This window comes from Pollicipes pollicipes, unplaced genomic scaffold, assembly GCF_011947565.3.
Source record: "Pollicipes pollicipes isolate AB1234 unplaced genomic scaffold, Ppol_2.1 Scaffold_3087;HRSCAF=3621_pilon_pilon_pilon, whole genome shotgun sequence".
Taxonomy (NCBI): Eukaryota; Metazoa; Arthropoda; class Thecostraca; order Pollicipedomorpha; family Pollicipedidae; genus Pollicipes; species Pollicipes pollicipes.
This window is the reverse complement of record NW_023596225.1, coordinates 16,421,272-16,491,510: the sequence shown is the minus strand read 5'-3', so window position 1 is coordinate 16,491,510 and position 70,239 is coordinate 16,421,272. Positions and strand designations below refer to the sequence as shown.

Here is a 70,239-nt window from a genome sequence, read left to right as displayed (position 1 = left end):
GCCCTTCCGACCCACGCTGCCTCCCACGTTGTGGCCTTCCTCGACACCCGTCCGGCATAGCAAATGCAAATGGGATGCACGTTTCTTATACACTTCAAATGCGAATGAGAATACATCCCCTACTTCATCCAGAGGCGTGTTCCCAGCCCGTTGTAGAACCAAAAACCAAAAACAGAAAACAGAAAACGAACTAAAAGCTACAACATTGTTGAAGTTGACGGCCTATAAGGCTAAGGCACGGGTGAAAATGGTGACGGTAAAGCATGCGAAACCGATCATGCATCGTGATGTGAAGCATAGCATTTGTCTACGGATGCTCGTAAGCCTTAGCAGCAGTATCGGTATTGTGCAACCGTATGACATTTCCCATCAAACCAGTGGACCACGTGGCAATGACCGAAGCAACGCAAAAATTGGCAGATTTTCGGACATCAGACCTTGTTTGGAACACACAACGCTGGCGTGTGGTCAGTGGTCACCGAACTTACTCGTAAGACGTTTGTTGTAGTCCCTACCTTGCCCACATTTGATGTCTTCGTGACGTATTTAGGCCGGATCAAAGAGCTGACCCCCTCCCCCCCCCCTCCCATCCCACACCACCCCCAATCTTTCAGATGAACGGATTTTCAAAGGGTTTCCAAGGCGCGTGTTGATCGTCACGTTCTCCGCCGACGGGGTGTCGACGGCTATCGAGCGGTGTCAGCAGTGTTAAAGTCAATTTGACCTCATAGTGAGCGACGCGAGGGTTACCGTCTCTCGGGCCGGCGCGGCCGGGATGGGGCTCGCTCGGCTACCGAGGGGGGGGGGGACGGCCCGACACCGGCAGTCTCCCTATCGGCCGGGCTGGTGACTCGGCCGGCCGGGCAGCGGCCAGCTCCCGCTGGAGGCCAATGTCATGCTCGTTGACCTCTGATCGGCGGGGCTGCGGCGCTGGCGGCCGCCCGGAGGCGTTTGACGCTACGGCGAAGGGCGTGGTCGGAGGCGGGCCGGCACAACGGATCTGTTGGCTCGCTGCGCTCAACCGATTCTCGGGCGGCCAGTAATCGGCACACAACGCCGATGGGCGGCGTCCGTAATGGCGTCTGTCTGTCTGTGCCGAGCTTCAGCAGTGTTCGCTTTTTTGTTTTTTTGTTTTTGTTATGAGGGGCGATAGCGCAAAGTGAAATTCTTTGTAACTGTGCATAGCTGTCTGTCTTGTAATTGTCAGGAATATCCCAGCCTTTGGGGTTTAGGAAGCTGCGATGTTATTTCGCCGGAGTGATATTCGGCGCGTAGCTGGGTTTTAATTTTTGTAATTGTAATTATATTTTGTGGTTGATGTGTAACTGTTGCCTGCCTCACTGTCTCCCGCCGTATTCGATTATACGGCACTTTTCCCAAAGGACGTTTGCGTGAGTCTGGACAGCATGCGCCCTCACTGACATTTCACGCCATACTTTGAGATAACCCACGTTTTCTGAGATCCAAACAGCACTATTTTTGTTTGAAAGATATCAGCGTCGAGACCTTTTATGATTCTCATTGGCCACGTAAAAACCTCATATACGAGGAATAACCACTGCAGACCACCCGTACAAAAATACACAATAAACGGCGACGATTTTCGTAACCCTGCCCGCAGCTCTCTTGAACTTACCAGGAACATCCCAGGCTTTTTGGTTCAGAAGGCAGCAAAGTGATATCAGCCAGAGTGATTTTCTCTGCGTTTTTTGGGCTGCAGTAGTTTACTAGTTTTTCCCAGCGCTCGTAGCATTGTCTTGCTGGGTGTCAACGCCAGCTTCGCTGCGGTGTCGATGGCCGCCCGTGCGGTCGTCAGTGTACAGATAACCTAATATCTACTCTTGTCGTCTTTTTGGTGCGGCTGCGAACGACGGATGCGATGTGAAACGTTGACGAAGCTGTCGTTTGCCCTCTCCCTGCAGACGTTAACGCCGAGGCGGTGGCGCGGGTGGCGCAGAACCTGTCTGGCAACGTGCTGCACAACCTGTCGCAGGCAGCCGCCCACACCCCCGGCTACTACCCCAACACGGTGAGTGGCACGGCGCCGGGCCAGACACCGGTCCGCTCACGTAGTGAAGGGCTGAATTTGGGCTCCACTACAACGGCGTGTTGCGAGTTGTGATTGGTACTGTGCTGAATTTTGAGGGATGAAGTGGTCCTTCTCAACAGCGAACGGCTGCTGACGGAGTATGGTCCCGTTGAAACGAGTGCGCAGAAACGTCGCAGTTGCGCTGTGCCATAGTCCGTGCAATGATTCCGGCTGTAAGTCATTATTCCGTGTGATTCAAGTTTCTACAGACAACCTCGTTCCGTGAATTTGGAATGTAAACAGTGCTTACCAAATCGACAGCCATCTCAATGGCATCTGGCAGCGACCTGATCATGCTTCGCTGTCGCGGTGTGCCTGGTGACGCCGCAGTGGTCGAGGGGGCGGGTGTGAGCTGCAGTTCCGGCATGCCTTGTGATGTCTGTGTACCCGTCCCGACCTTGTGTGCCATCAGCTGATCTGATCTGACCTGACCTGACCTGATCCGTGCCGTCCGTTCCAGCCGTACACGCCGTCCGGCCAGACGCCATTCATGACACCGTACGCCACGACGCCGCGGTACCAGGGCGGCGGCGGCGGCGGAAGCGGCGCCGCCGCCGCCGCCGCGCACCAGGTGGCCGCCTCGCCGCGCTACCCGCGGGCCGGCCGGCACCCGCAGCCGACGCCGTCCGTCAGCCGCGACTCGCACGACTGGGGCGCCGCCGCCGAGGCCTGGGCCAAGGCGCGCCACAGCCGCGGCGACGCGCGCACCACGCCGCGCGCCGACCCGGCCTCCACGCCGCGCGCCGACGGCCGCGGCACACCGCGCATGGACGCCAGGTCGACGCCGCGCATGGACGCCAGGTCGACGCCACGCGCAGACGGCAGGTCGACGCCACGTATGGACGCCAGGTCGACGCCACGCATGGACGCCAGGTCGACGCCGCGTATGGACGCCAGGTCGACGCCGCGCATGGACGCCAGGTCGACGCCGCGCATGGACGCTAGGTCGACGCCGCGCGCCGACGGTCGCTTCACGCCGCGCGCGGACGGCAGGTCGACCCCGCGCGGCGACGGCGCCTCCACGCCTCGCGACGGCATGCGCACACCCCGAGACGGCTTCCCACCGTGAGTACAGAACCGTACTGGGGATGACTAAGACAGCTGATGGTGGGGTCTGGGGGCTCGGAACGAGGAGCTGTCGGGCTCGAGTCTTGTTTTTGGCCCGACTGCTGAGGGCGCCAAGAATGCCATGATCTCGCCCGTAGTGTTGCGTCGTCCCAGGCCGGTTGACCTCACACTGAGCTGACCCAGTGTTTTAACAGTCTTGCGTGTGTATGTGCTTGCGTTTGTATGTTGGCGTCTAGGATCGTGGAACAATGTATGGCTGCTCTCCAGACATGTCCGTGAATTTGAGATATGCCGACCTACATTCTTGCCCACTCGTCTATTGGTTGCTTACGTCGAAACGCATGCGTGCTGTACGGATCCGACTTCGTGGAGCAAATTTAAGCCGTTCTCACCACTCAGACCGAGTTCGGAGGCGGCGCCGGCGCAGCCGGGCTCGGCGCACCGCGGGCCGCTCCACCCCAGCGCCGCGGCATGGTCAGTGACCCGACGCCGTCCGTTGCAGACCGGGTAACCCGGCGTCGCGCTCGAGGCGGACCCCGCGCGCCGGCGAGACGCCCCTGTACGACGAGTGAGCGGGCCGCGGCCGAGTTGGACACGCCACCGCTCTCCCGACTTTGTGATGCGTTGCACTGTTCCGTGACTCTGACTCCGCTCCGGAGCCCTGGCCAGACTCTGAGACTCTGTTCTGAAGCCCTGACCGGACTCTGAGACTCCGTTCTGAAGCCCTGGCCAGACTGAGACTCCGTTCTGGAGCCCTGGCCGGACCCTCCGCCTCCGCTCCGCGGTCCTGGCCGGCGCCGGCCGGGCGCGGCTGGCCGGCCGGTGCCTGGCGGGTCGTCAGCGGGTCGGCGCTGACCCGACCTCAGACGGCAGGGGCCACGGCCTCCGGCCCGGCGCCGCGCGGGCAGCCGGGGTCGCGACACTGTGTGGATGGGTGGACCGCACGCCGATGGTCTGAACGGTCTCAATATACCGGGCAGAGCGCGGCGGAGTGTGTCTTTCGGCGATGCTGGACGGAGAAGGGAGAGGTCGCGGCCGCTCGGCTGACCGGCGGTTTTCGCTGATCACCGAGGTATCTCGTATCATTGGAGGCGCGTGCGCTGCGCCCAGGAGTCCGATGTGGCGGTGATGCGATGTGTAGGTCAGAGCTAAGACCGGCACGGGCGTGGTCGAGAAGCGCCTCCGGCTCCTGGGCCCGTTGGTATGTAATATCCCTGGCACAGTCGGGCAGCGTGGTTGCAGACGTGGGTTATACCTGGACGGATCCGCGCCTGAAGCAAGTCATCCGGGATACGTCCAGCAAACAGGCATGCCCTGATGCCCTGTTAGGAGATACTCTTGCTCTTTTTGAAAACGATGCAGTGCGGCAAATGCCATTAGATCGTAAGTTGTTTTTTTTTTAATCACGGAGCACTGCGCCCTCTCAGACGCTGTCGGTTTTTGTCCCTGGTATGACAAGTTGTCTGGCGTCATACGAGCGAGGCGTAACAGAAGTGAAGTATCCCTGTGGAGGGGATATCTGATCGTAAGTGGGTGGAACGCGTCGACGTGATAAAAGCAAGAAAGGCATCGGGCTCTTGGTTTTGCGACATTGTGAGTTCTCGCACTAGAAATATTCGCCCTCGGACACACTAGGACGTACTGTCGAGATCACCAATCTATTGGGATATCCTACTTCCGTCAGTCTGGCTAGCGGAGGTGCAGTTACGTTTAGCTTTCGTTGGTTAGCGCTGAAATATTGGCTGGCTCTGGGTTTCCAAAGCCGGTAATTTCATCAACAAGATATCTCAGTTTGGAATAGCGGCGTTTTTGGTGACTGCCACACGCAATGAAGATGCGAATGCCGTGGATGGATATTGGCTATAGCACACGCAATGGAAATGCGACTATCGTGAATGGATATTGGTCATAGCGCACGCAATGAAGATGCGAATATCGTGGATAGATACTGGTCGTAGCAAAACGAACCACACGCATGCGGATCATGGCCGGATCCCATCCAGTTAAGGCCGCAACGCGGTGTGGCATGTGAGGCTGGTTTCGGAAAAAATGGGCGTTTAGCGGCTTCCGGACTGTTACTGGCGTGCCCATGAGCAGTGTTGATACGGGGACGGTGTTAAGACCCCTTGATGACCTGCAGATGGTGCACTGACCACAGCCTACGTCGTAAAGCTGGCATCACATCCGTCTCTGCGTTAACAGGGCAAATGGCACCATGGATACTGAAACGTCTTCGCCAAGGCTCCACACGGGACCGAAATCAGCGGAAAATTCAGATATTATATGAATACAGGGTCAGGATTACGCTGCAGCCCGGAATCAGCTGTAACACCTGTCATTTTCCACCTAAAACCTTGAAGCTTGACGCGCTGCCGAAGTCCGACACCTTTTTGACCTTTTTAAACGTCCTAAAACTGCCGGATCCATGATCGGCGCACGCGCACGATGGCACGTGAATCTGCACGCACTGACCTCCACACTTGCCAGTACGACTGTCCCTGTGCTCCGTAACAAGCCCCGTCTTCCCGCGGCGCCTGGTCAACGAGATCTGCGCCTGCTTCCGAGCCACGTCTCCAGATTTTTTTTGCGATTTGAAGACGATACGTTTCCCATGTTAGTGGAATGAGAGGATGTAACATGGTGGTGATATTTCTACGAAATGATGCGCAGTTGTACAAAAACGCCGCCTCACAAAACAGCTCGAATTTCCGTTTTGAAAATACCACGTACAGCTTTCTGAGAACTGACAAGCGTTGCCGGAAATTCCACGGCCGCGCGGATGTTTGCAAGGGTGCAGCCTTGCCAAGAGCTCTTCTGGACGGGTCAAGTCGGTCTGCTGAGACAACAATAATTCGGGCTAGTTGACGCTAAAGGGAGTATCCTGCCTTTTTGTACTTTTATTACTACATCAGACGCGTACGATTTGATCAGGTATACCACTTTTCTCCAAATGCTTCACAATAGCTCAGAATTTCGATTTGAAGTAGCCGGCCCTGCGGTAGAAATCTCATTTGAACCCCTGTTCACCGCTATGAAAGTAGCGCATTTAACCTGCCTTCCTATTTACTGTGTGTTTTGGCCTATGTTTGTTACACACTTCGGTCAACATGCTATGGTAATAAACGCCACGAAAGTTTGCATCAATGGACAAAAATATAAGCGAACATGAAGCTATTCTCCCGCGCATTTTAAGAAACGTTATACCATGGTTTATTTTTCTCCCCTCTGGCGTTTACCACAGTGCCTCTTTTCGAGACCCACTTTCGCTTTGGGAACAGGAGCATCACATGATCCACGCGACGCAGTTCAAACGTCCACCAATGCGCTTCTAGGCAACAGCCCTTTGCCCGCTGGGCCAAACACTAATGTTCTTTTATTCGCACGGGAGGGGGGGGGGGGGGCGTCCGACGGCGGCGGTCACGACTACAGGGAGGAAGCGTAGTGCTGTTGTAAACCGTTGGCAGCGCAATTTGGACTTGAAAATAATTAAAACTGATATCCTTATCATGTCTTGCCGTTGCTGTAATCACGCTCCTCAATGTTATCATATGATGTAACTAGCCCTGCGATTTCACCAGAGCATGCTCTTTTAAACATGCCCCAAGTTGGGACACTCCCTTCAAGACCAGCTCGTCAAGGGGGCCCGTCGTAACGATTTTTATATGTTGCTGTTGTTTGCTTTACACGAATTTATGGAGCCTACAAAATGACCATTGGCCAAATACTCCAAGTTCCGGACATTTTTTGGGCACGAGTTGAAATTAAGAACGAGCCGTGCGGAATTTGGTACATACAGTCGTCTTAACAGTTCGGCACCATACACATAACGTGTTCGACCCGAGCTCCGGCTTCGCTCTCATGTTCAGCGATGGCAATTCCAACCCAGCAAATAGGATGCGCACGCTTCTGCAACAACCAACAGCTGACGGTTTATCAAAATATATGTGTATGACACACCCAATCGCATTTAAGTACAGTGCATGACAAACCTTTTTATCACGAAGTTTGAGTTTGGGTTCACCATCCGCCATACATTGAAACGATACACCCCTAGGTGCTCAAAACGCAGTTGCCAAAGCAACCGTTTTTAAGCGGAGAGATTCGTTTTCACACTCCGTGCAATCACAGTCAAGTAACTCCACCCAGGTATGACACAAGGCGACTACAATCCATGCATGCTATGTATCACTGGTTCACGTGGCCCTTCGTCGTGCATGTACATTTGAGTAACTAAACCCAAGCACGACACGAGGCGAACACGATGTGTGCGTATTTGGGTATCCCTGGCCCGCGCGATAAGCGGTCGGTCGATGACGGTTCGCTGCTCCCGTCCTCTCCGTGTTGCGGCGCAGGACACCACGCGGGTCAGCTGGTGTCAGCCGAGGCCAGCCGCCAGCCGAGCCGAGTCAGGTCGGCACGGGCGACGCATCCTCCGGCTCCTCTGGGGGCACGCGACGGCGATTGCACTGGTTATGTGATGTCGTGTGGCGTACACGACCATCTGCTCCTGCGCCACTCCCCGTGCGAAACACACCGGGCGAGTCTAGACTAGTGTGATATTGTTACTTGTTGTAAGCCAACTGAAAGCGCATGTTCTCCACGGCATTTCCCACTGTGCTGACTTCTTTGTTTTTGACTGTTTTGTAAAGCATTTGCGAGGTCGATGAGTCGCCCTATAAGACTAAAGTCAAAACGCAAGGGTGCCCCTCGACATGGAGGGCTATCGATATTGGCTCGACAAGTCTTGCTTTTTGCAATGTGAGCAATAATACCGGATCGGATCGTCACCCAGTGAGTGCCGCATGTTCACTTGCATGAAATTGTCACGTTTGAGGAGCTGACGTGGCCAAGATTCTGTTTAGGTCCAGAACGGAAGTCCTGGTACAAATCGGTCCAAAGCGCGCCCAGCCTACACGAACTGTCGCGGTTTGTGGGAACGATACCAAGCCCTCATAACACGGCGTGACAAGTCAGGATGACAGTGAGGACAGTCAAGCCAATAAAGCCAATTAATAACCAATCCAGCTAAATTTTACTGGATGCTAATGCACACTTTGTACCTGGTAGGGTGTGGTAGGCGAAGGCCCGTTGCACCATTTTCCGTCGGTAAATAACTGAGAAGGCCAGCAGGGAGATGGCCCACTTCAAGGTCAAGAAGCACATCACTGCACGGACTGAGTTGCTCGTCTCAATCGGGTAGAAACCTGTCCAAATAGACCATGCACATTTATTTACAGACTGGCCTTGTTCAAACCTTGCAATGGGCCACTGCTACACCCCATGCAAAAAAGAGCTTACAAATATGGACCAGCATGATGCACCCACAAGGTATATTTGAAGGTTCAGCACATTTGTAGCACACATGGGGATGAGGACCTTCACATTGCTGATGACCCAGGCACTTGTTCTCACAGCAGGAGACTACATCCCAGGTGTGCACATAATTAGGATGTTCTGAAAACACCTTCAGATCAAAATAAGTGATGCTATCATGCAACTGACAAACAACTTTACTCACAACAGGTACCTTCTAAGCAAAAGGCCTAGCTACAGGTGCATATAGTGCAGAATATGAAAATGGTGAACATGAGAGTTGGTGGAAATGTAATAAAGTAAGGTCCAAGAAAATATGTTAGTTGATAAGTAAGAAAACAGCCTGGTCAGCTGAAATGTGAAAAGAATCATAGTCGATGGAACCATTAGCGAAAAGACTGAAAAAAACAAACAGCAGCTGAAATCTGACATGGTCCAATGATCCATTTGTATGTAAAGCAGTTCAAGTTTGACCCAAAAGGTGGCACTCCCTTTACAGGGACCCAAACTGATCCATACCTTCATGTTTGGAGATGACATTGCTGAGATACCACCCCATCAATGCCAGAATGCCAAGCAGAACAGTGATGGCAAATATGGCAACCCGCCTCATGATGACTGGGTTATACCAGGCTTCCATCAGATCAAAATGGTCCAGTATCTGAAGGTGAAGACACAGAGCAGCCAGCAGACCTGAGAACAGATCAAGATCACTCACTGAGTGTGGTTATTGCACTGAAAACTCCATAAACATACACAGCAGCTGGCAACCATAATATGTGATTGCATGCAAGCATTTGCAACTTAAGTAACATGCATGTCTGATGAAAAAACTAGTAACATGATATTTACAGCATAACATAATGCACATGATTGCATATAACATTGTACAACAAAATAAAACTGAACATATTCAAGTTTACTAGGATGTATACATGGCAATCTCAACAGATATCATGAATCATATATATTGTGAATGCATCTAATGTGGTCAGCTAAATGTTTGTTTGATCTATCAACATGGGAATCTAAAGCAGCATGCCTTGCACTACTAGTAAGTAGCAGTGGAGTACAATTCCTCCTCAGCATTTGTTTACACTAGCACATGGTTTAGCAGCTGATAAACACAATAAAGTGAGCCAACCTGCTAGGCAGAGCACAGATAACTAGTCAATAATACTTTGACCAGAGCCATGGCATAAACACTCTTAGCTTAGCTATACCCCCCCCCCCCCCCCACACACACAGATGTCATTATTCTTACCTGAAAAGCATGCCAAAGATCCTGCCTGATAATTGGCAAACGTGAACATGAACACAAAGAACCCTGCAAGGCCCACAAAGAGACCAAGCGCGCTGATGATCATGAAAAACCAACTTTTACATTTGGCCGCACTGTCCATGTTTGAGATTCTTCCGGTCCTGAGGCCTGCTTTCCAATGTTCACGAACGCAGTGAGTTGAAAGACAGAACGCCCCTGTCGACCACCCGCCACCTTCACGAAGGCCACCGGACTTCCGTGTTAACTTCGCCAGCCGCCCTCAATAGGCAAACGGGCCTTGAATCAGGGCCCTGGGCAAAAATGACGCAAACAAATCATTATGACAACAAACATTAGCACTAAAGTGCTGCTAGTATCTCACGAGAAGAAATTACGCCAGCCGTATGCGTTAGGCATCATCTAAGCCACTGGAAATACCAGTTTATTCCAAGAACTATTTAATAGCTTACATTATCTTCCTTCGGCTCATGGTGATCGGGAATCTAAAAGTCCACTTGGCCTGTCTATCCCGGTCTATTCGAACCTCGAGCAGCCGAAGACCCTCATTTTAAAAACGAGAAATTCGAGAGCTCTTGTTTAGGTATGTTATTGGTGTAGAACGTCATACATGCATAGGCGGATCCTGGGGGGGGGGGGGGGGCACGGAGGCCCTGGCCCCCCAAACTCTGAGAGTGCGTTTTGCCTCCCCCTCCCTAAAAAATCCCGGAACTTCATAAAAGTTTCGTCTACTTGCTGTCTGTTTTAACTTTGATGGTACGGTATCAAACATTTCTTGCCGTTTCGGCGACAAAATTCATGGAGAAAAGTTGGCGGCGATTTGAATATCAAAACAAAAAGCATTTGGACGCGGCTTAGTCATACTCGTTTTATGTTACGAGCTTTGTAAACATGCATACTGTATATGGAAGATTCAAAAGCATTTCGGTGCTTGAATGGTGTCCCTTCTAGGTACTCGCGAGAGACACCATGTACTGGACCTCGGATCCCACACCAGCCAGCTGGCGACGAACGGTTGCCCCCCCCCCAAAAAAAAAAACAACAACTCCAGGCTAGATCAGCCACTGCATATATGGCGACAAAAGGCTAGGCTCATTGTAAATCTAGCCTAGCCTGGCGTTTGTAATCGTGTGCTTTAAGCGTGAAATGCAAACACTTCAACAATCTGACCTGTTTTGAGCACCTTATACCTTCCAGTCCATAATGGTTATAAATGTAGTTACACATTACTTGGCCAGCAGGCAGTAATGAACTGCATGGGAATAAGAAACTGCTGCGTGCTCGTCACGACGTAGGGTATATGCAGTTTCGGGCAACTGACCTTAAGCTTATCGCATAGCCCCCAAGCAACCAGGGATTGAATCGTGATTACTTCTGGTTCCCATGACTCGCGAGGTCCTATTCGGACTCATATTCGTGTGCGCGGAAAACACAGTCACGCATTAACCAATGATCAATACACGAATACATCTTTGACAACGGCCTCGTGCTTGCAATGACGCAAATATGCACTCTTGACAACCTGACCTCAGGGTCACCGTATGGTCTCCAGAGTGCGAGAGGTTTAAGAAGCGGTCAAGTATTACTCCGTCAATAGAACATAAATCCAAATCTTCCAACAGCCAGATGCTTGGGTCACCTGTGTAACACCCCCCGGAATCTAGGGTCAAAATACGGTCATGGATTTGTGGCGAGCACTGGCATCATAAGCGACATAACCTGTAAATGCCATCAGAAAGCCGACAGGCAAATGAAGTGCTCCGTCATTATTGCATCGAAACCACATCCGAGCCAGATATGTGGCTGGATCCCAAGCGTGGACCCATGATCCCATAAGGTACCGTGTTAATGAGATCCTGAGACCTTTTGGAGGGCTCCAGGCAAATGTCTGATCTGAGCACATCTACGTGCTTGCCATAACGTCAGGTAGACGAACATTTGATATTCAATTCCCGACCCCTGGAGAATACTATAGTCCTGAGGCAATGAGGAGTAAGCAGCATGGTCCATCGTTACTGTATTGGTATTGCATTAAATCCGAGTATGACAATGGCTACATGCTCGCCATAGCAGGCACATGCACCTCTCACAGCCCGACCTTGCAGTGTGACTGCGTAGCCTCCAGGCGACTGGGGGTCCAGTACGCGGGTGCAATATCAACAGAGGGATGCGCAACCGAGTTTTCTCCGCTCATTGCCTAGAGGCTGTACGGCAAACTTCAGATGCCAGGCTGCTGAGAATCCATATATCTGACGGCATGACGCGCACTTAGATGGTTTGAGTTTGGTTTCGATGCTGCACTAACGAAGCAGCTCGCTACCGCGTTTTTACCTCCTACTGTCTAGAGGCTGAATGGTGACTTTTAGCGGCCGGGTCGCTTAAAGTGCATTTCATTGAGTTGCAAAGATAGTCCGTGGCTATCTTCGGATTTGGATTTAATGTATTAATGACTGAGTGATGCGTAACCGGGTTTTCCGCATGTACAAATATGAGCAAAAAAGGAACCCTTAGCTAACTGGAAATGACCTAGTGCTTTACCTCTAGCTGCCTGAAGGCTTCATGTAAAGGCCAGGTTATCAAAAGCGCGAATATCTGACGTCATGGCGAGCGCGTGGTCGTGATCAGATTTGAATTCTATGCATTAAGCGTAACGCCTCAAAAAGTGACGTGCTTTTAAGCTCAAGGTGCGAACTGAACGCGGATGCGTGGCTTGTCGTGATAAGAAGCCAACGGTATCTGCTTTTTAGATTTTGCGAGATTTAAAAAGCACCAAAGCATTAGTTACGACCACACCTGACCATTATGTTACGCTACCCTCCCCTTTGATGCACCGTGATACACTATATCACGGTCCATCAAAGACCCCTCTCCCTCCATGAATAACGTACAGTGGCCCAGGCAAAGCGGGCACAGGGGCACGTGGTGCCTAAGACACCCTTGACCCCCTCAGATCCCTTTAGGCACCTGGTCCCTTGGGTCCCCTGGCCCCGAACTTGAAAACGAACGAACAAGAACCCGACTTGAATGCCCGAAGTGCCCGAATGATTGGGCGAGGGTCATTTTAAGGGGCCGACAGTGCAGAACCCTCAAACGCCTGTCGGAGGACCCTTCACGTCGGCCGGAGTCCCGAGTCGATACGGGCCTTTATATCGGTCAGGCACCACCAGTACCGAACAGTCGGCTCCGTGTCGGTCAGAGTCCTGGGGTCCGCTTCCCAAGCAGGAACAAGGCCGGTGCCCGATATGTGCACTAATCGCGGTCCCTGAAGCAATGAGGGATCTGTGTTGATCGGGGCCGCAGTGTCTAACAGGGGTCTTATGTCTGCGAGGAGCCCGAGTCGGACAGTTAAGTATTTGCTGAAGAGAAAGACAGACGGGAACCTGAACGCCAGAGGGCCTCTCGCGTTGGTCGGGGTCATCCGACAATGACAGGAGATATGAGGACTTACGATTATAGTCCATCATGACACAATATCATTCAGGGACCCTAGTACCGAGCGGGGGCTCCCCATCCCATTTCAACCAAGGGTCGTTAAGCCTAACTCGAGTCTGTCAATTATTGGACACCTGAGGCGATAATGAGCCGTCTGGTCAATACGTTTGTCCAGGGACATCTATGCTTCTACAGATTCGTCTGGTAAAAAACTACATGCGATACCAGGGTATGAGTCTACGCATTCGCAATCCTAAGAGCAGGAAACTGACGGCCGGGGCTGGGTTTCCGCCGAACCGACCGGAGTTGGCCGCTGTAGCTGACCCAGGCGGTGGGCGTCGGGCGCGCGAGAACGATCGCTGTGAAGCAATGCTTCCGGAATCCTTTCAAAATAAATTCGCACAGTTTGAAGTTAAGACTGGGGCGTATATTTTACCTATTCAACCTTGAGATCGTTACCTGAAAACACCAAGAAACAACACGTCACAGCTGCAGCTGTACAGCAACACAAAAATAGAGATTCTACGTTAACTTTTCAGCAGCACCACCAGATTCTATCACGAGTTCGCGGTGCTGTAGATGCTAATTCATTCTCATCATCAATATAAATAAAGGACTCAGCAGGCTTCAAAAACGCAGCGGGAATTTTCCTTCGACGTCCTTATTGGTATGCTAAGGGGTCCAAAGAAATTTCACTCAGATGCGTCATTGTTTTTTGTTCGCCGTTAACCACCGCCTTATATAATTTGCCACAGTGCCGACGACGCGAGGTCCGGGGAGACTGCAACGCCGGCCGTCGAGCTTCTGTTTCTAAGGCTTGTGAGCTCGGATCTTCATAACTAACAAACCAAATTTTGCACTACTCAATAATGAACAAAGGTTGAACATCCCCTACGAATATGGGCTAGCCATGTGAGTAGATATAACATTTTGACCCCATTTAGACCTGCAATGCATGTTCACGAGTCTTCAATATCTCTGCAGGAAATATCTCTATAATGGTTGATTCAGTGCACGGTCTTTAAAATACAGACACAGGTATATCTTCCGGTGGCTTCTGGCTGCTGAAAAATTAAGGACGATAAGAAGAATAGTACAGGGAAAAACGAGTCCCATCGAAATTATGCGGCCGTATTTGGTGGTTCTTTAGCGGCCTTTTACTACCTTTATCTTTATATTTTTAGCGGCCTTTCACCCTTTATCGACCCCGTGACCCACCCGTTATCCTCTCCCAAACCAACCTGAACTGAGCCTCCAGCTGCGCCCTTGCGTAAGATTAACGTTGGCAAATACAACTTGTCCCTGCCACATCCGGAAACGCAGGCCGACAGCGTTCAAGGATGATCGCATTGTCTACCACGTAAGCCGAGCTTTTCCACATGTTGACGTCGCGTGAACCAACCGTCGACTGGTCCCCCTCCACGCTAACTTACTATCTTATACAGCCTTATCATCTTCCGCCATCATCCACCATTATGATAGCCTGCTATCTGCCCTGCTCACCTCCAACTCACGTCAAGGATCGCCTCCTGACCGAGCGAACACGCCGACTGCGCCAGGACCAACCAACTGGCGCCTGCTAACCATCACACCGGGAGGATGCCGGAGAAATCCCGGCCTGGGGTAAACAATCGGCCTCGGGCTGGACGGCGCCAGTCACTGCTAGATCAGTGCCCGTAGCGTCACCTCACAGGGCGTTACGACACCTTGCGACGCCATGGGCGCCTCTATACATAGAGCACTGTTGATCTTCTTGTTCTTATTCCCCATTTCGGCAAACGTCACCGTGGAATTCATCTCGGAGTTTGCCATCTCTTGCAGCTGGTTTCTGGATATTTTTAGCTTGCAATTTAGGACTGGTTGTAACACGACTGTCCCATTGAGTAATGATCTCGCCTGCCATGAACTTGAACTCGCCTGCCCTGTCATTGAATAGGTTATGAATTAGACTGGCCTTCACCACTTCTTCGTCGTCTGTCTTGTCAAAGTTTACGTAGAGTGACCGACTTCCTGCGCTGTGCACACGGAGTGACTCTCATCACCCTGGGCCGTCCACACGGAGTGGCACTCATTAGCCCAAGCCGTGCACACGGAGTGGCTCTCATCCCCCTGAGCCGTGCACACGGCAATGGCTTTCACCATCCTGAGCCGTGCACACGGAGTGGCTCTCATCAGCCCAAGCCGTGCACACGGAGTGGCACTCATCAGCCCAAGCCGTGCACACGGAGTGGCTCTCATCACCCCGAGCCGTGCACACGGCAGTGGCTCTCACCATCCTAAGCCGTGCACACGGAGTGGCTCTCATCAGCCCAAACCGTGCACATGGAGTGGCACTCATCAGCCCAAGCCGTGCACACGGAGTGGCTCTCATCAGCCCAAGCCGTGCACACGGAGTGGCGCTCATCACCCTGGGCCGTGCAGTGAGCATTTGAGGCTGCTTTTGTGTCGGGAAGTATTTTTGATGACTGACAAACAAAACACGGTGCTCAAAGGATCCCTTTCTTAATTAAAGGTACCGTGTGCGTCACTCCGTTATCGGTATCGATATCATGCAGCGCGATTTTGGTATCGTTGGTATCATTCCGTACCACGTGTATAACGTGGCCGTCCGTTCTGCGGCGGAGAGCCAGGCGAAGCTGATCCATCCTCTGATCAAGTTACAAGAAGTGCTTGCCCGGCCCATTTCCGATCAAGCCAGCTTGCGCGACTACAAACGGTGGGTTCGAACCTTGGATGCTTCTGCCACACCCTGGCAGAAGGCTCTCATCGGGGTGGCTCTCACCAGCCTTAGCCGTGCACACGGAGTGACATGTCAGTAGGAATCTGGGCCGGCGCTAGTGACCATCCCTGGGATTCTACAAGACCAAAGCTTCCGGTTCGCTGATCGCTCTCCGTACTCTGAGCATCACGTGACTCCTTATCTTTGACTACCATCGCGGGCTGCGCACGCCTGCACAGGTCGGCGTCAGACTTACTGGATGCTGCGCGGCAGGGTGGCAGTGAAGACATGCGCCTCCGCCTGCCGGCCCTGCAGACGGCGTCGGGTCGGGTTGCGACCCATGCCGTGGTAGACTCCTGGTAGGTCCAGTGTTCCTGCCTCGATTATGTCACTCCGCATAACAATGTTATATTTATGACGCCAGACCAAGCGCGAAACATGTTAGTCTTAACAGTAGACGATTGATTGAGTGAACGCAAGCGTTATGGGCATGTGAAGCCGCGTATTAACGTGGTTTGCCCATTGCTTCTCATTCACACCCCATCGGGCATCATCATCATCGGGCATCGGGCATCGGACGCATCACGATGCACGGGTACATTCATCGAGAAGCTACTGAAGTTCAAAACATGCGGCAGTCATAGCTGAGGTGTTCAGTTGGTTCCTTCTAGAAGCAACTTTATTCATAAACTATTCATAAGCTCATGGCTCATTTTCATCATACTTGGATGAAGTTCTTCCCGGTCCTGTCGACGCTCACACTACTAAGCTCAAGACAAAATGACGCCCGAATGAGGCGAAATCAGCTTAACGAGGCGCCCGTGCATTTGATGTTTTTGGCCAATTAGCGCGACTATCCCAACACGTCAATCGATAATATGACAACACGCCGAACGATGAAATGTCACTGACGCGATCAATGATCGATGATAAAACATTGCGTAGGTTGTCGGCCTCGAACCCACGACCCGACGCGCACGGTTGTTGACAGGCGCTATCACCGTCCAGTTATGCTATCACCGCCCAGATTCCCGGTCACAATTTGCCACCGCAGGCTCAGCATGTGCCATCTCGGATCATGATCACAGCCAGCACCCATTAAGACCAACCGTGGCCGCAATGACCCGTGTCGTGAAAACGACCGTCAGCCGTCCTCGTTATAGGCACTAAAGACCTTGAGCCCCGGGATTGCCGGGACTGATTTCGGAGCCTCCAAACAGACAATAACCAGCCTTCAGTATACCAGAGAGAGTAACTTAAACGACATTATCGAACAAACGTTGGGTACGTTGAAGCTCGCCATTTCAAGCCAATGGTGTCTGGTGACCAAATCACAGCATAAATTATCAACATTGGGCAATCTAACCAACGTTTCCCCGATCACGTCGTTCAACCGGTGCCTCTTGGCGCACTGCAGGTCGATTATCGTCAGCATGACAACCCCCAGCACATTCCGCCAGTCGTTCAGCCGCTCTGCATCTACAAGAGTCTGGTCTCAAGATGAACCTCACAGCGGTCAGAGCTCGTCGCGCGGCCGAATCGACGATCGCTCGTGCGCGTTCCATGGCTCGGCCAGCGGCAGGCTCCTCCAGAAGCGGACGCGCTCCTCGAAGGCGCGGGCCCCCAGCGACGGCGCCGCGTTCAGCCGCAGGTGGCGCTGGCTCTGCGCCGTGAAGATCGGCCAGGCGGGCGCGTCCAGCACGTCCGTGGCGGGGTAGCCGCGCCGCGCGAAGCTCGTCCACAGGCTGACCAGCAGCCGGACCATGGCGTGCTCTGGCGAGCCACGCTCCGGCAGCGGCTGCTGGTCGCCGTGGAACAGGTAGGCCAGGTCGTCACCGTGCGTCACGTTGGACGCGGACGGCGCCGGGACCTGTAGCAGGTCGGAAAAGCGCAGCTGGCCGGCCCCCACGTGGTCCAGCACGTACTTGTAGACGGGCACGTGCTGCGAAGCCAGGTCGGCTTCGGCCGATAGGGCTAGAATGAAAAAGCGGTCGCTGAGTAGATCTACGACAGCGGCGTCACCGCGGCTCCCAAAGAAGTCCCTGATCTTAGCGGCCACATCGAGCGGCTTTTCCATCTTGCCGGAAATGCCGCCGCCACCCATGAGCTCCTCTGACACCCACGCCTCTAGATCACCGGCCTGAGCCCGCCGGAACGCCTCCTCGCGAGCGCGCGCGATGGTGAGGAGAAACAAGCCTTCGTCCTGGTTGCAGCCCATCATCCAGGGCACGTGGCTGAACTGGCCGCGCTGGAGCAGCACGTTCGGCTCCGCCGGCAGGAAGGGCGACGCGGCGTCACCGTCCACGCGGGGGTGAAACCTTTTTGGCAGGTCGCTTGTCGATGAGGCTAGCGCGCCCAGCACGCGCATGATGTCGGCCGCCGGTGCGCGACGCACGCACTCCAGCACGGCCCGGCTCTCTTCAGACGGACAGCCGAGCTCAGCAGCGAGGTGTAGCGCCAGAAGGCGCTGCTGTCCGCCTAGTGCCCAGCAGCTCGAAGCGCTGCCCGACTGGCTGACGGCCCGGTGGAAGAGGCCGGCGGATAGCGGGCTGATCACCTGCAGCGAGACGCTGGCGCCGCCAGCCGACTCGCCGAATAACGTCACCAGCTGCGGGTCGCCGCCGAAGCGGGCGATGTTGCTGCGCACCCAATGCAGCGCCAGCACCTGGTCCAGCAGGCCGATGTTGCCCGGTGCCTCCGCGTCATCCGTGGTGAAGAAGCCGAACACGTTGAGTCGGTAGTTAAGAGTGACGACCACGACGTCCTCGTCCATCAGGAAGTCAGCGCCGAAGATATCGGCGTCGCCAGAGCCGCTGACGAAGCCTCCGCCGTGGATCCACACCATGACGGGCAGACGGGGCTCACCGTCACCGGCTGGCAGCCGGGGCGAGTACACGTTGACGAACAGGCAATCCTCCTGGCCCTCCATGGTGAAGTTACGCATCATGTTGTACTGCAGGCAGGTGGAGCCGTGCCGGGCGGCGTCGCGCACCCCCGACCAGCCGGGGTGGGCGCGCGGCGGTCGGAGGCGCAGGTCGCCCACCGGCGGCTGCGCATACGGGATACCTTTGAAGGCGGCGTACTGGCGTCCATCGAAAGAGTGAAGGGTGAATCCACGCAGCTCCCCGTCCTCGAACCGCACCACCGGCCGCTCGGCCAACGCCAGCGCCAGCCACGCGAGCACGAGCAGCGCACGCATGGCCCCAGCGGAGTCCATCCGACGACCGAGTCAAGGCCACACGGTGACCGACTAAGCGTCGGTGGCGCCGCCCAGTGGCGGTATGTCGCACTCAAGGCTATCGCCTATCACGGAGTTCTTTCATAAGCAAAGGACAGGTCGCCCGAGCGACATGAGGTCATAAGAACGAGGACGCAATGGTGTCGCAGGTGATGATCACAGGAAATCTCATTCACGTAAATAATCGCCCTTGGTGCGATCATTTTCCTGAGAGCGCCTCTGCGCGTATTTAGGCACTATGCCAGGGCGGCAGGTCGATGGGATGCCGCTAGAGACACAGTTTTTCCAAAATGTCAGCCCACGTCCCAGCCCGCTTTGACCGGTTAGGGACCCACAACGCGAGAGCCCGCTGTGTCGCCGGGCAGACGCAAAAATCCCGCACGGATGAGACTCGGCACAATCTGTGTATTGCTTTTTTCTTATTTTTAGACCTATGCATGGCAGATGCATGGGTGCACCATCAGTGTTGTCTAATGCACAGCATGATTTGCGTAATGGTGGGGGGGGGGGGGGGGGCACAGCGATAAAAACACTTGGACTAAGGAATTTATATAACGCCAAATGCACGGCCACGAGTTTCCAACAAATGGAACTGGTTTCGGACAGTGATACAAATGGTCGCAATGGAAGAAAATGTAACCTAAATTGAATCATTCACTAAGATGTCTCAACAATTTTGTCCTTGTGCCTCATCTCAGAAAACCGTCGACTATGTCTCGTAAAATTGCTTGCAGCAACTCATGGCTTTGCAATGACACATGACAGCTTTGAAACAACCGACATTTACTTGTTGCCATGCCATGTTTCCTTTCCGAACGACCATCCTCACGTCATTTGCAGCACTACGTGCAATGGCATGACAGCAACAGCAAGTTGTCCACTAATAACGTCTGTGCCATTCGGCAGATGTACTTCACTTTTAGCAATGCCACACCCAACCATGAAGTGTTGTTAAATGCTAAATGAATACTTGGACGTACAAAAAAATGCGTGGCTAAGCATATCTAAGACATCTTATCACATAGCCTACGCCGACTGCAGCTTTCGTAATGATATTGAATGCTTGATTGACGCTATATTTATAACTGGAATTGTTAATGCAAACATATGCACAGATACCGGCATAGACGCCCTCACATGCGCTTATTCTTCTAATGTTTATCTGCCTAAGTGAATTTTTTAATGAATTGTTTTACCTGAATCGACATTTTGATCACAGGTACAGTAGGGGGAGTGGGGAGAGTTGTTTCAGTCTTTACTCTGATCTCCATTCTGACATAACTAGTGGGGATAAGACTAAGACTCTTACATCTGCAGACTCCTATTACCTTCAGCTTCACATGTAGCGGTAAAGTTTTGGAAATCATGTCTTCGTTTTTGTGATTAATGGCTTTTGAGTGGCTTCCTTTCTAATGAAACAACTTGCTCCATCCTGGCATGAAATGTATTACATTGTGAGGGAAGTAAGAGTATGTTTTTACCACCAACTATGTCACATCGCAAGCAAGCTGACTGACTTGCGACAGATGGACTAAATTCAAAGCCAGAAGCCTGACTGCGTTCCATGCCTGGTAGGCTTATTAACAAGTGCAAATGAGACTACGAGTCATAAAACGTCAGCTGCCCCCCGACAAGGCCTCTGGCCGTGTGAGCCATCACATTAAGGTGTCAGATGTAGCCCACAGTGGACGTGATGCTGCGTTGGCGGCTCAGGAGCATCACTGCCGAACTGCCAAAACGCTCAACTGGGCGTGACACACGGGAGCTACTCGACCCACGACCGTGTTCGCGACGGTGCTGCAATGGAACACGCAGACGGAGCTTCATGTTTCGATTTATTCCATTTCCCTTGTATACTAGGCGCTACATGCAGCAGACCGATGCTTACTCCGCATGGGCGTCTACGAAACTTCGCAACGTCTTGTAAAACTTGTGTATCACGTGTCTTGTGTGTCTGGAAACTCGAATCCCCGGAAGATAGCCATGCGTATTTTTCAAACACCATAAGTGTTCCTTCGCAGCACCAAGGTCAGTCATGGCACTTACGGGGCCTTTGGATTGCCCTTCTATTCCAAAAGACATGTCCATAAACCTCACACTATTTCCAGGTGGGATGAATGTCTTTTAGTATATGTTAAGCGTCTCGGTAAATACTGGAATGCTTCTCCAAAATTGGGAGCACCATGCTATGCTTAGCGCGGCCAAACCCAATGGGGGTTTTCGGATATGAGCGGGCCTTCCCCGAAGTTTTGTTCGTCCGTCGAGCTTAATATTAACCTTGGAAATATCTCAAGATCCCAGTGACCCTTAAATTCTTAGGACCCCAGATTCCATCAATGGTTGGGACGAAATTGTATTTTGTTTTGAAATGTGTTGTAGATCTGGTGCTGGGACATCTTTTGGACGTCAGCTGCGGTCTTTGAGTCCTCGTGCGCTGCCACCTAAGAGTTTGTGGCACCCTTTCATTATTTGAGGTGTTACGGTCTTCTTGCCCTCAGATGTATCTTCGAAGTTAGAGAGCGCCCTTTGAGCCACCGGGACTGGCTCCATTTGTAAGCCCTTTGATTATTATCGGCGCCATTCTCGTTCCCAGACTAGGCAACCGGAGAGCCGAATGAGAAAGACTTGGCAGGCGGGGGGGGGGGGGGGGGGAGGGAGGGAGGGAGGTCCATGCCAGCGGTTTGGGATGTTCCTTTTTCATAAAATCCATTTAGACTTTGCGACACATTCCCTTTCAGTCTTCGGGAGTGCCTCCTTCCTCCCCGCCGGCCAAAGTTTAGAGTACTTGATAGTCTTCACGACCATTAAAACCCTTGCCTTGCACCGTGCCGTGCTGGGCGCACTTTTACGGGCGACGCCACCAGGGGTGGCAGCACCATGAGGACATATCGGACACGCCCCCCCCCCCCCCCTCAACTTTCATGATCTGAAGAACGGTCCCCCACAACCACTGAGAGACCCGTGACTATCAAACGCATACGTTCTGCATAGCGAGGCGAGCAAAAGCACAAAATCTCTCAAAGAATCCAAAGCATATTTGGCACGGTCATTATAACGCTGGAGAAATGGCGGGCCGAACACACTATCCCTATGTCCCCTCGATAGGAAGCTCCTCGCATTGTGTACGCCGGAGCCCGTGCTCGCCACGTCGGCTGCTGAGCGCCATTCCCACGCTTCTCGGCAATGTTTTCCGCAGGGGTGAAATATTGTATGCTTTTGTGGGGTTAGGCTACCCCAATGTCGAGGTGCAACCACCTAATGCTGAGGTAGTCCCCGTCATGTGGAATTTTGATAAAACCATCTATCAAGAATGATAGAAACCACAAAGGTTGCAAACGTAGAAGAATTAAGAACGGTGTATACTTTTACGCTTCACAAATATAAGAAACAAAACAGAAAATGAAAAACAGAAGAAGAGGATAAACTTTTCTTCCAAAAAAGTTGTTGTGCTTTTGTGGCGAAGTGAGGAACAAACACCCCATTTCAGATAAGTGTGAATCAAAGCCCCCGTTTGCTAGGCAACGCAGAGTGTTTCAGTCCTCATAGTCCTTGTTTCCAACACAAGTCATGTGTTGTCTCGAGCTGCGTCAGTCTGTTTTGGTTATGGAATCTCCCACAGGACAAACGCCCAAAATCTCTCGATATTGTTTTTCGCACGCACCGCTTACAAGCTAGAAGTAACACAAAATGCAATGAAAAAGCCTCCGTAGAAACGAATAATTTGAAAATATAAATGGATCACCTTTCCAAGTGTGCGCATTATGCGAATGGAGTTGCCAATTTTGATCTGGACCTGGCCATGTAACAGCACCAAATCACCGGTACAACTGAAGCGAAACTTAATCATTTCATTACTTGAGCCCATTTTTCAAAACTTGCATACTCCACTTGACTCAGCTACTTGAAGTCTTATGATAATGGCTTGGCGACACCATAATGGCGCAACGGTACAAAAAAAGTGCGCTAGCTGAAATTTTGGAATGGCCTGAATGCCTCTTCCCCACTCGTGACCTTTTGTAGCCGGATACTGGCATATCTGGGGTGCCATTCCGGCGATGGCCCCAAACGCCCCTCAGGAGCCGACGAAAACCCATGCCTTTCGACTACCCCACCAACTCACTGGATTTTGAAGTCACCAGTCATATGAAAAACGATTTTGGAATTGATGAAAATGCAACATTTTCTCGCAATCGCTCAGATAAAAAAGTTCACGCTGTGTCAATTGCGAATGTGTTCTGTACCCAGAGAAGCACGCATGGTATAAAGTTAGCGCAAAACATGACATCAATATGTATACGCTATAAGTGCAGTGTACAGTTGAAGTGGCTCACACTGTCCTCTCACTGACACGCCCGATGTCGTGAGACATTTTGCATTGATCAGGCCACGGTGTCAGGCGCAGCCCGCCACGGTGCGCAGGCGGAGGGCGGCCACGGCGCGAGGAGGCGCCGGTCGGCCGGCGGCGGTGTCCGCAGTCCGTCGGCGGCACGCGACCATGGAGCACATCGGGGGTCTGCTGTCGGTGGGAGCCAGCTGGTCCATGGCGCCCTTCAGCGAGCTGCCGCCGAATGAGAAGCTGCGGGTCACTGCCATCCATGACCCGCCGTTCTTATCCATCGACCCTCAGCCCGACGGTTCGTACAGGTACGACGGCTACTTGTACCGCTTATGGCAAATTGGTGGCGAGTGAACTGAATCTCACTTACAGCATCGTTCCGCTTTTAAAAGGTGGCTACGGCAACATGGATGAAAACGGAACGTGGCACGGAATGGTGGGAGAGTTGACTCACGGCCATGCAGACGTAGCCTTAACTTGGCTTAATCTGAGACAGGACCGCGCCGCCGTCGTAGACTACATTGATGCCGTTCCCGTGGAGCATGACCAGTACACATTCTACGTTCGTCAGGGGGTTATCCCTCAATTACGCCAAGCATGTTCAGCTCGCTACTGAAGCCGCTGCACAGCGACGTCTGGTGGATGCTGCTGGTCTCGCTGCTGGTGCTTGTCCGTTGTGCTTCGCGTGTCGCTGCGCTTCAATCACCCGGCGAGCCGAGAGCCGCGACACAGTGGAGGGACATGACCTGGGGCTCGTGCCTGCTGTCCACCTTTATGTCGGTGGTTGGTCAGGGCTGGGCCAGCACTCCAGACTCTCTGGCCGCCCGCACCGTCACCATCTCCAGCTGGGTGATGGGCATCATCATCTACGTCAACTACAACCGCCAATCTGATCTCCTATTTGACCGTCGTCACCGTCCTGGCAAACCCATCAGCAGCCTGCGAGCTTTCTCCGAACAGTCAGGCTGGAGCTTTGCCATAGAACCAGGCATTGGCAGGATGAACGATGGAAGGTGAGCCATGACCCGTACGAGCGGGAGCGTCTTCCGGCGCTCTGTGAGCCGGCAGGGCTTCATCGAGCTGAATCGGACCTCCCAAAGCATGCGCCGTACCATCGAGCCACGGGTGCTGACATACACAGACACCAGCCGGCTGTTTACGTGCTGGGCCTCGAATCCTGCGACCTTGTTCCAATGGAAAAGCAAGCCGCCCGGCAAGAGACCTTGCTTCTTGGCCTTGGCGAAGGGCAGAGACCAGTTGCGACAAGCCATCGACCTCATCATGAGTGAGATGCAACAAGCTGGCATCATAATGCGCCCTGAAGAATCACTGGCTACGATTCGGGCAAGACCGATGCCCCACTTCAGCAGGTTACAAGGAACTCTCTTTCGGTGATCTCCTGGCGTGTTTTGATCTTAGTTCCGTTGAAAATAGGCTACTAGCGCGGTTATTCTGCTGGCTGAACGTGCTTGGTTTCGGGTGCAGTCAGCCCGCTGAAGACGGCATTAGTTTTCAAACGCTCCGTGTGTGTCAGGAAGCTTTCTTTGGTGTGTCCGTGACTTACTGCTTGTTCCCAGTCGGGCAGCCCTTTTGTGCTAAGGAACGCACCCGTTAGGTGGATAAACCCACCTTGCGATGAAATTTTTTGTTGTTGTAATGTCTTGGAATGTTCCGTGTTAGGTCTCTTTTGCAGATTCATGAATCAAGCAATGTGTTATCTTCTGAAACCAGACACCGCTCTTGAAATAATGACGCCGCCCCTTGTTTTAGAAACAGTCGATGGCTGGATGCTTTGTAAAATATATATACAAGCACCTGAGATTTACAAAGCGCCACATTCTTTTACATGGCGGTCCAATCAGTGGTATCGAAGTTGCGCTAGTCTCAGACAATGACAGGATGAACACCGTCGTAAACAGCGTGTGGCAAGTCTGGTGTGACCGTTTTCAACAACATAACAGATATTTACTCAGTAACGTCGTTAAACTAGAACCTCTTGGGACATTGAACGTCAATTTATGTCGGCGGAAGAACTCTGAACTCACAAAGCTGAAAAACCGACAGTTCAAGGGCTTCTTTTTACTTGTGCCAAGTTCATTAATCTGCAGACAGCAAGTTTGTCTGCGTCTTTTTCTGACGGTATGTAATAATCTGTCTCTCTCCGTCGTATAGGGTAAGGACTTATAGGCCATGACGGACACCTACGTACAACTGCATCAAGGAAGTCAGTGATGTGCTTTGGAGAACTTATTGATCGTTCCTTGTAGAAAAAGGGGTGTGCTTTAATAGGCGCAGTATTAGGTTAAAGATCTACGCCAGCTGCCTTTTAAGTTTCATCTCCAGGGTTCATCATGCTGTATTTGCTCGAAGCATATTAATATACCCTGAGTATTACGTTTTGATAGCACTGAAAATCTTTATTATTGTCCATGAAATAAAGCCTTTAATCCTCCATGACGCTCCCTTAAATTATCACATTATCTGAGAAGCCGTCTCAAACATGAATGGCTTCGTCTCACACGACGTTGCCGCATCCGATTGAACAATGCCCTGGGCATTGTCTTCGCCGACAGCCATGGTCTAACTTAGATCTGCCATTGGTGGAGCGACCTTACAAAATACACCTATTTCTTTAAACCAAAAGGTGAGATATTCATTTTTGTTGCAACTTCACTCAGCTTGGTGCGACTATGCCGCGCCCGTTCCGAAGTTATCCTGGAAAAACTTTCGGGGGTCAAAATAATCAGCCCTCTCGAGCGCATGCTGAGGTGTTTGAAGGGTGCTGAGATCTTCACACTGATTCAAGCAACAGCTTTTTAAACAAAAACCATACACCACCTCCGTTATCACCCATAATAATGTGTTTTCTATATTTACCACATTAGCAGAGCAACTGGCCTGAAATAAACGCATTGTGCCGTCAGTTTAACGCCTGAATTATAAATTGTAACGCCCGCATAACATACGGCCGTCCATGAGACAAGCGAAAGGCTTTACTTCACGGGTTACTAAAATAGTTGCTCACCTTGTGAACTCTGGTATGCTGCCGGACCTAGTTCTGCTCTCATTGTCTACATACTTATGTAGATTATACCGTCATGTACAAGCTACGCGTTTTAGCGATGTGACAGAATGCTTTATCACTTAACGCGACCCCCGCGATCGTCAACGAGTATCCGGCAACAAGGCAGGCTATATAATGCATTAACACGCGCCCGGGTGCTGAAAGACCCTTACGGGGGTTTCAGTTGAACCTTTACCGTAGTGCGCCATTCGGAAGGGAGTGTTTCACGCTTGAAGACATTGAAGTAAGCATCAGGTATGATGAAACAGGCTCACTTATAACTCTGGTACGCCTTTAAGCAGAAAAATGCCCCTAACACCATAATTTCTCTGCCTAATAGATACACCCCTCAATACGTCATTGTTTGATTACGACGCCGTACTTTGAACAACATTGATTAAGAGCTAATTGACGGCCGTTGTATCTGGAAATTGCGCTCATGAGCGCCATGTATGAGCGTCTCGACCATTGCATATTTTCTAGGCCTTGCTCGCCACATGGCTTATAAAATGGCAGAATTTGAGCGACGTTATGATGATGTCACGAATGCCCAGGCAACCAGAAATACTCTACCCTCTTCATTTCTTCCACTCTCCCCATTTCCGCGGGCGTGCGGCTCAGAAACCAGAGGGATGCACGCCTTAAGAAGTGCAGGGCTGTGAATTGCACAGAATATTCTTTCAGACGCTAGTTCAGCTCAGAACCCCATACAAATGTGGATCACTGTCTCCAACATGACTTCAAGGCACATAGTTTGGGTGATGTAAAGCTCGACTTACACCAGTAGTTTCAAAATGCGCTCATGACCACCCATGACCATGAGCACATCTTAAAACGTTAAGAGTTTGTAATATAATATTCGACTAATGGTGTATAATCAGCTTTTATACCGATACATCAGTCGTGCTGTCATACAAATCAATGTCTAAAATAGGAACGGTTTGTGTCTGTCCACTTTTCCTGGACTGCCCTGTATGTAGACAGCCAGACGTTATGCTAATGCCGATAAACGTCGAAAAGATAGTCCGGATGCCCGGCTGCCACCCGACCTTGTAGTCACTTGCTGCATACAGACACAACCATGCGCCAATGCGATCTCCTAATCTTTTCTTAGTAGTCTTGCTGATTTCATGCGGGCTACAGCTTCAAGATGCCTTTTTGTGATAAGCGAGGTTTCATGGGAAGAAAAGCAACAAGAGCGCATTCCACGTGTATTGGTGGCGGCATGGCCGTCACATAGCCTGACTGTCATAACGCACAGCGCATAGCACAGGAGAGCACCGTGTTATAGGCGAATGACCATCAGCACGACCAACCCCAGCTGCACCCACATCGACTCCCGGCGCTCTCATTGCTTCGGCGGGTCTATGTTCTTGTGCTGCGGCACGACGCTGCCGTCGATGATGCGGTTTTCGAAGCTCCAGTCCTCGAAGCCGTCGCAGCGCAGCTGCTCGCCGCAGCTGTCCTCGTACAGTTTCTGCCCGGAGTAGCACGCCGCCTCGGGGCCGTATTTGTACATGGCCTCGTTGGAGATCTGCTGCACCAGCGCGTGCACCGGAATGGGCACCTGTGGGGCGGCGGCGGTGGCACTGAAGTGGCGGCAATTGGACGGCGGAGCACACAGGGCCAGATGCTCCAGTTGTCTCAACGGCGAACGGTTGGTTTTCTTGGGCTTGAATCGGAGCCGGTCATGTATATGGCCGCTTTACCAATTCGTGTTGACTTGAGGGCTGTGTCTAACAGTAGCCAATGGAGGTACAGGATAAAGTTTCCACTGATGAGGGTCCGGATTGAGCATCGTGCGCTATACAAAAAATGCTGTCCGCTGGCGGTCAACACGGGTTCGGAACGTGCAATAAAGCCATCTTCACCTGTACGTACACGAAAGCACAACTGACGCCCCACTCGTCCAGAATTGTTAACATCTTATTCCACCTACCTGAGATGAGAAAAGTGTGAGCTACTGGCTGAAAAAGCTGGTTACAGTCGCGAGAGCACAAAACTCTGGAATCCCTCAGCCATCTTTCGATTTCTAGGCCATAATTGGCCCACTATCCTGACTGGAGCTGAGGGGATCTGGGTACGTGCGTGGGGTTTGGCACAAGTGCTGCGGGCATCTCAGATTTGGAAGCGATGCGTGCATGCCCTCAATTACTACATACAAGCATGTGTGCACACATGCACACATCGCTCACAACGCGAAATACCCGCACAACCTGCGCCGAACCTGGCGCACCACCTTGGCCTGCGCCGAACCTGACGCACTCGCACCCGTCAGCCGTCCCGCGCACGCCTCCCGCTGTGACGTCACTCACGCGGTGCGTCTTGGCGATCTGGTAGCCGAGGTCGAGGTCCTTGCAGTGCAAGTCGATGGTGAAGGTCGGGTCGTAGTCGCCGCGCATCAGCGACGGCCCGGCCGTCTCCCAGGCGAAGCTGCTACCACACCCGGCGCGTATGGCGTGCCAGAACTGGTGCAGGTCCAGACCGGACCGCTTCGCTGCCGAGGCGTCACAAGCGGGCACGAATGTTACGTCACGCGGGTGGACAGCTGGTCAGGTTACGGAGAACCGCACAATCGCGACTATGCGTCGGGCATGTCGGCGCTAAAAACTTGGACACAGCCACTGTGACGTCAGCTCGGTCACCTGACGTCGTCGTGATGTCAGCGCGGTCGCATCTGGTGTGAGATTAGCGGGCTGTGACGGCGGCCGGAGCTTGGATATTACTGTCGTCTAGTACTCGGTCGTGCTGCTGCTGCCCATCGAGCCGGTGAAATGGCGCTCGCGGCAGCAGTATGACGTTGCAGCAGCAGGAAGGAAGTCGATATTTGACGTTGCACCAGCAGGAAGAAAGTCGATATTTGACATTGCGGCAGCAGGAAGAAAGTCGATATTTGACGTCGCAGCAGCAGGAAGGAAGTTGATATTTGACGTTGCAGCAGCAGGAAGGAAGTCGATATTTACATTGCAGCAGCGGGAAGGAGGTCAATATTTGACATTGCAGCAGCAGGAAGGAAGTCGATATTTGACATTGCAGCAGCAGGAAGGAAGTCGATATTTGACATCGCAGCAGCAGGAAGGAATTCGATATTTATGTGAGTCATGCAGGGGGCTATACGTTTTTAGTGCATTGTCCAGCGTTGGGCCGCGTTTGAGGAGATCGGGCTCACCAAAAATAGTCTTCGATTAAAATGTGTGGAAAGTCCCCGACATTTCTTCCCAATTTATGCCCAACAAGTCTGTACAAATTGCTTCCGCCGTGTGCTGTAGTATTTGCCGCCACCCGCGGAGAACTCACCAATCATCATGACTTCAGTCGTACCGATGGCGTTCAATGGCTACTACTGCAGTTTGAAGAGGTGCAGACCGTGCAGCAGCATGATCTGCCGCCACCCGCGGAGAACTCACCGATCATCATGGCTTCAGTCATACCGATGGCGTTCAATGGCTACTACTGCAGTTTGAAGAGGTGCAGACCGTGCAGCAGCATGATCTGCCGCCACCCGCGGAGAACTCACCGATCATCATGGCTTCAGTCGTACCGATGGCGTTCAATGGCTACTACCGCAGTTTGAAGAGGTGCAGACCGTGCAGCAGCATGATCTGCCGCCACCCGCGGAGAACTCACCGGTCATCATGGCTTCAGTCATGCCGATGGGCGTTCAATGGCTACTACTGCAGTTTGAAGAGGTGCAGACCGTGCAGCAGCATGATCTGCCGCCACCCGCGGAGAACTCACCGATCATCATGGCTTCGGCCATGCCGATGGCGTTCACCATGCAGAGCATGTTGGACATGACCTTGGTGATGAGTGCCGAGCCCACAGGACCCATGTAGATGAGGTTGGTGTAGCTGGCCTGCAAGTACAACGACGCATTTCACGAGCTGATCAAAACGCGGCGAGGTCTTCGTTGATTTCCCACGGATGTGCAAGGAAAATGGCGACTTTAGTTGACGTGGACCCGACTCACGGCGTGGCTACATACAGAAAATCATTATTAAGCTGTCAAGTTACTTGTAGGTGTCGCGTGCGTGGAGATGATTTCAGGATCTTCGTATCCAGGTGTCACACCAGTGCAGTACAAATTCGCTGCCAATCGGTGCAAAATTAAACGCACTCTCGATGTGCACTTAGGCTCAACAAACAGCAACGGGATTACTTTCAATGATTTACGTCAGATAAGCTTGCTGGCGAAACAAATGTAACATGCCAGCGTTTCATCCGTTCGTTATTCACCGAAAGTATGGGAGACACCAAGTCAATGACGGCTTTGTCTCCGCCCAGGTAGGTGACCATGGTGCCCGTCTGCAGGGCGGACAGCCCTCCGGTGATCGGGGCCTCCACCATGTCCACCTCTTTCTCCTTCACCTGAGGAAAAGAGGTCACACATTGGGGGTCTTCAGGGAAGGCAGCAAAGCAGGTTGATATTTGGACGTGATAGAAATATCAGCCGACCAACAAAAAACATTGGTCAAGTCTATTACGTACTCGCTAGTGGTTGTAGCTTCGCAGGAAATCAAGTCGAAATTGCTTTTGGATTTTTAATCAATATATTTTTACAATAATAGCAATGTAGCTATTTCAGGACCAAGGTTATCCATGCCCACCACTTCACATACTGCTGTCGGCCTGTCAGGACCACCTCCGGAGCAAATCTTCCCGTCGCGGTGACAAATACTCAGTTCACTGCAGCTAAACCCCAAGTGCTGAACGTCTCGGGGCTGGGGTAACACGGAGCGCCCCCCGCTGGCGGCCTGCTGACCGTCCGCTGCCGGGCGGCTTACCTGCTGGTGGTACCGGATGGTCTGCTGATAGTCTGTGGTCGAGTGGTCGATCCACACGGCGCCCGGGCGCAGCCCCGCCAGCAGGCCGTCGGCGCCCGAGTACGACGCCTCCACGTGGGCCGGCTTCGGCAGACCTGAGGTCGGCACGCGCAGACGAAACGGGTCGTCACTACACGCACAAACGGGCCCGGCTCTTCAGCAGCCGCTGCAACAGAACATAACGAGAAGGTCGCCTACTGGTCCTGACAGTGATCAAGTAGTTTTATTGTATCCCATGTGACGAAACGGCACAACAGTCTTGCACTTGACATTGGTTATCAATGACCTTATTTATCAATGCCGTTGTCATTGGCCTGGCCTTGGCAACGCTGGCCGCTTTGCGACCACCGCAGCATAGTCCGCGCGGACGATGCAACGCCGACATTATGGCATTGTGCCCCTGAGCCCGTAACCACCTCCGCTGCGTGCTGTCAGAATATCGAGACGTTTGCGATGTGCCCAATTTGTCAACATTCATGATGACATATGGTGGCAACACACTTACATTGCAAATATCTTTCAAGGAGTGGCGCAGCTGTTTGACAAATCGGCTAATCGAATAAGCTGTTATTGGTCTGTCACTTCCACATGTTGTAGGGAGCCAGAGTGCACACACAATGATATCGCCCCGAAGCAGGCATGGTGCTGCGTCCAGAAATGCCGAAGTGAAACATAACGGATCGGGTGCTTACCAAACACTTCAAGTTCGGTTGCGCTGGTGATGCTGAGATCTTACCACCCTTCTATCGATGTTCACACCGAAGCCGGCATGACACCCTCTCACTGGCGCTGGCTCATAGTTGCTTTTACAACCACAAATTACGCGACTCACTCACAAATTACACTCACTTACCGACCTCATTTTTATTACGCCCACCCACAAATTACGCGACTCATTTTTGGCCATTTTTAACCCCCACTCCCATGCTTACGAGCTGTTTGCGTTGGGTGAAGGAGCTCTCTCTCTTCCGATCACGCTGTGTTAAAGGCAACATCTCATAAAGGTAACGTGTATTTGACAGCTAAATAAGGAAAAGGTGGGAAAGATAAACACAAAAACTGTTTGCCATGGGAGCAAATCAACGATATGCTGCTTGAAAGCTTTATTTATTCAAGATTTCAACATGATTTGCGGTCGCGCTTGAACGCCACGTTACCCTCCCCCCAAAAATCACGGTCTTCTTATGCTCGGATTACGCTCCCTCAAACCCACCCTTACCCCTCCATACATAACGTAATTCGTGGACGTCCTCCCAGACACCTTCTGCGGCATCTTAATTATGACGATTACATTATGTTTCTTGGTTGTCTTTACTAGTTATGCTCTGTTCGGCTGCGTTGTCTGGCTCTGGCGTCAGCGGTCTCGCCAGCGGCGTGGGTGACATGGTAACAGACCCAATCACTTCGGCATAACGAAGGGCTAGCCAATGGAAACCGTCGCCCTTGGAAACCCACACAGTTAGACTTACTGATGTATTGGAACATCTTCTTCCCATGAGCGTGTCAGGCGGGCCGTGTAGACACGCTGATGTTAAGCGTCTGCGCACAATCTTACAGGCGGCATGGCTGAAATACTGCCGGCTTAAGGCTCGGGAAGGCCGGACAATCTTGACTGAGTAGGAGATATTGGATGAGTTTTGATTGATATGAGTTGGATTAACTTTTGACAAATGGCGCTGTCTGGCGAACGTGATGAAAAAGTCCTTTGTCGCACAAAGCGCTCCGACTTGCTTACCCGTTTGGTTATGCTTGATTTTTTTGTCAAGTAGAATTCACATTTCTTGGCTGGGTATGCCGCAGTATTCAACGCTTCGGTTCCTATTGCCGGTATTAACGTGAAGTTCTGTGTGCCGCCGTGGACAGGGGTCCGCCGTTCTGTGTGCCGCCGTGGACAGGGGTCCGCCGTTCTGTGTGCCACCCTGGACAGGGGTCCGCCGTTCTGTGTGCCGCCGTGGACAGGGGTCCGCCATTCTGTGTGCCGCCGTGGACAGCGCTCTTGGTCTCCTGGCAGTTGGGTGATGGGCAGGTAGGGGTAACTGTCGGCCCTTTTGAAACGATCTGTTCATCACAGTCTTGTCACAGCATGTCTTCCTTACATGTCAACAGTTCACCGTTCAAGATTAACTGTTGGCTACGCATGGTTTTCCGCGCGGAGAGACATCCATGTGCGCCAGACCAACCATGTCGGCTCTGTTTCGGCTCTGTCACTGCAGCCATTGGTGTGACGTAGAGTCCCTTCTACTCAACGCCTAAGCGCATCATGAAGCAGCTGAGGCGTAACGGTGCCATGCCTCACGGCTGACATCGCACAGCAAAGCTCCCCGCGTCCCGCTACTCACACGTGATGACGACATCGGACTGTTCCGCCACCTGGCGGGAACAGGTGGCCCGCGGGATGCGGTCGTCCAGGTCCGCGCCGCGCCGGGGGTCAATGTCGTACATTGCCGCCACCTTGTAGCCGCTGCGCAGGAGGTTCTTGCAGACGGCATCGCCTGTGTGCAGAGCAGCGGTAAATATCGATAGTAGCGGCTGGGTTGGACGTAACTGTATGCAACAGTTCAGCAGCGGGTTTTCCGCAGCCAGCTACATGCGACCAATGGGCATAGAAACGACGCCGTACAAACAGTGATATGCTTTGATGTCGGTATTCGTGAAAATCCATTCATAATCAGACCATCACGTAAAGCATATTCACAACCAATGGACAAATCATAATATGGCGGCAATACCCGTGCAGGCGAGCGGTAATTCCACTTCAAGTCGATTACCAAACCATGCTAGCTGGTACCCCTAGGCCATTATTGCTCTACCACACATAATTGGAAAATTCCATGTTACTTCCTCCGAAGCTTTTCCTCGAAATGTGCAAGCGACTGATGTTTACCTGAACCTAGTTTCAAGCTTCGTTAACCGCGGAACAACGGTTAAGCCCAGTTTGGAGTAGATTCGCTCCAGTTATTTTCATGAAAATATAATTATATGAGTCGATGAAATCCAGACTACCAAGATTTTCTACGCCATTAGAACTAGCTTAACAATGCAGCAAAGGTTTGTTTCATGAACGCAGCATTGCAACAAATAATTTGGACGGCAACAAAAAGGTAGTATCAAAACAATGATGCACATTGCTTCGTTAGCAAGACCCTATCCATAATTACGTCTCAACGGGAGACGAAGCGGATGCAAATTCACCGGTTCGGGCTGAATTCTAATAGAGAAGGTTTGGTGAACTATGCCTTGCAACTCTACAACTTCATGACAGGACCCTATATTTAAACAAAATGGAGGCTATACGACCCCCTGGGCATCCCGATGTCAGGTAAGTACATAGCGCGCAGTGATAACACCTGCTGTCAGGAGTGTAACTTCGCGATGTCAGTTGGCTATAGGACAGATAAAGATCGTTGGTTATCCACAGATACTCGTAATTCTATCGTTTCTTCGGATTTCCCCAACTGTTTCCTACATAGTTGGGGAGATGGCGGAGTGGGTTGGAGAATAGGACATTAGGTCCACTCCTGCATGCTGTGACGCGTGGGCTAATGCCAGACACAGTGTGCAGCTAGATGTGGGTAGTGTTACGCTGGTGACCGTGCTAATGCAAACCTTTTTGATCTGAGCAGATAGGGTTTTAGTTGACTTCAAAGGTAAAATTATCAGCACTTCATACAAAATTGTTTTGATGTCGTGTATGTAAGGTTTGGCCTGATTTTAAAGCTGACAGCCACATCCAATCTTTTCAGGCATCCAGCTTTGCAGAGAATCCCTTCAGCCTCATGAGCTGAATGAAGGAAACTGAATCACTACGCATGGGGCGATGTAGAAGTCCAAAGACATAGGGTGCGGACAATCCGAGGTGCCATTATTCTCCAAATCTACCGTCGGCTCGATTAGCAAGGAAGACACAGGGAGTATCAAAACTACGTCATTATGAAATCTTGTTTTACTTGCAAATGCAAAGCGTTCAGCTTTATTTGTCAACACGAGCTCATCGTACAAAAAGAGTTTCCTTTATTAAGTACCTTACTGCTCCACCATTTTCCTCCTTTGTAGTGAAAGCTTTGGCTGTGATCCGGCTGGTAACGCCTTTGCAAGCTCGACCGGTATGATAGGCTCATACAGCACCGTGGAATGTTAGAATCTAACCATCAAGCCATCTCACGAGTGCTCTCGAACGAAGTTGAATTCCTCTCGAAGGTGTTGATCCGCTTTGATGGGCATCGTGTTGACCCTTGTTAATCAGTAACGCGTTGACCCACATTAACCAGCGAAGTGTTGATCCACGCAGATTGGCAGCATGTTAACAATTCGTTAACCCTCTCTAGCATGAGTACCCATTCTATTTCTTAGAAAATACTTTTCACCGGGTTCCGGGAAAGAATTGAAAATTCGCAGGGTTGTTAAGGCGACGTGGGCTGTTAGTCTCGGGGCGCACAAAACGAGAAAAAGGTCAATCCGGATTGGAATCATTTCTAACAGCATACATTTCCATTGTCATTGGCTATTGTCGTATATTGTAGGTAGGAATGCTTTGCCTGCAGACGATATGTTGCATGGGAGTGGGCAGCTTAAGAAATTTAGGTATAAATGCTTGAGTCAAAGACTTTGGAATTGGTTCATGTGTCTACGTTTCGTGCATGCACGACCTTGATTTGGTCTCTTGGGATCGCTGAAAATTTAATTGGCATATCAGAACCTATGTAAAGTGATCCAAGACACATCATGAGTGATAGGCAGAGCTCATGATTTTACGATTTATTTGCTGACCTTTTGGTGCCATGATGACGACGAAATAGTGCAAAAGGTTACGGAAAGAAGAATGAAAGCCAGCCAGAAAGCTAACAATGTGGCACACGTTAGCAAAATCATAATATCGGCGACGAAGTTGCATAGGAGTTAACACAGCCTGTGCTTGAACGAAATGTTCTACATAGAGGCCAGATTACAAATGGTCAATCAATATTGCACATGACTGCAAATGCAGTCACATGTAGTTCCGCCCAGCCCGTAACATGAGAAGGCGGAGGACATACTTAAGTTTAAACAAAGCTCAATATGTTTCCTATCGTATGTTGGTGCCTAAAGACCGATGAAGTCATCATGTGCACGAGAAATGTCCATGTTTTCAAACTCGCACGAAGGGCAAAAACACCGCAGGTCGAGCGGGACCACTCCGCGTGCACGTGAGGTGCAGTTAGCCGACATCCGGCTGCCTGTCCAACATATACCATTTCTTTCCGGCGATGAGCCAGAGAAGGCTGAGAGACGGTTCAGCATGTCACACCGTTGGAAACCTTGGGGAAAGGGCATTGGGGAATCTGATGACGATCGCATGTCAGGGGTGGCAGGTGTCTCCGAGCACACCGCTGATCAGATAGCCCGAAAAAACTGCCGTCAAAACGGTGACAGATGCAAGTTGTCCTCCAGGCATTGCGCCCAACTCAGAGACACATAAAAACGTGGCAAGCCTTCGGTGATGCGTGGAGGTATTCCTTGATGTGCAAAGATACGTGACTCTTAGCGTCATGAATGGCTCCCGCATTTAATTGCGAACACCGAGCACAGCAAGCATAGCTGCTAAAGGAGTTACTACCTCCACATGTACTATTGATTGGCCCTGTCATTGATAAGCTGGAGCGAAATCTTTGTGATATGTGTCAGTATCTATGTGCAGACATTCTGTTTGTCACCGCTGAGTGCGGATTGGCATCGTGTAAACATGGATCAACAAGCCCCAACCCCACCTGCGAGCGATTGTGTCATTTGCACCCGCGCTCCGCGCGAGCCGTGCGATTGGCTTCATTTGCGCCTGCGCTCCGCGCGAACCGTGCGATTGGCTCCATTTGTGCCTGCGCTCCGCGCGAGCCGTGCGATTGGCTTCATTTGCGCTCGCGCTCCGCGCGAGCCGTGCGCGCGGGTGCGTGTACCGGAGACTTTGGGACGTTCGACAGCCGTTGCCATAAATATTATTGGTAGCAAACCTCAGTGGTATGTCTGGAGGAGGACCGCACACGCTGATATGACCACTATCGCGATTATTGTTCCATTTAACCGCATGGACTGCTCGCAGATGAGGCGCTTTCACTGTGGTAAAAGAACGCCAGAATGGATTGCTGGTATGGTACTTTCGTTCTTCGCAAACCACTTTATGTCCACGAGGACGCCATTTGAAACACATCTGTATCGATAAATGAGATGCTGCGTAGGAGTGGGTGTGCTTGAGTGCGTGCGTGTGTGCTTCGTTGTGAAAGCCTGAGTGGCGGCGGCCCGCAGAACACTGCCGTTTGGAGCACCGCAGAGTTCTCTCAGGTGAGTCTGAGCACCCGAGAGTCCTCTCAGACTGTCGTCGTCACTGCACGTGCCATCGTGTTCCTGCAGTGTGTGGACGGGTAAATCCATATCACTTTAGTTCCTCCGTCTGTGCTGGTTTGCGACGAAGTCTGAATAGGTGGCACGGTCAAAGTCGTATACGTGAAAGGGTGCCGTACAAGTCAATTACCGATACTCAGCGTGCATTTCGGAGTGGTCAAATAATGTCCTCTCGGCGCGAATGCAACCGTAGTCTGAGTGTAACGCCTGACCTAGTATTTCACATGAACATCAGGCTGAGTGTCTACATCCTGAAGCGTTTGTTTTCCGAACATAGAAGTAATACGCGCTGAGCGTACAGCCGTGCCATTCTACGCCAGCTAAAGCATGAGGCAAACCCCGCCATAAAGGATGTTCCCTACTCAAAAGAATTGTATGCCAGGGCAGCGGGAAGCATAGTTTATCATCTAATATTGGCATGTAGACACATCATAGCTGTGAACTTAATGGTTGATGGACGATAGAGCCGTACAATGGCTATTGACTGGGAGCGCCTCCGGACCCGCCCGCCCTGCTGCGCGTGAGTGCCACGGCGGGCTACCTGTCGAACACTGAGAATGACAGCGGGTCAGGGCTGCCTGCAGAAGATCGCTTACCAAATTGCTTAAATGTGGTTAATAGCAAAGCACACATCCATCGCGAATTTGAGCTAGCAACTCTGTGCGACATGTAAATCGCTGCCAATGTCATCAGAAAGCAGTGTTTCGGGAACGACAGTGCCGTAGGAGTCCGGTTTCCGGGAACACCAACCCGTGGGCAACGACGCACCCCCACCCTCCACTCCCTTCCAGAACCCTTTTGGTATCATATAAAGGAGCGGTTAGAGAGCAGGAACCGCAAGGCCAGCTGCCTGGGGTCGAGGCCGAGCTGCGCCGAAACGCGTGATCAGCTGTATTCAAACTGAACTCATGACAGCACACGAGATGGTCCCAAGATTGTCTGTTTATTTTACAGACATGGCCAGTTCACACGGAGCGTGGCTATTCTCAGTCCAGCGTCAAATAGTGGAGCAGCGTGGCAGAGGCTGAAAGAACACACGAGAATGCAATTTACGCTGCCAACACTCGGGATAAAAGGGGAAAACGGAACATGCCACGCTATTAGTGAATATGTAGGTGGCACAGCATATAATGTATAAAATCATAAAATAGATATATCATAGATATCAGTCAATTAACGCTCTACCTCGCACCGTTCTGTTTTAAAAACGATATCCAGTTCCCTGTTAACGAGTTCAGCTCCCAGCACGTCAAGGCTGGTGGCAGTCCGTTACAGAGCTCGGGAACCCAGCACACAGCCAACCATCTACCAGCCGCGGTGCGAACGCGCGGATACAGTAGCTCTGGGCTATAAAAAATGTGCAGTAGCTCTACGCTTTAGGTGCAGTAGCTCCGTGGGTTAGGTGCAGCGGCTGGTAGCTAGCTCTACGCTAAAGATGCAGTAGCTTTGTGCTACAGGTGCAATAGGTTACGATGTGTCGATTGCAGTTACATAATTGTTAACCGTGGGATAACAGTAGAATAATTGTGGTTTTAAAGGAATAAAATAGCTTCCAGGTTGAGGTATGAGACCTGTAAATCTTTTCAGCTCGTTAGCAAAACACAGCAGATGTTCATGGCAATAACGTCTTATGAACGGCATCGTCAGCATACGAACGAAGGTGCGCACGCATGTCTACATGACAGGAACTAGTAGCTGTCAGTTGCTAAGTGTATTTGCGAAGAACATTACGCATATACATAAGACGGCACTAGAAGCTTAATGCCTCGTAGAAACCAGAGAAGTGGAGACATAGATGCATTTCTACATATATGCATGACACCTTTACATCTAAAATGTAGTTCAAGATCTGTCATTCCATTCTCCTGGTTATCATACGAGGAATTAGGCTATTAGTGCTATCTTATATATAAACTAGCAACCGCTGAAATATCAAGCACACCTTGCTTTCCTAAACCTATCCGTCCCGCACCCTTGCAGTCAGCGGGTGAACACTGTGTACTTGGGCAGAAGATGCTGTGATGTATCACAGATAAGTACAGGTGCTGTGATGCGCGAGGCCGTCCAGCTCTGAAACGCATCTTGCTGCGATGTCTGCACCGAGACGGGACGCAGGGGACGTCATGGCGGAGTGGTGAGAGCCTTCGGCTGCCACGTGGGAACCCAAGCTCAAACCCCGGTGATCGCCTCTGAACGCTTATGTGACCTCCGCCCTGGCACTCCATGAAAAGAGAGCGTGACGAAGAGTGGCGTGTTCTCTTAGAACAAGAGTCCAAAAGCACTTTTTCAGGAAAGCGATCGATGGTCATGCCAGAGGCGACTGCCAGAGGCAGTGGAACCAACACGGCCAGCAACCATCCGATTGGCAGTGTTACAGGAGTGCTAAACACCAGCAGTGCTCCTGCCCGAGCACTGGCAACGATTTGGCAAGTTTAATGATGCCAGTACTTCGCAAATCCCGGATCGCATGGTTGATGACTTCTAGTCGCTGTTGATCCAACATCCCAACAAAAGTTGACGATCCCTTTCCAACACATACGCAGTTGTTTTCCCCGGCTGATGCTAATTCTTTTATCAAGTGCACGTTACAGTGCAAAGTCAGCAGCACGAACTCATAGGTGGCAAACCCAAAACCACGTATCGGGAAAAAATTCAGCGTCACGCATTTTTTCAACCCTCTACATCGGAGTAAAATTGCAGCAGTAGCTCTAATTGGCTCTTGAGTGCCGCGGGGGAGGGGCGTATCTTGCGATGCGCCGGCGCCGCCCAGACCTTCTGCCGATTGCTTTGTTTGGCACGCACCCGAGACCAAAGACACTCGGCTGAGAAAACAGCTGTGCTGGACGCCACAGCCAAAGGTGTTCGGATCAACACAGCAAGCAGATTTCTAATGGACAGCGACTTGAAGTCCGTTGGAGAGCTACACTTATCCTGACCAAATATCAGCCGATACTGTTTCAAGCGAGAAACGATGCCAACCTCTTGCATCTTTTGCACGGGATGCTTGATGGCTTTTCGCAGTCGGTTTCTGTCCTTTCCTATTGCCATGCAGATTTCCTTCCTCCGCAGTGACGTCTGTGACGTGTGACGTCTCTTGCAGCGGTATCAGGTCACATGCGTCTCTTGTGACCTGACGCAGTGACATCTCTTGCAGCGGTATCAGGTCACATGCGTTGGCGCCGAATGTGCAGAAGGGCCTGTTGATGTCGATGTAACTCATGACTCGAGGATCGAGGACCCGCCGACCGCTCTCTCCCGCCAAGCGCAGCTCGATGAAACGTTCTCGGGATGCGATGCGATAGAATAGCTCACGCTCGTACTTGTTACTGCTCGTCTCCCAGTCATTGGTAATGCCCAACGCTGACTCTGTGGCTGGGATCCAGCCCGGATGTCCGGAGAACTCCCGCAGGCTGCTGATGGGTCGGTCCACGGTGATGGCGGTCAAATGCGAGATCAGGTTGGCAGTGTAGTTGACGTAGGTGAGGATGCCCAGCAGCCAGCTGGAAATCACGGCGGTGCGGGCGGCCAGAGAGCGGGGAGTGCTCGCCCAGCCCTGCCCCACCGACGTCATGAAGCTGCAGAGCAGGCACGGACCCCAGGTCATGTCCTTCATCATGCCGCGACTCTACACCCGTTCTTGGTTGAAGCTCAGTGAGACGTGAAGCACCACGGACACCATCAGCAGCGAGACCAGCAACATCCACCAGACGTCAGCGTGCAGCAGCTTCAGCAGAGAGTCGAGCATGTTCGGTCCAATCTGCGGGAAACCTCGGGAGCCCCGGAGCGCGTGGTACGTGTACTCGTCGTGATCCACCGGCGCGGCGTCTAGGTGGTCGAACACGCTCGCGCGATCCCTTCTGATTCTGATCCACGTTAAGGCTACATCAGCACGACGATAGGCTAGTTCGCCGCCATCCCCAGTCACGCGCCATTTTCGCCCTGCTGACGTAGCCACCAGTCAGAAGAGTTATCATCTTGTAGCGGAGATGTAGACTGCGCGGCACGATCTTCCACAGGTCGTACAGGTAGCCGTCGTACTTGTACGAGCCATTGGGCTGCGGGTAAACGCCGATGTACGGTGGGTCGTGGATGGTCGTGACGCGCAGCTCCTCGTCCACCGTCTGACCACCGAGGGGCGTCACGGACCAGCTGGCGCCCACAGAGACCAGGCCGCCGAAGTGCTCCATGTCCGTGTGACTGCGGCAGGCCTTTGGTTCGCCGACAGAGGACCGCCGCACACACAGCCTCTTTGGAAGACGACGGCACACTGGCGCCGTCTTCAGGATCGTCCTGCTGCCGTGTGCGGACGCGTGTGGGCGAGGAACGAAAGAAGCACGTCGGACAGGGCCGATGCGTCTAATCGATGGGCGGCACGATCCTCGACACCTGATGGACGCATCAAAGGACACGCCAGGCATTCAGGGCTAGGCCAGGTCTGGACTTCAATGCACCCAGTCAGGATTTGTCGCTATCGTGGGGAAAGACCGCTTGACAGTGCATGGAATGCACCGGTACGAGCCTGCCAGTGAATGCATGTGACATCACGAAACGGAAACGCTGTCCTGCTGGTAAAATCAAACTGGCTGCAACACAGGTAAAGACCACAGCGCGGTAGCCGTTTGTCGTTACTAACACAAGGGCAGCTATTGCTTTGCAAACGAAAAGAGGGAGAGAGAGAAGAGAGATTATGATGTATGACTGGTCTGCCGTCCACCTCCTTCACTTGTAGATACACTCCTTTCCTGTCAGCTATGAAGGAGGTCCACAACTTGTGGCGTCCTTGGCGTGACTTCCCCTTCCACAGCGGAGCACATTGCACAGCAGACGTTCTGTGCATTAATGGTTAAAGGCATTAAAATAAAGACCGTCCGTAGATAAGCGGATGAGAGTTGCGAAACACTGAAGGCGAGGACCGAATGTTCTGCCCAAATATCAGTGCACTGATGCACCTTCCGCGTGATTTGGTCGGCAAATGACCTCAGCACGCCTGAGAGTCTACCGAAGCCCAGAAGCTGCTTTGGCCCTGAGGTGATTATTTTTGAAGGGCATGAGTCAGTGCACATGTCAGCTGTTTACGTGACCAGCCAGTGAGTTAATACCCATGTCTGTCAGCACTCGCGACTCGGAGATCCGGCCAAAGCTCTCGACAGAAAGTTTCAACGAAGCGAAGGAGCCTCTGTGTATGGCACGCCTGACCAGTCGCCTAGGTGTCTGTGGTCGCTCGCCATTCAGTCGCCCAGGTGTCTACCGCCGCTTACCGCTCAGTCGATAAATCGCGCTGGTGGCTGCCAGGTCGCAGGTGTTGCAACAACACTGGCGACCGGCCGTAGAGCTCTCCAACTGTATCAGCTCTCCGGCCGTAGAGCGATGGAATTATGGGACCTACGATGCACATTTTGCGATAAGAAATTCGTGTTACTCATAGTTAAAAACGATGTTCCGAAATTCCCGGCGTCCAGTAGTACCCGTTGTCGACACATCCCAATCTCTGCGGAGGAGTTAATTAAGTTCTCAAAACAGAGGAGATAGTCAAGGCGGAGGAGTTTATCAAGTTCTCAAGCAGTGATGATGGCGAAAAACATTAAGATAAAGACCGTCCGTGGATAAGCGGATGAGAGTTTGCAAAACCCTGAACCAATAGAAAGCTCTCCGGTCGGTGGAGCGATGGAATTCAGGGACCCACAAACATTGTGCACTTTACGGTTAGAAATTGGTACTACTCATAGCTAACAAGTTACGCGAAATTTCAGGCATCCAGTATTACCTCTTGCCTGATGCATCCTAATCTCTGCGAAGCGGCTCAATTCATTAACGCAGAGGAGGTGGTAAATGCATCAGGCTACTACCCGCACCCTTCATTGTGTCGACTGATTTAACCAATGTTTTATCACGTTATTTGTCATGGGTGGGCGTCATCTCATAAGCTGGCCCCTGAAGAATGTTATCAGATTATCTACAAGCAATAACGCTTACAAACATAATTAGTTTGGAATCTTTCCTTGATTAAGTTTTCGCTCATCCCTTCACTCGTCCCTTGTTCACATCAATGGAACGACCTTAGCTGGCTCACAGAGCACCAGCCTCGCACGTAATGCTGATCGTCTTCCAGTCGTTTCATTCGCCAGTGCCCAACTCCGTGACAGGCGTCAAGTATGACCGTCCGGACGGTTCCCGCAGGACTATGACGGATTTGACGACGGGACAACAATAAAAAGCCCGATCTCCCTGTGGTGGAGCACGCGATTCGCCACGCTTTGACGATCAGCGAACAGAAATCCATAAAATCCCCTGAATATGCCGTTCTCAAAACGACTAAGGACGATGGTGCTTTGTGTATCGCTTAAGTCTACAGAGAAGAGGCGTAAAAGTGGTAGCATTCTAGTTTTTCTGTTGTTCGTGTTTGGAGGGGAATAAAAATGTTTTGCTTGCTTGGATGAATGTCATTACAAATTTGTTGTGTATATCTACTCCTTTAAAACGTTTAGCGGTTTCCGAATCACTATCCTTTTGGGTTTTACTGTGGAAAGCTGCAGGCACATCTCATTTTTATTTTTCTTTTTTGCCGATTTTTCCCCTTACGCTCCAATAATCCTGCAAAGATGAAGCTTTATTATAAGCTCAATGAGGGCAAGTATGACACAGGGACACTTACATTGTAATGTCATTTCTGTTCATAACATTACGGCATCAAATTTGGGGTGCATATTTGGGGGGGGGGGCATATTAGGGTGCAATGCATATTGATTGCCACTAAAATGTGTCGGAAGATGTAGCATACAGTAGCCATTTTCACGATGAACTGGTGTATTGAAAAGTTGTAAAATGTTTTTTTTTCAAAGTCTTATTATTTACTATACACTTTCACAAGTAAAATATGGTTTCATGCGATTCCATTAGCATGCATTAGGTAGACCACACGTATCCAACCAAGCACAAGTCTGTTTTATCAAACGAATCCCTTTACAGGCATTTCTTCAGCCCACGCATTTAGTTCACCAAATTCTACGAAAATACTAGGCCTGGCAATCAGCGATATGCACCGGGCGAGGGTGTTGGATGCCGGTTGCCCCAGTCTTGTGGAAGGGACTAAGCGGCCGACCAAAATCCGTTGAACCCCTATGCCCCGAGCCTATAGCACCGATCGACACCATTCGATGCCGCTTGGTCGATAACCCTGTCCAGAGTATGGTAAACTTGAGTCACGTCAAATGCCGCCAAAATACCCCAAACTGGAAAAATTAAGTCGCAGACAACCCCATGCTCCAAGCCTATGGCACCCATCAACATCAAAAGCCTTCACCAATCGATGCAGCATAGTCGGTATCCTATCCTTGGCAGACTGGTTTAGGTCAAAAGTCACTGAAAACGCTCAAAATCACCCAATTCGGCTGCAAACAACCAATGCGCCGAGCCCATGGGACCAATCAGCATAACACCTCCACCTATCGGCGCGCAATAGTCAATATCCTATGCTTTTTAGAACAGAGTGCTGTTGTTTACATCGATGGCGTGTGAAGCAAGGCGGGGGTTTAAGGATCATTGTGCTCGAGGATCATTCATCTTGAATCATGTTAAGGTCAGCAAGAACTGTTAGCTCAGTAAGAACTGTAAGCAGCCTCTGTGTGTGCTGAAGTAAGTTCTACATAGTAATGAACAAGGCCGTGTCGTCATTATCGCTATTGGAACTTTACGACGCACTCTGCTGCTGAGGCTATATAGCGTCGCCTGCCTCTCAAGCGGGCAAGAGGGGCGGGCACCGTGGGGAATTGAATCCTGAACCCCTTGTTTCCCAGACGTGCGGTGGATACTGCAGATGCGTTAACCACACCACTGTCGGCACCCTGAGGCCAGGGACGCTACGATGATACAGGAGTTTGTTTTGTCAGGTCTGTGTAAGAGATGCCACCAAATGTTTTTAATAAGTTTTGAAAGGTTTCGGCGGATAAGAATCTGGCGCTTGTACTGTCCATAAAAGCATGATCTGGCTTGCAGCCAGCTAACCGCAATTTTATTTAATTAAAGGTCTGTACAAATATGTCTTAATCTCTGCGAAGCATCTTAAGCTGATAACCGTTGATTTAAGATGGTTGGCTAGAAAATTAAGGGTGAAAAGCTTTTAAAAGCTTTCAAAAACCTTACACCGTGCCTATTCATGAAAACGGCTAATACTTAATTCCTTTTTTGTATTATGCATCTTTGTTCTGTCTCGCCCTTTAATGTTGTTATATCCAGGCAAAGTTTCGGACCAGCAGCCTAAATTTAGTTTTATCTTAAACGAGGCCGACAATGCAACTCTTCTCATAGCGGGGCCAAGGTTTTGCGCGGAGGACTGACTGGGCCCGTATTACCGCGCTAGATGTTCTAAAAAGACGCGCGGTGCAGCTTGCCGCGCGGGACCCTCACCAGACGGCAACTCCGCCCTGAGGCGTTCTCAGCTGCTGTCCCTGTTGGGCAGCAGCGCCGCCCCATCGGTCCGCAGGCACGCTACGTGCAGCCTTTCCGGAGAACGAGGGCACAAACATCTCAGTTGCTCAGGGTTTATCGAGATCGAAAAGATGTTGGTTGAAATGATAAATTTTCTGTTCCTTCTGGGAAATCGATGATGTGATATCTCAGGCAGACTACGCGTGGGGTTGATTCAATAACCAAAACATACTTCTCACGATGTTTTCGTTGGAGGCCAGGTGATTCAGTCTGTCCGTGTTTAGTAATATGATTTTCATATTCTGAATAAGTACGAAGTAACTGTCTTTGTTACCTCATACTGATTCATACCTTTCATGTTTCACTTAACAGTTGGATGAACTGTTCTGTTACGTAATTCTGCAACGACCAAAGGCCACGTGTGGGAACACAATACCACTGGGTCCAGGAACAATGACAGACGCATCAACCCATTTGTCAGCACGCATTTCTCTGTATAGCGTGATTAGTGGATGATTGGACCTGGAGATAATCGAGCCGGATTCTTAACGAAATAAGGCATTAAGCTATCCAGAAACTCACGCTGATTTCATTTATGCTTGCACTGATGGATGCGCGCACACAGTGAGTAAACCACGGTGCCGGCGGCTCACTGCTTTGTCGGTCACAGGATTGCCAACGTCACGACCAAACGATTATAGAGGCGGACATTCTCACCGACATTTCCGACACCGACGACGCCAATGGGCGTCTCGGCGGAGACGGAGGTGAGCTGCCGGCGGGGCGCCACCGTCAGCGCGCGGCGCGCCAGCGTCGGCACCGACAGAGCACGGCACGCGCGCACCAGAGCCATGACTTGGGCGGCGAGAGGGACTGCGGACGACCCGGCCTGCGCAGCGTTCTTGAACTCTGGTAACGCTCTGCTGTCACCGGGTGGGGGCCCTCTGTGTCTGCTTCCCCGCGGTTCGTCCGCCCAGGGCCAAACACGCGCCGAAAGCCAGGGCCCCGGCACGTGGGTGCGATAAACACATGCCTGGCTGGGTTGGCCGCCGCACGGACCAAACGCTGTCAATCGATAAAGATATCCCCAAAGGTTCACGCAAGTACTTGCGGGCTTGCTCCGTTAAGCGACGGAGCTTCTATGGACGATTCGTGTTTGTATTGTTCTGCGATAATTCAGCGCCATTCATGGCATTCCCTGGCCGACCCCTGGCCCCTGGCTCCCGGGATGCCTGCCGAGGACAGGGTGTGTTGTGCTGGCTACCAGGGACGAAGGCGGGTCGTGGGAAACAAACTTAGCCCATGTGTTTGTTTTTCGTGCAGCATCATGGGATTAATCGCTTGCAACTTTCAAAGATATCGGTGGGCGATAGCCCACACCTCTCTCGCCCTCTTTATACGCATTTGCATGCTTGGAGGTGGCTATTACAAATGCCCGAAGAACCCCCATTTCGTTTGTGTCAAGAAGCGATCGTAAGCCAATGAAGATAGCATTAAATCGTACCTGAGGTAGTCGTTGCCACAGCACTTGCCGGCTCGCGTCAGCTAGGCATACGTCGAAGCTGATGAGGCATAAGAAAGTGGTGCAAAGTAATGATTAGGAACCATCATTTGAGGCATTCTTCTGCGATGAACGCGCGATCTGCTTACTTAGACAAAGTCAGCGATTGTTCAGCTTTTAAATTCTGCTTTCCAGATATTCACTGCGGTTGGAGTGCTATGCTACGAGCGTTACGCGCTCAAAAAGTGCAAGAAAACAGCACTTCATACCACTGCAAATGTCAAATCTACTTTGATTTCACCACTGCTACCAGTCAATGTTACTGCAATGTGTCTGTGTTACATAGTATCATATGTCTATATTCAGACTTTTGAATGGCTTCAAAACACACCCCGAGTAGCCAATGGGGGTGCAGTTTGCCGCGGCAGTGAGCTTCGCTGAAAAAATTACTGCATTTATATGGCCCTTTTATCGCACCTGTTGCAATTTATGCGTAACCCAATGCATTTATTTTATCTGGTATTTGTCGAAGCAAGGAGTTCGAATAATGCATTTGATGGCTACTACGGTTCATTTTTCTCGCTGCAACGAACGAACGAACGAACAATGAATGAATGGATGGCGGCTGCCAGACGCAGGCAACATGCGGCGCGCGCGCGTTCCGTCGCATTGTTTAAAATACTGGTCACCAGCGGCTGGGCGACCAACCGGTGGCGTCTTGATTGCGCGAAAATGTGAAACTGGAACTCTTTAGGTAAATATTACGCATGAACGTGACAGTGCACAGACTGACGAATAAAATCACGGTGAATACAGGCAATGAATCAATGCAGCCGATGGTGTAGATTTCGCCACGATCCTGGCTAGTTTCGGCAACAGCGTGATGTACTCGGCACCGACAGTTCCGACCTGTCGAAACGCCGACAGTTCCGACCTGTCGAAACTCTGACATTTCCGACCCGTCCGATGGCTATCGGCACAACCGTCCGCCGCACAAACTCGTATTGGTCACATGAATTGACGATTGTACGTCGATCGACGTTTTGAAATTGGATTAGCACCTCTACATGTAGCTGCTAAGCTATGGCAAAAAACATGTAAGCGGCCAAAAACCGGGCAGATCCATCTTGGCCGTGTCTGTGCGCGTGACATAAAACACGTACTACTGCAAATATCACGCCAGGCGATTCCCCGTTCAGTTATTCACCTAAGCGTGTTTATCGCTCCAACCACGTGTTGCCGAGATCTGGCACGGTTTCTAACAGTTGCTAGCCGACTTTGGCATCGGTCCCATTTTCGGTGCGCCCGGACAAAACCGATGGGCTTACAACGACCCTTCCGCCACGTGCCACGCCCGAACCCCGGCCAAGCCGCTATAGGAGCAACCACTCTATATCAAGACAGGTCTTGCCAATCGGGCGTAAGCCGGGGAGTGGGTCGAGTTGCCTCGATGATTAATGACACTTTGACTTGACTTTACTTTATTTGGTTTGAGGCGTTTCGGGCCGTTCGCACCATTTCGCGCCTTTGGGAGGGTTCTTTCAAATCAATCTTGAGATGTGATTGAAGAAAGAAATAGCACAATGAAGGTGATAACCCGTCACAGTCCTTGAAGCATATCAGCACGTCTAAGAAAATGAACAAAAGACAAGAAGATGTTGATGGTCATTACCTAAGATAACTTTTTACGGCAACGCAACGTTTTGGTGACGACAATATGCTTCTAATGCCTTTCGCTGCTGTTGAAACTAGCCACATTTAAACAATACATGCTTAAACAAAGCACATTGTCAGTTTTGATGAGCTCATTTCTTATCATTTTTGAACACATTGAAACAAAATATGTTTAAATAAAAGGGGACGATGACACGGTTGGCAGAGGGGACGAGGGTGTTTTAAATAAGTATGTGAAAGATTTGTGTGTCCGATTCGAAGACGTGCTAATACTTTTCTTCTAAACAGTCTGCATGGTTGACTGATGGCCAATTTCTGGTATTGTGTCATGAAACTGGATCCTGGCGGTTTCCGTCCCTGTCGTTGCCAAACTTGTTTTGCCAAACTATGAATGGTCATTTTTATCGAAGCATCGTCAACAAGGATCAGCGTCATGTCAGGGGACGTCAATGCTTTCTAAGCGAATTGATCAGCTCGATCGTTCCCTGTCATTCTCCGACGGCTTGGCACCCAGAAAAAATGTAATGTTTATTTCTTGTGTGCGTAAAGAATGATAAACATTATGGTACAGGCAAGGAGAGGATGAGTGAAGTCGGGGTAAATAAGTGACAACAGGGTTGCCCAATAATCCGAGCAGAAGACTTTGGGTTTGATCCTATGATTTCGTCGATCAATATGTCGCAAAGGAAGAAATAAGGCGGACTATTCTGCAAGCTAAACAGATGTTCCATCGCGCACTACACTATTTTGTGAGTCATACGTGTTACAGGGTAGCGCACACCCGGTGTGGTTTTCAGCCCCCGAGCCAATGGTATAAAAAAGCGACAGTGCGGATACTTTGCGATCATGGGATTGAATTTTTGTTGTACGTGGTTGTTGTCACGGTGCGTTTAGTCAACAAAAAGAAATAAAGCTTTTCGAGGTGACAGCTGCCAGTGGGGTACTACAAAATCAGGCGACACGTGGGCTCGCTTAGGACATTATTTAAACTATGGCAAAAAAGCACGATGTCTTGAGACGCTATTGTGAGGTCCAAACGACGTTCCGCCGTCCCAAGTATGTCTGGTGAATTCGTGGCAATATATGTGAGGAGGTAAATGCTGGGTGACTGGCATTTTGTCTTATCTGCGTGACGCAACTTATGTGTAGCGTACTCAATACGTCGGAGGGCTAGAGGCATAATGAAAACATCTGCTTCAGGCATTGACCTGGGAACAACCGGCCGGTCACCGCGCCAATGGCAGTAGGCTGTCTAGACTTGTATAGGTCAATGGCTTCAGGTGCCAAAATTGATGTGCGCAGTGTTCCTTGTGTGATCCGCAAGAACATATTTTGCATAACAATAAGGGCCTTGCGGTTTGGGACTTCGCTGTTTTCAGCGCTCGATAGTGCGGTTTCGAACTAGCTGGACGGGCATTGACAAGTTTTCAATGCAACGTAACGTGTCAGGTGAGGACGAAAAAGAAGTATAATATGCATCGTTCACGTGGTGCTCAGGAGGACTCGGGGACCTTTTTCATTTGAATCGGACTCCTTTCGTAAAATTCTAATAAATAAGTAACCTTGAGGGCCATCATCAGCTGACGTACGACGCAGGCGATCCGGGGAGCTGCGCCAGGTTCACTTGCCACCTTGTCAGTTTCTGCAGGCGATGGATACGGCCGGCAATTTGAGGTATGTTCAGCTTCAGACGTATTGAATTTCAGTACATTTTTGATTGGTGTGACGAATGCCTGTTTTGCAAAATTCAAAAAGCGGATGTTCACAAAATAGGAGCTGCGATCCAGCTAGCATGTGCTCTAGATAACACCCATGCACCTGAAAAAACAAGGATGGACAGTGATAGTCGGCCATCACATAATTCAACATGCTAGTTGCATTAAAGCTGCTTTCATAAAGGTTATTGTCTTTTGCAGTATATGCAATGCTTATGTCTTTCATAAGCACTGCTTACTGTGATTGAATATAATGAAAAACCCTGTGGAAATATAATATAAGAAGAGGGTTTGCAAAATGACAACATGGAAGGGAAATCCCACTACTGGCAAGCCCACTATGCCTGTCTCATACCTGTATTCTTAACCTGGATTTAACAGTGACCAAATGTTGTTGGGTATCTTAATTATGCTGCTTGAATTTGGATGAATTTGAGAAGGAACAACTCAAACCCATTTTCCCATTACTAGATGTCCTGGCAGTGGGCCAAGTGCCAGACAGTTGACACACTTCGAAACTGGCAGGTTCTCATCTCAACTGGTAATGGTCTACTGGTAATGGTGAATTATTATTATGAATCATGCAAGCTTGTAGCTACAAGCTTCAAAGCTAGTGAAGCTACAAGTTGAAAAACCAGGGATATTGGATTTGATCCCCTGCAGTGTCTGTGTGTTCTGCCAGGGGGAGAGGCATCCATTTCCATATGGCATCAGGTGCTTTGTGCATCATGGTGCCACATTGAAAATAATGACATGACAAACATGAGATGGCACCAGCTGATACCATTCAGTGAGGTGTCACTTATTGGAGTACCTCAGGCTCCTGATGCATCTGGTCATGAATATGGTGCCTGCAGGTGTTTATAAAGAACTTAACTTGAATTCCAGAGCATTCTGAATGCATATGCACTATGTGAGAAATATTTGTGCATATTGGATAGTCTACATGGTATTCAGTAGGTCAAACATCTTGTTTCTATTCAAATGTCTATTCCAGGCTTCATCTTTCTTTGTCTTTTAAATATCTCCATAGAGATTACAAGCACCAGCAATTCTCATTTTAATGAGAAAGCAAGGACTATAATTTTGTTCTCCCTACTGATATGCACTGAAGTCTTGCAAAGCATGGATGGGGAAGAGGAAACATAACTGGTGAAAATGGAGGGGTATATTGCACAAATGGACAAACTATTGGAATGGTAAGTAAGTATTTTGCAGACTTGTTACAGCAGAAATCATCTTATAATAATTATGCTGATGCATTACAGTTTTGTTTCCTCATGTGTCTTCAATTTGAAAAATGTTATTGATTACTGTCCCACAGCCTACAGTGCATGCTGTCTCATCTATTAGTGGTGAATATACTGTTTTGTTTTGCTGACAGACAAGTCACAAATCCACAATTTAATACTTGCTTAATTTCCTGCATAATCCATCTTGCTCAGGTGCCTCAGACATGAGCTGTGGTGGGCATTTGTTGATAGCTCAAAACTTCTGGGGCACTCATCCAGAAGTGGATCAATATGCATGCAATAACAATTTAGTATTGCTCAGTCTCTTCATCAGCAGTGCATGCACATGGTTACAGCTACAAGTGCTGATGACTCATGCTTTTCTGCCCTTCTGGTACAGGGTGGCAGCCACGTTGGTTCATCCTGGAAGATGGCATCCTGTCCTACTACCAGTCCAAGGAGGATGTCTCCAAGGGCAGCAAGGGCTCCATCAAGGTGTCCGTGTGCGACATCGGCGTGCACGCCACGGACAGCACGCGGCTCGACCTGACCATCCCGTCCGAGCAGCACTACTACCTGCGCGCCGGCTCGGCGCAGCAGCGCCAGCAGTGGCTGATCGCTCTGGGGTGCGCCAAGCAGGCCGCTGGCAAGGCCCGCACCGGTCGCCAGTCCTCAGGTACGGCTCAGCCGGCGGGCGCCGTGACCGGCGAGCGTAACCAGGACGCGCTGACTCGCGAGTGCTGGTGATGCAGTCGTTTGATGTGGTCGGACGTGCGGTCGTTTGGTGTGCTCAGATGGTGCAATCGTTTGGTATGACGGATGCCGACCTAGCGCGGTGGAAGGAGGCCAGGTGCGTGGTTGGTAGGATGGGAGGGCGGTGCCAAAATTTATCCAAAAATCTGTGAAGGTGAATGTGAACTAAGTTTTTTTTTCGAAATCGCCGATAATTGGTGCAAATCTCGGCTTGGGTACCTGAGGCAATGGGTCGCTCCCTGCCCCCCTCCCACCCCTACACGATGGTTACATCCCGGGAGGAGGCATAGCGAATATATGGCTGACACTGTGGAGCACATATGCTAACAGTAAGGGATGTGAATTGACAAGACGAGGTCTCCCAACCCCCGATCCACGCTTGATGTGCGGCGTGTGTGTGTGGGGGGGGGGGGGGGGGGAAGGAGGGCACGGTAGTCGGCCCGTCCCGCGCTTTAGCCTGCCGCGCCCCACAGGCGACACCGGCACTGATAACGTGCGCACCAAGAAGTCCGAGCTGCGGCTGTACTGTGACCTGCTGATGCAGCAGGCGCACCAGGTGAAGACGGCGGCCTCCGACCCGGACGGACCCCAGCTGCAGGTCAGCACGGTCGGCCCGGGCCTCGGCGCTGTGTGACGGTCGCCCCCTCACGGAAGGCAGGCTCTTGCAGTAGCAGTCACACTCCTGGTGGCATCTGAACATGCCACGAACAGATACCGTTGTCGTGCCTGCAGTGGCGGTCACACTCCTAGTGGCACCTGAACATGCCACGAACAGGTACCGTTGCCGTGCCTGCAGTGGCGGTTACACTCCTGGTGTCATCTGAACATGCCTCGAACAGATACCGTTGCCGTGCCTGCAGGGGCGGTCACACTCCTGGTGGCATCTGAGCATGCCACGAACAGATACCGTTGCCGTGCATTGAGGAAGCCGGTCAAAAGGGAACCTCCTGAAATCCAGCTAGCTCAAAATTTCGGGGCTGGACTGCTGGATAGATGTGTGATAGATATGACAGAAAACTCGTTGTAAGAGACCTTGCGGCTGGCACGTCGGATGCCACCTCGGAGATCAACAAATGCTCTGCACCACAAATTTGCGGCCTGTGACGGGCTTTCGCCCGCCGCACGGAAGACTGGCGTGTGCGGCAGCCAGCTGACGCCGACCCCGGCGCGTTTCAGCAACTGGAGGAGGCCACCTCGCTGCTGGGCCCCACGTGCGACACGTTCATACGCACGCTGGATGAGTGCATGGTGCTGATCGCGCGTGCCACGGCCGGCTCCCCGCCGCCCCACCTTACCGATCTGGGCATGCCCCTGCACGCTGCCCAGCAGAAGCGGGTATGTGCCGACTCCCTGCTCTTAGCGGCGGGGAGCGCGCTCCTGACGCGTGGTCTCTGGCTCGTAAGGCGGGCAGAGTTGATGGTTCCGATCGTCACCACACGAGCTCTTACATCACACGAGCCGGGCCCAGTTTCCGTTGATGTACGTAAATGCGCTTCGAATATGGCTCGAAAGTCATCAAAACATCATTTTTTGGTGGGTCCTGTCATGCTGTAGGGCTGGTGTCGTCAAACCGCGAGGCCGGTCTGAACTTGAGATAGCATTGGATGGAACTCTAATATGCCGCCACCTTTTTCCAGGAGAAGCGGGCCTCCACGTCTTCCAACGACTACTCGCGTTCTAACTCTGTGGGCAGTTAATGGATGCGTCGCAACGGACGCCTTGTGTCTGGTCCGCGCTCCCGACTACCGGCAGCACGCGGGGCCACCGAACTCACTTGTCACAGACCGCACTTATTCACCTGCGGGTCAAGTGGTGTGTCTGGACTGACAAGATTCTAGGAAGCAAGCGTTCCACCCCGGCCGAATGGGTGTGGCGCTACACGTGTCGTTCTCGCGGTGAAGTATAAAATGTGCAATGGCGGCCGGGTCACTGGTTCACGTGCTCCGTTGTGTGTGTGAGATCTCAGTTCGCCTGTGTTCCTTGATCACACCGCACGTTTGATTGATAACTGTTCAGTTACTGTTGGTAACAGAGTCTATTTATATACATTGGCGCTTGTGATATCGTGCTTGCGCTGCCGTGCTCCAGTGTCCCTGGGCAACATAATCGGCTTCGATCGGACTATGTATGCTAGGCAACGGGTCGAAATAGAGGTATGCAGACGCTTGTCGTTGGGTCAACAGGTACGAATAGATGTAACGCACGAAATATCTGCAAATGCACCACGACAGCGGACCCAAAAGCTTGTGGTAGGCGTGGCTTTGTGACGTCTTTTGTCCGTCAATCTCAAGTTTTACACCACACGCTTTAACAAAAAGGTACTCTGGGCTGCGACTTCACATATAATCCCGCGCACAGCACTCAGGGAACATTTAGCCGCATCTTAACGCCATCAAAACACCCAATGCCTGAAGGCACCGCGGGGCCCTGGGATCGGTCACGCCTGGGAAGGCGGTGCGCCGCCGCGCTTAGCGCGGTTCAGGCCCGAAGCATGGCCCTCCTGTCGTCATGTTCTGGCCGCGGTGCCGCAATCTGCCTCGCGAGGGCCGGAGGTTAGCACGCGCGCATCAAACTCCCTGTCTGGCCGGAGTCCGTCTCTCCGGCCGTGGGAGGCTGACCGTCCTTGCTAAGCTCGCACTGCACGGCAGCTCTGGATAGCCCCGGCTGACGTGGGTTTTCACCACGCCGCGACCGCGCTCTGCGGACGCCCGCCGCGGGACCGTTCCTCCGCGCGGCGCTTCGCCCGCCGGGCCCGGCAGCGGCGACAGCACACACGCGCTCGGCTCGACTCGCCTGTTTCACATGCATGTGTACAGTACATTGACAATCTGTGCGTAAAACACGAACAAAGCACGGGCCGTGCAGGCGGGATGCGCCCCCACGCCACGCAGCCCACTCCGGGTATGCATCAAGAGGGCGCGTCGCAGCCATGCGCGCCATCCAGCGCGTGGTGCCGCCCCTAAGCCGAGATCGGGGAGAGAGAACGTGCTTCATGAGTAACGTGGACATGTGTGTGAGAACCGAGCCAATGCCCTGTCTCGGGTGCCACTTATCGCAAGGCTCCCGTGGCGCGGCGGCGCCCGACACCCTGAGGCGGGCGCGCCCTGAGAGGAGAGAGTGCGGCGCTGCGAGAGGTCACAGTGAAAACACGGCCGAGCGGCCCGGAAAACTGAGCGACCTCCACAGCTGCGAAGGCGCGGGCGGTGCGAGGGACGACAGCGTAGACGCGCAACATACCAGCTATCGCTACACGACTCGAGTATCACAACCTTACGGGGCGGGGCCGACCAAGCACAGGGCAGAGCACCAGCCGTGGTCAGCCCGCTTACGTCACTGTCGGGCAGCGGCCGACGGCGTCCGGCAGCATGGCGGCGCAGCGCTGTGCGGTCTGACCTAAAACGGCGAGAGAAGGATCCCGACACCGACCAACTCGATGTTCGTCGCTTTCAGCCAACAATGGCCTTGGTCACCCACCGCAGGGCTGGGGTCAGGTCGGCGTGACTCTGACTTGATGCCGCTCGCGGCCCCATCCGTGAACACGGAGACAATAGTCACAACATAACCGCGTGACCACACGGACACCATGGTGGCGGCTGCGTGGCCGGCGCCAGCACGGCCAACAACCCGCCGAACGCTCCCCGATATCACACCACCGGCGGCAGCCGGGGTCGCGGAAGACCAGCACGCACCGGACCGTCACCTGCCCCACCGAGCCCCCCCCCCCCCCTGCCGCCGCCACCGGCGGTGGACGAGCGGTCTCTGCGGCCGGGCTGGGTGACGCGGCGCCACCGGCCCGGCACGGAGCACGGAAACACCGCCAGTCACGCGGGGGCGGTCGTCGGCGGGCCCAGCCGGCGCCGAGCCGGTCACACCGGCGCAGCGCCGGCCCCCGGGCCAGGCGGCCAGGCGCAGACGTCCGCCTCACAGGCTCGCCTAGGCTGGACTCTGCAACGACAGGGGTTACCAATGACGTCACAGGCGGCCGCGACGCCGCCTGACGGGTTCAAGCCTGACGCATCCAACGAAAACGTCCGTGGTCGAATATATGATACACACATTCGATTACACGGAACACCTGGAGCGAGAGTGGGCGAGCCGTTTGAAACTGCGCAAAATTAAATAAAGCTAAATCATTCAAGTGAATTTTCGTGCCGTCTCCCAGCATGCTCGTGGGTGTGGCGAGACCCGGAGTATGGATTGGACGAACACCCAGCTAACTCTGTACACTAACAACACTAATGCCGAAAAAGACCAGAAAAGGACCTATGGAAAGCAGGGAGTAAAACGCATATCCGCACAACTTCCGACGTCAAAGGCAACCCAGAAGGCCATGCGTTCTGCGCCCTGACCCGCCACCTAGCCCCCTTGACCACGGCCCGCCGACCTGACCTGAGCCGGGCCGATGCTCACACGGAGTACATGTGTCCGACGGCCTTGCCGTGCAGCGGCGGCCGCGTGAACGGCGAGAACCAGGAGGCTGAGAACCTGCCGAACACCGTCTGCAGGCTCTTCCAGCGCGACTGGCGCTCCCAGCGCACCTCCTCCTTCTTCAGCGTCTCGATGCCCTGCCGCGAGGATCGGTAGATGCGGTAGAATGCAGCCCACGCTCGCTGGCGGCCGGCGCTGCCACGGCGCTGTCCGGGCAGGCGTTATCACGAAATGGTCACAGCTGCTGCGCTACATCCCTCGGGCTGTTACACCGGACACGGGGGAGCTATCCCGCCCACGGCGCTGTCCGGACAGGCGTCATCACGGACTGGTCACAGCCGCTGCGCTACATTCCTCGGGCTGTTACGCCGGACACGGGGGAGCTATCCCGTAAGTCGTCGACGCGCACCCAGCGGTTTCTGTCGACAGCACTGCGTGTTCCGACTTCCATGACCTACAATGTTTCGCTAAGATACTCCACGTTTCACGCAGCAACCTTTCGTGGAAACAACCAGGCACAGGCTGTCTGTCAGACAGTTCGTACCGTCTCGTCGGTCCAGATGGCCTGTATCTGTGAGCCGAGCATCACTAGCGTGAAGATGCCGAACAGCACGCCCTCGAAGATGAGGAAGAGCAGGAGCACGACGGTGGCGGGCGGCGTGTGAGCGCTGCACGTTCGCCACTCGTGGTGGAAACACGTCACGAACTGATTGACAGCCAGCACCAGCGCGTGGGTAGAGATGGCTGCGATATACAGCTGCCGGGGCAGGCCAGGTCAGCGGCCGGCGGTCCAGGCGCGGCCACGCGCAATGTTCGCCAGCGCCCCCCAAGCACAGTATTTAGTACAAAACATAGCTCACACAACGTTATAGACTACACAGAGCGTTACATCAAGGGCAACAGAACAAGAACCTCCAGAACATACTGAGAACAGGTAACGCTGACGAGTGCCTAAAACGTCGAAGCATTAAAACACCAACCGTGAAAAGCACGAAGAACTTTTGGTGTTCTCGCCGATGCAGTTGTTGACCCAGGGGCAGTGGTGGTCCATTTTACGGATGCACCGCTGGCAGATGGAGCAGTGGTGTGCCCGCTCCGGCTTAATGCTCCAGCACTTCGGGCACTGAAACACGCGCGGCGCCACGCTGGCGTCAGCGCGCGCGCGGTGCTGGCACTTGCATGCCGACAGAGCAAACTTGCGGAATACCGACAAAGTACACTAAGTCGTCAATAGTGCACGACATGTTCTGTGAGCCGGCAGTTGCTTTCGCCTCCTTCCGACGAGCTCTGAACACCGCTGGAGACACCATTACCACAACCAAGACCACCAGATTTGTGACCGCAGCCGCCGCCGACAAACCGTATACCACGCAGAGGCAGCTAACAGGACTGCTACATCGTCACGGATAAGCAGCACAACGAAGACCAGCAGCGACAGCTATGATCCAGATTATCCCACCTCAATCGGACCACATACCGCCGGATACCTACATACCCACTCACGCGTACCAGGTAGACGGGTTCGCACGGCAAACGTCCGTCCTTCACAATGCCCACCATCACGCAGACGGCGGAAAGTCTCACCTTGTACACCACGCCACCCTCCTGCATGGTCACGCGCTGCATGGCCTCTCGCGTGGCGTTTCCGCGGGTACCGCACCCTGCAAACCAATGGGTCAGACTCGAACGACACTCGGATCAAGCGCGGGTCACACAGTGGAACAGCAGGGTCAAACTCTTTCGCGCGAAGGCTGAGCAGCCTTCCGCTCACAGACGGCGAGCAATTTCAGCCAAACTTCACTTTCGTGGGTGACGAAAGTGAGTTTGCACTTCGAGGAAACGAGCGGCGACAAAGGCGAGTCGTGAGCAGACAAAAAATCTGGAGAGATAAGATGAGCAATGCTGATGAAGACATAACGACGGGAACGGACGAGTCCGCACCACACAAACACGACGGGACCCGGACGAGTACGCCACCAACCCCACACGACGGGACACGGACGAGTCCGCCACACCCCATATGACGGAACACGGACGAGTCACCACCACCCCGCACACGAGACACGGACGAGTCCGCCACCACCCCGCAAAGACGAGAACGGACGAGCGCCACCACCGCACAACGAGACACGGACGAGTCCGCCACCACCGCACAACGAGACACGACGAGTCCACCACCACCCGCACAACGAGACACGGACGAGTCCGCCACCACCCCGCACAACGAGACACGGACGAGTCCGCCATCACCCCGCACAACGAGACACGGACGAGTCCGCCACCACCCCCACAACGAGACACGGACGAGTCCGCCACCACCCCCACACAACGGGACACGGACGAGTCCGCCACCACCCCGCACAACGAGACACGGACGAGTCCGCCGCACCCCGCACAACGAGACACGGACGAGTCCGCCACCACCCCGACAACGAGACACGGACGAGTCCGCCACCACCCCGCACAACGAGACACGGACGAGTCCGCCACCACCCCGCACAACGAGACACGGACGAGTCCGCCACCACCCGCACACGAGACACGGACGAGTCCCGCCACCCCGACAACGAGACACGGACGAGTCCGCCACCCCCACAACGGACACGGACGAGTCCGCCGCCACTCCGCACGGCGGAGTCCTCAGTTGCACGAAGACAGACATCGGCAGCGTCGGACCGGACCGGGCCAGTCCGCTTGTCCGCTGCCGGCGACACGTACACCCGGCCACGCCCCGCGCCTGTCGCCCCGGCGGTGACGGGCACCACCGCCGGCCGGCAGCAGCAGCGCCGGTCGTGCCCCGGCTGCCACCCACCGGGTCGGTGAGCATGGCGCAGATGACTGGAGAGAGCCAGCACCGTCAGGCCGTTGTAGAGCAGCAGGTGGAGGGCGGCCCACCGAGTCAGGCCACGACAGCAGGATCACGCCCGTCACCACGTACTCGGCGTAGCCGATCAAAAACCACGTGACCAGCACACAGATGATGCCACAGATGTCGCTGATGCACCAGCAGCGGCGGTTGCAGCAGCGGTTGTGGCCGATGCCTTGGTCCATGTACGGTGGCAGAGGGGCGAGTTCATCATTGGAAGTGCATGTCGACCTGCCGGCAGATGAAGGCATTGATGGTACAGAATGCCTATACACCGCTTACAGCTTATTAATTAGTCATTTTCCACACTCAGTTTGATGGCTGCAAAGTGGTTGACTGCTGGCAATATGGTCAACTGGATGGTGTTATGAGGTGGCATCAGTGGCCCTAAAATGGTGACTGACAGTTCCTTGAAATGCAAATGTTAATTATACATATCATGGGACATTTTTTAATATATCATCAAATCTAGATGCTCAAGAAAAAATAAACAGACAGCCCATTTGTTGAATACAATGCATCTGACCAAGTGCTGCTGATGCCATGAGATTGCTAGTGACGTAATTCAAAATGCTGGAGCTCCATGGCCAGAACAGGCATACCATAGCAAAAGGCAAAAAGCTGTGGAATAACAAAGTAACACATATAGTTATGTGCACCAATCCTTCTGGATATATGGCACCTTGCAGCTTAATAAAACCTACCATCAATTTTCCAACATTTTCATAGGATAACAGCACCTAGCAGGCCACACAGGAAGCCACTGAAGTTGATGGTGTTCACACACAGGAGCAAAATGGAAAAACTATGCCTTGCTTGAATATCTCATATACTATATTCATATACATAATTGTTTATAAGAAGTAATCAACCAAAATCAGCTCACAACAGCCAATAGCTAATGTGAGTACTCCTCTTGACACAGTTTATATCACTAGCTTGCTTGCCTTCATCAGTGGTAACTGAATCACAAGCTCTAATTTTGAGATTTTGAGATCAAGATGACTGCTTTGCCAGTTTGTGATAAGTCCATCAGTTGTGCATGGCATGAAGCTAAATTAAAACCATAATCAAAATATAAAAATTGTTCAAAGTTGGGGCTGGAGCCAGGTGTAAAATATCACAATGACTTCTCAACACGTGAAGCACACCATTCCAGATGGCATATAGTTTAGGCTGGTGCTAGCAGTAAATGGCTCAAAGCTGATGCTGAAAATGAAAGGCTTGGAAGAAAATTGCAACCTTGAGAAACTTACACATGAGATAAATGAAGGCTGGCTTATCATTGTGCCTAGTCCTGACATTGTGGGCATTAAGTACTCCATGGGTACATTATCCCTGGCCATTTTATGCACTTATATATCAAAATACCAGGAAAAACTGAACCATCACCACCTTAGCACATAGCTCAGCTTTATCACATGAATGCTATAACCGAACTTCATAGCATAGATTGTACAGGTAGGATACATGCCCCCGAGATCACACCTTTCACACAACGCATGCTCGGCATCACTTACGATCAAAAGGCATGCTGGACAAACGGACCATTGTGGTCACTTCGGGCTTGACCGTCAGGCGTCAGACCTCGGCGCAAAACGTAAAAAGTATCCTACAGACAAGGGAAAACCGTGAAAAAACCTCGACATAAGCCCTTCTATCCACCCTAACCACCCACGTTACACGCCCACTCCACACGCGATGCTTCCCGCATTGATGAGCGAAATAGTTCCGGTTTTCTTCAACTTTGTACTTTTACTTTCCTTGCAAAGAGGAGCATCATGTCTGCTCCTAAGCCGTTCCCGCTATGCAAGCAGAAACAACGAATCAGAGACCACGTATGGAAGTGGCAGCACAGCATACCAACTTTACTACGCTTCACTAAATGTGGTGACAGTCAAGTTCAGCATCAGATTCGTATTCCACGTTTCAGGGGACATCTTCGGAGCTCAGCGCGCCCTTTGTGTTGGCTGGAAAACCCACACACATAAAAAGTTTGACCTGATATCGATGAGCACGGTTCCTAAGGCCACTACGCCCGTACTATCTGAGTTACGGGGCCAGGTGGTTATGGACCAGGTTTTAAGTCGTGTGGTCCGGTTTGCAGGGCACGGTGTCATGTTGCAGTGTACGGAGTCAGGTTGCAGGTCACTCGGTCCAGTCGCAGGTCACGTGATCCGGTCGAAGGTCACGTAGTCCAGTTGGCATGTCGCGAGGTCCAGGTGCAGGTCGAATGGTCATGTTGCAGGCGACAGGGTCATGCTGCTCATCGCAGTCAGGTTGCAGGGTCATGTGGTTGGGTTCCAGGTCACGGGACCATGTTGCCACGTGACCGGGTTAGGTTGAAGGCACCGGAGTTCTACGCTTGGGTTTCCAGTCTGGAGGTTAATTGGATCTCCCTTGTGCTCAATTAAAGGGGTCCTTCAAGAGCGGCGTAGCCAGGAGGTCATGGGAATTTAGACTTCTGGAGGTTTCGAGCGCCGTTTTTCACTACGACACTACTGAATACAATTCCGGAATCTGGTGATAAAGAGAACTATTTCGGTGGAATTCTCATGACTATCACGGGCAGCGAGCGACGTGTAGAACCTACAGACATTATTTCGTGAGGAGGCTAACGGATAGCCCGAGTGAACATGTTAGATGGGTGCGCGTGGTTAAAACAAATGTGAGGGCACCAGGGCAAACCAACATCAAAAGCTCATTGATGTGCGGGATACTTTTAATGCACTCATTGGCGTTTTGGGGGTATGTAATCTGTTCACAGTGCGTACGTACTGCCAGTGGGGTCAGGACTCGCGCTTAAACAATCTCCTCTCGCTGTCTCGAATCATGATAGCCCATCGCGTCGCAAATTATGGCTCTGTGGGCCCCTTTCCGCCAATGAGCGCACTATCAGCATGGTTTGAGCAAACAGAAGAAAATTGTGATCCCTCGAAATAAAGGGGTCATAGGGCACTCCTTCAGGCTGGCCTCCAGCCAATGCCACTCTCCTGCTTGCAAAAAGTACCTGAATTTTGCATAGGTAGTTTTTCCCGGTTTTTCCCCATGCATTTTCAAGTCATGGCACAAGTCCTCTCAAACCCGCTTCTGCACGGAAGCGAATGTAGCTTTCCCAGTGATATTTCGGGATGTGTCTTTTGAGCAACCCATAGCTTAATGACTATATGCATGATCACTTGTGACATCTGGCTTCGTCTCACTTCGCATCGCCGCCCTCCCATGCTCTAAAAGCCGATAGTTCCTCGCACCTCAATCAAAAGGCCCGTAAGGCCCATATAAGCTCGTTATGAATCATTTTAAAATCTCCTCGCGACAGTTTCATGGGAAAGGTTTGTAAGGCAGATGTTAAGTGAATGAAAGCACTGTAAATGCAAATTGAATGAATGCAACATGCATTAAATGGCACTGAGTTTGGTGCGCGTTCGGTACGTGGTTGGCGAAACGTTATTAGCCGCCTCGTCCTCTTCACCTCGTATGCCACCACATATCCCTTATAATCCTATATAGCGTGTGCATCATATCCCTCGCGTCCTATCAGCCTCACCAGGTAAGGGCCCCCGTTGCCACCTAACCCATCCAAGACCTCTCCAAGCCGATCCAGCAAGCTCCTCACATACCATAGCAATTACATCGTCGCTTCCGCACGTGCATCTTGGGCCCACTCCCATGGCTTTCATTACTCGGCGCATCTGGGGCGCCACCGCTGTGCCACGGAGTGAGCGCCGGGCCTTGGGAACCAGGCCCGCCTCATCTGAGGACGGGAAACGTAGCCGTGCGACGATTCATTACACACGCCCCAACTGTGCATCATCGTATATTATGATATTTCTCTTTTAACACTTTAACTACATATAGTGGCTTAAATCAGCAGGTTTGTTCTACCGTAAAGCAAATGGACGGTGCGTCTTGACACCCACTGGCCGTGCAGAGTACCTGGATGTCGCACCTTGATCACATCCAATACGCCACTACACACATCGGTAGGCTGTTGGCCACGACATGTGCGACATGCACGTTCTAGTCCAAATGCAAGTCGCGCGATCTCACCAATGACACCACATTGCATTTTAATCCATATCGGCCATATTTCTAAGCTCCCTCTTCACCCCGATCTCCATTTTCATCTTCGCCGTAATCGCACTCGATGGCCTTTGATCGGACGGCCGCTCTACATCAAACTTGCGCCATCTCGCCATCCTACACCGATAAGTCCATCATAATTTACCAATCGCCGCGTTCATCAATAGCACGCCGGCGGTAAAGCTGCACCCACGAACTAGCGATCCCAACAAGGCTTCGAAGTAAGCATGTGAAGCAGAATGTAGACCCACCGCAGGCGACAACGGTAGACGGTGTCCACCAGCACCACAGACACCATCGCCATACGATGGGTACACGCGGGCCCCCATGCCGTCACTGAGAACACCAATCGTCTACCCTTCGCCGTCTAACCGTGACCCTGACCTCTGCCCGCGACTATCGCCGACGACCCAGCTTGCGAACCACAGCCTACGGACAACGACCAATACTGCGCCGTGGTACGCATCGTTCAGCGCAGGATTGATGCAGATCTCAGACTGAAGTATTGTTTTTTTGGAGAGGCAGGCGGATGATAGCACTTCAGTAAGGCAGACAGGTGGTTCAGTACGTCTCGGAGCGCCAAGATATCTCCTTCGTGGAAACAAAATACGCCGCTCATGGCTCGCCAAGCCTTCTCAAGCTCCACTGGTCGCAAAATGATCCATTCCGAACATAACGACACCGAGCTCAATAAATTACAGACAACAGAGATAAAGGTCGCGAGCTGATCCCAGACCGTGCTTGACATGCCACAGACTCCGTCCTACGCGGTAAATGTCCGTCCCCCATCTCTAATCTCTACCGCGCCGACGGCATTCAGTGCTCTATACTGCCCTCGCTGTCACTCCGGACAATCACGCTTTCCTCTGGGGACGTGGTCCGGTCGCTGGTCTCGCCGCTGCTGGTGGAGGCCAGCGACTGAAAGAAGAAGTCGTCCTTGGCGAGGGCGGCGTTCTCGGGGCGTGCGCACAGCTCTGCCGCCACGTCGATGTCGTCGTTGATGGCGCGGATCAGCTCGTCTGAAATGACACCACCCGCCTTCGATGAAAATTCCGCTCGTTCAACCACACAAAAGCCAATTCGCACCACATCCATTTAACGTGTTGCCATAGATGGCGAAATCTTTGAAGGGTGACGGGTAGCAGCTTCAAATCGCAACCTTTGATTCGTTTCCCTCTATGCCGCGGCACATCGGCAAGACAACCAGCTTCGATGCTTTCCCTGGAGTCCGCCCAACGCCGCGTATTCAAAATTCGAGACGTCCGACACGACGGGCTGTGCGATTGTTCAGGTAAGAGCCTGCTGTATCATGGAGAAGCACAGCCACGTCTCGACAGCATCCGGCGACGGACAGCCACGTGAGCTCGTGAGCATGACTTCGTGAGTGAGCGCGAACCCGCTAACAGCCACGTGAGCTCGTGAGCATGACTTCGTGAGTGAGCGCGAGCCCGTTAACAGCCACGTGAGCCCGTCGGCATGACTTCAGCGTGTCTCCAGGGACGCCCTTCCCAGGACCGGTTGTCCACGCACCGAGCGACTTGAAGTTCTTCTCGGGCCGAATGAACCCCACCATGCACACGCGCAGGGTCGAGCCGTAAAAGTCCCCCGTAAACTTGTGCATGATGTGCGTCTCCTGCGGGGCAAACGTCGGAAGGTCACTCTCCAAACCCGCTGTCACAGGCCGAAGGATCTCGGCACCAGGCTCCGTCACGCTGCCGGTTAGGGCATGCGTGTCACAGGTGCCCACAGCTTCAAAGTCTTCGCTGAGCAACTACTATGCGATAATGCATTATCGAGCTAGAAACAGCACTCTTTGTCTTTATCCGGTTAGCGTCCGCAGAATGTTTTTGTGTTGAGCACACTCACTGCACTGCCGGAGAAGTCCTTTCGGAGTCCTGGCAGCAAACATCGACAATAACCGGGCGCAGAATGATCGTGGCGGTCGAAGCGCCCCTAAACCCAAATCTCATCATCATCAAACATCAACAACACATCCAAATGGCCACCGGCAGTGACTGTGTGCATGCTATAATCACATACTTTCCGTCACCGTTCACGTTAAAGACGACCTTAAAACCGCATTGGTGATCAATGAGCTGAACAGCGTCACTATTAACGTGGAAAAACACCACGATAAAGCCGGGCAGGAGCGGCCACCAAACGTGAGCTGACGTCTCCCAATATTTGACTGCAACGAATTTGCAGAGGGTTCCAGTCCGGTCCTAAAGCGTCCTGTCCGGCTAATCGACGGAAGTTTCAAGCAACTGCCACCCACCATGGACTTCTTCTCATTCTTGTAGAAGGGATTCCAGCCGATGCTCATGACCATGTTATGCACGGGCCCATCATCCACGCGGGCGTAGCCGAAGTAGACGCCGGCGCCGACGGACGACGGCAGGCCGTCCACCACGTTCTCTGGGAAGTTGGCTGCACAGCAGTCGCAGACAGTAAGTCACTGCACCATCCAGGCGGTTGGCTGCACCATGGCCGTCAAATGGCAACAGGCTATTTCTCAGATGGAGTCTCATTCGCGACGTCACTGTTACATATTTGCAGCATACATTGCTCAAAATTGCTTCTAACATTTCAGCAAGGGTAATGCTTTGGAGGCACTAGTCTTGTCGAGCATCATCTCCTGCAGCTTTTGCTGCTTGCAGAGCTCTGGAGCTGCAACTAATGTGCAAGGGTGCCTAGCTTTATCCACGACATTCAGCTAAACACAGCCTGGCCAGAGCCACTGAGTCTACCATATCAGCACATTTAAAGCTGCTGAGCCAACTATATCAATACAATTGCACCAATGCCTATGCTTTTTTGTCTTTTAGGGGCTTACATCTGCATTTGCAGAGCTAATGGCTCACTATGGCCAGTCATTCACATGCCTACCTGTTGGGATGCCGAGTTGTTTTGAGCCTCTTCCAAAACCTTTCACCACTTTTCCAGCAGCAAAGAAAGGCAGGCCTTTTATAGTCATCTTGGGTGTGGCTAAAATACTGCTGCTAGTTTATAATACTTCAGCTGCACAAAACCACCTGGAACAATCACAGCACATAGTTGACACATCAGTATTCAGATGTGCACCCTTCTTGTATGTATAGAAGCTAACAAACTGAGCCAAACATGGGCAGGGTGCAGTGTAGATGTCAGTAGTCTAGATGCTGGATGCTGTGATCTTAGACCAATTAATACCATCAAATGTTATGACAACAAACCAGCCCAAGGAAATAAGCATCTGCCTATCACAATGGACTGAAAAAGGAGCTACAATGTACATAAATGACTATGACAGCTTCCTGGTATGCCATCATCCTTCCCCATATCTTGTTAATAGAGCAGTTTTTTTACACAGACAATGCATCCATATGCATTTTCCACTGTTTGTTAATGTGTCTGAAGCAGTGTAACATGACTATATTACAGAGTTATATCACATCCAATACATCTGTTGTGAAAATAAACATACTTGAAAATCATGCTCTTTTTAACTAGCCAACACCATTACTCCTGACTAGTTAGCAAAGGATTTGGGTAAACTAAATGGGCAAAAACCTTTGTAAATAAGAAAGTCAGAAAAGGATGAGCCCTATCATATGCTAAAAACCCCAAACAAAAATTCATAGAATATTTGCTATCTTATTAAACAATATGATCTTTATTCACACAAAATTTTTGGGAAGGGAACTTTGATGATAGCCCTGAAGCTATCACCTCTTTTCATATCAGCAAAAATAGACAGTGCTCCAGTTCTTGAAAGATATATGTCCAAACAATGATCTTGTGCCACCAATGTATGACCTGTGTAATCAGGCTCAGAAAAATTCAACATAACTGTATAACAGTGTATAGAAAACAAACATCATCATCATCAAACATCGTGGTTTGCTTGTGGTTTGACATCACCAATGATCACACATTTACACTTTGTGGAGACTAACATCACAGAATATCACCATTATCCATCCACGCCTAACAGTCTTATAAGCTAAGCAATGAGCTATATGGTCTGAGCTATAACTTAAGATGCAGCACAAATATCTAATTCAGGGCTGTGGTAATGTGTTGCATAACTGATAAACATGCACAGTAATACAAAAGTTGACAAGTCCAACTTTACAAGAAGGCAAAGCAGGATCTATCTCTATAATGGGAATGCTAATGCATTCTTGTTTGTTTACCACACTCTACTACCCTTCTCGCTCGCAGGCACAGCTGTGGACGCCGAATTCCACGAACATGGTTGATTAACACAGGCGCAGCCAAGGGGAGCCCCCTTAGCCCCGAATTATTCGTTTTTCGCCATACATAGCTCCCGATAGAAGTGATGATGGTCACTAACCAGAATCAATGAATAACCAGACAACTCAGTAAAACAAACTACCTTCTCTGCGAGCCTCCCTCCACGCGCCTGACCTCCCACCGAGCTGCTCGCGCACGAAGAACTTCCCGAACTCTTAGAACACTAACAAACAAATGGAGCTGTTGCGTCATCTTCGTAGTTTCCAGAAATCAAGAACCTTTAGAATTCCTGGCCTGGTCTGCCATCTAGCGGTCGATATAGATAGTGCAGCTTGGAGTTCTTCATGTCATCGTTCTCGGCCGAGGGTAGTGAATCAAGTTGAATTACAACACACACATTGCATTACGGTTTTGAGAGCTGAAGCGTGCCGATGATAACCATCATAATTATGTCGATTACTTGCAGGAGCACAGATGGTCGATGCCTGAAGGCCATGCCCCGGACCATGCATGGGCCGGAGCCGTTGGAGGCAGCCAAGGACTGGCTAAGGTGCTTTAGCATTGCGGGAATGGGAGGCCTTCAGTGACGCTGGGTCTTGCCCTAGGCCTACCCGCAAAACGACTAATGCAAGGATTCCAGACGGCCCACATAGCGCTATATTGGGCGAGGACTGTCGTAGTGACTTTGAACTAATGTAGATTGCAGCCGGATTGCAGTCCGTATTCGTATGAATACACATTTGTTGCTGAGACTTTGGGATGAAGGCCTCCACCCATTACGCACTACATCGCAATCATGGTGCGCATGGACCCTCATGTTGCCTAGAATAGTTGCGTTGTTCACTCCCTCTGATAACGGAATTCTGTGCCCTGCAACAGCCCTGGACGGTTGGGGAGAACCCAGAAGACCCATCCCCAGGAGGCCTACGCTCACTGGACCTACGCTCACAAGACCTATGTGTCAATGTCCACTGTTATAACGTTTTTGTACCATTTTTATCAATGGGGACTCTTCTCTCTCTCTCTATCTCTCTCCTCTCTCTCTCTATCTCTCTCTCTCTCTCTCTCTCTCTCTTCTCTCTCTCTCTCTCTCTCTCTCTCTTCTCTCTCTCTCTCTCTCGCTCGCGCGCGCCTCTGTTCCGTTCCGTTTGCTCCGTTTCCGTTCGAAACATGTCCCAGCCGTAAGCCCTGGTGATGTCGCTACGTGTACCATACCTCGTCCCCTTGGCCCCATGAAGAACCAGTATAGATCTCACCAGCTCACCGGTTACTCTTCAGCGCTGGTCAGTGCTGTTCAGTGGCGGCGGCCGGTGACGAGGCGACCGAAGGACACACGCTGCACGCGCTCCCCCGGTCTGGCGCGGTCGGGACAGCCAGTGGGCGTCACCACGCCGTCTGCCGCATATAAGGCGGCGAGCAGCGTTCCTACGGCTGTGCGGTGCCGCAGAGAGACTCACCGTTTCGAAACATGGAAGGTGATACACGGCCTCCGTACGCAGCGGCGCCGCAAAGAACACTGCTCTTCTAGCACCTACCGAGAACGGCAGCCAACATTTGACTGGTGCAGAAGGGGCAAAAACCTCTTTGGTCACACACC

At 51.8% G+C, this 70,239-nt stretch overlaps 7 protein-coding genes and 1 long non-coding RNA gene across 11 annotated transcripts in view; 3 read left to right on the top strand and 5 right to left on the bottom strand.

The window, feature by feature from the left end:
- The window catches only part of LOC119089436 (transcription elongation factor SPT6-like), a gene marked incomplete at its 3' end in the record, with an annotated part of 20,574 nt that extends 17,911 nt beyond the window's left edge, over positions 1–2,663 (top strand). The window contains 2 exon segments of the mRNA XM_037212130.1: positions 1,923–2,029; positions 2,550–2,663. Of these exon segments, the coding sequence (XP_037068025.1) occupies positions 1,923–2,029; positions 2,550–2,663 (221 nt within the window).
- Positions 2,664–2,815: 152 nt separating this feature from the next.
- Positions 2,816–4,127, top strand: LOC119089437 (coiled-coil domain-containing protein 8). The gene is made up of 2 exons (XM_037212131.1): positions 2,816–3,154; positions 3,660–4,127. The coding sequence occupies exons 1-2, from the start codon at positions 2,856–2,858 to the stop codon at positions 3,727–3,729; spliced, it is 369 nt and encodes a 122-aa protein (XP_037068026.1). The 5' UTR covers positions 2,816–2,855; the 3' UTR covers positions 3,730–4,127.
- A 2,953-nt stretch (positions 4,128–7,080) lies between these two features.
- On the bottom strand, positions 7,081–9,986 carry LOC119089591 (uncharacterized). The gene is made up of 4 exons (XR_005093168.1): positions 9,735–9,986; positions 8,990–9,163; positions 8,218–8,361; positions 7,081–7,598 (listed from the first exon to the last, which is right to left on the bottom strand). It is a non-coding gene; the product is annotated as an uncharacterized LOC119089591 (long non-coding RNA).
- Positions 9,987–16,337: 6,351 nt separating this feature from the next.
- LOC119090585 (acylcarnitine hydrolase) lies at positions 16,338–19,112 on the bottom strand. Its single transcript, XM_037213415.1, has one exon. It carries the CDS (start codon positions 19,097–19,099, stop codon positions 17,417–17,419), a length of 1,683 nt encoding a protein of 560 aa, XP_037069310.1. The 5' UTR covers positions 19,100–19,112; the 3' UTR covers positions 16,338–17,416.
- Positions 19,113–27,732: 8,620 nt separating this feature from the next.
- LOC119090300 (2-hydroxy-3-oxopropionate reductase-like) lies at positions 27,733–47,052 on the bottom strand. The gene is made up of 7 exons (XM_037213085.1): positions 46,872–47,052; positions 33,701–33,853; positions 31,323–31,456; positions 30,775–30,906; positions 30,277–30,394; positions 28,854–29,035; positions 27,733–28,105 (listed from the first exon to the last, which is right to left on the bottom strand). Exons 1-7 carry the CDS (start codon positions 47,005–47,007, stop codon positions 27,887–27,889), a joined length of 1,074 nt encoding a protein of 357 aa, XP_037068980.1. The 5' UTR covers positions 47,008–47,052; the 3' UTR covers positions 27,733–27,886.
- A 5,160-nt stretch (positions 47,053–52,212) lies between these two features.
- On the top strand, positions 52,213–55,041 carry LOC119089802 (pleckstrin homology domain-containing family A member 3-like; the record flags this gene model as incomplete). Its single annotated transcript, XM_037212620.1, has 5 exons — positions 52,213–52,243; positions 52,677–52,952; positions 53,503–53,627; positions 54,206–54,364; positions 54,667–55,041. Coding segments are annotated over 5 exons (651 nt in total), but the record flags the coding sequence as incomplete, so codon positions are not given.
- Positions 55,042–56,916: 1,875 nt separating this feature from the next.
- On the bottom strand, positions 56,917–59,112 carry LOC119090518 (palmitoyltransferase ZDHHC3-like). The gene is given in 6 exon segments (XM_037213332.1): positions 56,917–56,974; positions 57,419–57,594; positions 58,002–58,214; positions 58,438–58,466; positions 58,469–58,580; positions 59,042–59,112. Coding segments are annotated over 5 exon segments (555 nt in total). The 5' UTR covers positions 59,084–59,112; the 3' UTR covers positions 56,917–56,974; positions 57,419–57,435.
- Positions 59,113–64,124: 5,012 nt separating this feature from the next.
- Positions 64,125–70,239, bottom strand: part of LOC119090453 (riboflavin kinase) — a 6,355-nt gene continuing 240 nt past the window's right edge. The window contains exons 1-5 of one of the 4 annotated variants that reach the window (XM_037213264.1): positions 70,100–70,154; positions 67,293–67,438; positions 66,682–66,833; positions 65,937–66,039; positions 64,125–65,425 (exon numbers count right to left, since the gene is read on the bottom strand). In XM_037213264.1, coding sequence (XP_037069159.1) covers positions 65,223–65,425; positions 65,937–66,039; positions 66,682–66,833; positions 67,293–67,380 — 546 coding nt within the window. In that variant the 5' untranslated portion in view covers positions 67,381–67,438; positions 70,100–70,154 and the 3' untranslated portion in view covers positions 64,125–65,222. Of the gene's footprint in view, positions 65,426–65,936; positions 66,040–66,681; positions 66,834–67,292; positions 67,439–68,742; positions 68,763–68,784; positions 68,924–70,099; positions 70,155–70,239 lie in introns of those variants that run through there. The other 3 variants (XM_037213260.1, XM_037213263.1, XM_037213262.1) reach the window with 3 other exon arrangements.

Excerpts from the sequence above, each read along its gene's own strand:
- LOC119089437 (XM_037212131.1), top strand. The coding sequence starts at position 2,856 with ATGGACGCCAGGTCGACGCCGCGCATGGACGCCAGGTCGACGCCACGC. Across the intron at positions 3,155-3,659 it reads CCCCGAGACGGCTTCCCACC|ACCGGGTAACCCGGCGTCGC; the intron begins GTGAGTACAGAA and ends CGTCCGTTGCAG.
- LOC119090585 (XM_037213415.1), bottom strand. The coding sequence starts at position 19,099 with ATGCGTGCGCTGCTCGTGCTCGCGTGGCTGGCGCTGGCGTTGGCCGAG.
- LOC119090300 (XM_037213085.1), bottom strand. The coding sequence starts at position 47,007 with ATGGCTCTGGTGCGCGCGTGCCGTGCTCTGTCGGTGCCGACGCTGGCG. Across the intron at positions 30,395-30,774 it reads TGGTGTCTCCCATACTTTCG|GCCAGCTACACCAACCTCAT; the intron begins GTGAATAACGAA and ends TTGTACTTGCAG. Across the intron at positions 29,036-30,276 it reads GGCCGAAGCCATGATGATCG|CGAAGCGGTCCGGTCTGGAC; the intron begins GTGAGTTCTCCG and ends ACGCCTCGGCAG.